Source organism: Lactuca virosa, chromosome 2 (assembly GCF_052849685.1).
Source record: "Lactuca virosa cultivar CGN04683 chromosome 2, Lactuca_virosa_CGN04683_v6, whole genome shotgun sequence".
Classification (NCBI taxonomy): domain Eukaryota; kingdom Viridiplantae; phylum Streptophyta; class Magnoliopsida; order Asterales; family Asteraceae; genus Lactuca; species Lactuca virosa.
This window is the reverse complement of record NC_136427.1, coordinates 129,130,104-129,202,192: the sequence shown is the minus strand read 5'-3', so window position 1 is coordinate 129,202,192 and position 72,089 is coordinate 129,130,104. Positions and strand designations below refer to the sequence as shown.

The window sequence follows — 72,089 nt, the reverse complement described above, 5'->3', positions numbered from 1 at the left end:
TTTGTCACTCCTTCTTCTGACCCTAAAGAGGCTGAATGCTTCTATTGCCATGAAAAGTCACATTGGAAGCGGAACTGCCCAAAGTACCAACAAGATGTGAAGGAATGGGAAAGTTAAACCCAACCATGTAGGTATTTACAGTATCTTATCTAATAACTCACCCCATTCTAACTCTTGGGTCCTTGATACCGGTTGTGGCATTCATATCTGTTCTGATTTGCGGGGACTAAGAAGAAGTGAGAATGTGGAGCATGGAAGAATAAACTTAATCATGGGGAATAGGAAAGCTTTACCTGTCACCAAGATTGGAGTTTATACTTTATCGCTAAGTAGTGGGTTTAGTTTAGATTTGAATAAATGTTGTTATTCGCCAGAAATGGCAAGAAATATTATTTCCTTTCATGCATTGTATAAACAAGGTTTCACCTTTTCATTTGATAATGAAGTTGGTTCGATTAATGCTTTCTTTAATAATGTTCTTTATTTTAAAGCATTACCTTGTGATGGTGTGTATGAAACTGTATCTGTGGTTGATAACTTAGGAAATAATGTATTGTGTATTGATTCTGTTAATGATAATAACTTGGATAAAGCATCATTATGGCATTGTCGTCTTGGACATATAAGCAAGAAACGCATAGGCCAACTCTAAAAGGATGGAGTATTGGAGTCATTTGACCTAAAGTCAGATGATAGTTGCGAATCATGCTTACTTGGAAAAATGACAAAGTCACCCTTCACAGGTTCTTGTGAGAGGGGTGAAGGTTTGTTGGATCTTATACACACGGATGTGTGTGGGCCCTTCAAACATGCCACAAGGGATGCTAATCGTTATTATTTGACTTTTACTGATGATTACAGTAGATATGGATATGTCTACTTAATCAAGCATAAGTCAGAGACTTTTGAGAGGTTTAAAGAGTTTAAACAGGAAGTCGAGAATCAATTGGGCAGGAACATTAAGATGCTTCGATCCGATCGAGGTGGTGAGTATCTTAGTTCAGAGTTCCTCGACTATCTTAGGGAATGTGGGATTGTCTCACAATTGACACCTCCCAAGACACCGCAGTTGAATGGTGTAGCTGAGAGGCGTAATCGAACCTTGTTGGATATGGTTCGTTCCATGATGAGTCGAGCTTCGCTACCAATCTCATTTTGGGGGTATGCCTTAGAGACTGCCGCCCATATCCTTAATCTAGTTCCCACAAAGAAAGTTGCCAAAACTCCTCATGAGATGTGGACTGGTAAAGTACCCAAACTAGACCACATTAAGATTTGGGGTTGCGAGGCTTTCGTGAGATGCGAGACTCATGATAAGCTCGAACCTCGAAGTGAGAGGTGTATTTTCATCGGCTACCCACAGAAATCCTTTGGTTACCTCTTCTACAGACCTAGTGAGAATGTCGTCTTTGTAGCTAGGAGGGCTTTCTTTCGAGAGAGAGAGAAAGTTCATAAGCCAATGAGACAGTGGGAGGCAAGTTGACCTTGAAGAAATTCAAGAGTCAAGTGGTGAAGGAACTTCAAACCCTAGCACTCAACTTGAGGAGGAAACTTCTGTTGAGCCAATTGACAAGTCTGTACCTCTGAGGCGTTCCACAAGGGTTAGGAATGCACCTGAGCATTACTATGAATTCCATATTACTGCGGAAGGTGATACACTTATCAGTGATGAGACACTGATAGGTCTGGATGAACCTAACAGTTACGCAGAAGCCATGGCAGACCCTGAGTCAGCCAAGTGGAAAGAGGCAATGGACAGCGAGATACAGTCCATGTATGACAATCAAGTTTGGAACTTGGTTGAGAATGTACCAGGTCGTAAGACTGTAGGGTGCAAATGGATCTTCAAGAAGAAGACCGACATGGATGGTAATGTACACACTTATAAGGCACGACTGGTTGCAAAGGGTTTCTCACAAACTCCGGGAGTTGATTATGATGAGACCTTTTCTCCAGTGGCCAAGATTAAGTCTATTAGGGTTCTGTTAGCCATAGCCGCATTTCATGACTATGAAATATGGCAAATGGATGTCAAAACCGCTTTCCTTAATGGAAAGTTGGCTGAGGATGTTTACATGAGTCAGCCAGAGGGTTTTGTCAACACAGAGTACCCTAATAGAGTGTGTAAGCTTGAGAAATCCATTTATGGGTTAAAGCAAGCACCTCGCAGATGGAATCTTTGCTTTGATGAGAAAGTCAAGGAATTTGGCTTTTCTAGGAGTGAAGATGAATCTTGTGTATATGTCAAGGCTAGTGGGAGTATAGTTAGCTTTTTGGTATTGTATGTGGATGACATACTACTCATAGGAAATGACATCCCAACTCTGCAGGAAGTTAAGTCCTGGCTTGGGAAGTGTTTCTCTATGAAGGACCTAGGAGAAGCTGCCTATATTCTAGGGATAAGGATCTTGAGAGACCGGAGTAAAAGACTAATTGGACTTAGTCAGAGTACTTACTTGGATAAGGTGTTGAAGAGATTCGGCATGCAGGACTCCAAGAAAGGAGAGTTACCCATCCAGAGTAATGCCAGATTGAGTAAGACACAAAGCCCTAGTACTGAGGCTGAGATAGCAGAAATGAGTCGAATACCTTATGCTTCGGCTGTAGGATCGATCATGTATGCTATAACGTGTACTCGACCTGATGTAGCCTTTGCTTTGAGCATGGTTAGCAGGTATCAGGGGAACCCTGGCAAGGCACACTGGACTGCGATAAAGAATATCCTCAAGTACCTACGGAGGACTAAGGACTGGGTCCTTACCCTCGGTGGGAGTGAAGACTTGAGAGTTGTAGGGTATAGTGATGTTAGCTTTCAGACTGATAGGGATAATTTCCGCTCTCAGTCAGGCTGGGTCTTTACCTTAAATGGAGGAGCAATTTCTTGGAAGAGTTCCAAGCAAGAGACAGTGGCTGATTCAACTTGCGAATCAGAGTATATAGCAGCTAGCGAGGCAGCAAAGGAGGCGATATGGCTGAAGAACTTCATTGGAGACCTTGGAGTTGTACCAGCTATTAAAGAGCCAATGGAAATTTTCTGTGATAGTGAAAGTGCAATTGCCTTAGCCAAGGAACCAAGGGATCACGGGAGATCCAGACACATCGACAAAAAATACCATTTCATCAGACATCGAATAGAAGAAGGACTCCTCATGGCAAAGAGGGTATCATCGGATGAGAATCCAGCAGATCCCCTCACGAAGGGACTGACTCGGGTTAAGCATCTCCAGCATGCTCGGAGCATAGGGCTGAAGGATGATATTAGATTTAGTAGTTAGATAACCTTGAAATTTGTAAAGTGTAATTGACATTAGATGATGAATAAAAGGTGTTTTATTTATGAGTAAAGTGTTGCTATCTCTTGTCGATCGTTTACTATATTTCTTTTGCATGTTTTGACTTCCAGAATAATTATGTTTGGTATATCATATTATTCGAACCTCCACAATCGGTCATATGTCGGAAGTAGGTATGAATCAAGACTGTCATGATTGGTTGCAGAGGTGTAACTTGTTGGACATGGCTACAACACTCATGAGTGCTCATAAGTTCTGAGCATTGGACTCAACCCACGCTCACTGGAATCACTTCATGGAATTTATCTCGAGTGATCGTGAGACGGTAATATCATATAAGTCTTCAAACCTAGAGATATGATTTGTTACTTATGAGTTGGTTATGCATTGATTGTACGTTAACGCATTGGTAACTCGATGTTATAAAACGTGCTTTTGTGTATAATTCAATGAGTGGTAGAACAAACATATGAGTCGAAGTTTATATGTTCCTTCTTGGATTAGAAGCTGATATATGGGCCCCTTGATGATTTTGTTTTGACCTATGTACCGGGCCCGGTCAGAACTAAGTTGATGTGTTCAATTAAGTTCTTTGTCAAACAAATCGGAAATCGGGAAACAAACTGCTGGACAATAAGTAAGACATTGTTCCATGTATTTGTCCGGCTGATATCTAGAACAGAGGATTATATGATCACTTATCTTAAATGGCGTATCATCATCTTCTCAGTTTCGAGAGACCTTGAAAGAGCTACGATTGCCGATCGGTTCCTGAAGTATTGCAGTTATAGTTATTAGACTTATCCAAGTGGGAAACTGTTGGATAAGGTATCTAAGTCCATAACTATTTCTGGTATGTACTTGACCCGACCCGGCATGGTCCATTTGGGTTGCATGGCACCATGCAATTGGATAAACTAAAATGAGAGAAATAACACTTATGGTTTATTAATATATTATAAGTTCTAATATATTAATAATATTATTTAATTAGTTTGATCAAGAATTAATTTAGAATTAATTAAGTGATCAAAAGATAACTAATTAAATATATGGGTAGATTATGTAAATCTTCCATATCTTATATAGTGGGCTAAGAGGCTCCATGGATTATCAAGTTGGGTTCCACCCATAGGATGCTCCATGGGAGTTACAAACCCATGGGTCATGGAAATGAAGAGTCATGACACATTAGGGTTTACATGGTGTAACCCTATATGTGTCAACACTATATAAGAAACCCATTCTCCACCAAAATTGGCTACACATAAGAAACAAGAGGGCTAGAGCTGATTTTGCAAGTGTAAGATTCTCTTAAAGTTTACTCCTTTGCATTTGGTGTTGTGTGAAGCATTTGAGGCATCACACTTGGGGTGCTAGGCTCACAAGGTTTCAAGGATCATAATCAACAACAAGGTAAGTTATTCTATCTTTCATTCAAGTTAAAAATGTTCCCCATGTATGCTAGATAGGAATATAACCTTGGAATTCAACTTTGCATGATTATTAGACAAACATAGATCCAAGGTTATTAGGGTTGTATGTACACTTAGGAAGTGTTAGAATGCTCAAAACCCATCAGATATGACGGAGAAGTGACTTTGCTACAAGTGTGGGAGAATCGGTCACTATTCGAAGGATTGTACGTTTAATCATAAGGTATGCTACGGATGTGGAGACAAGGGGCACATGTCAAAAGATTGCCCGAAGAAAAATGAAGTAGCAAGGCCAAATGTACCACCAAAGCCAAAGGCAAGAGCATTACATATGATCCTTAACGAGGCAGGTGACAATACAAGCGATCAGGAGTGAAGATCTATATATCTGGAGATCGGGTATGAAGTAGCCATATAGATAGTAACATGTGGTGTAGCTTAACATAAGAGGCATAATGTAGGGTGAACTTGAATACCTATGTAATCGTTTCAAGAAATAATATAAACCTTGGTTATTTTATCCGATGTGTTAAATGACTATGTGAAATTATTTTATGGTGACTTGGAGAACTGCGAGACAATACTTGGGAAGAGTATGAGTAGGTGTGAATGGTAGTGGATGCCTATGCTACCGGAAGCACATGACTCACACTTGGATCAGGGAAAGTCACAAGGTTACCATGATGCTAGTAATTGATTCTGTTTTATTCATGTATGTCGTTACCATCGTTTCGGTAATGACTAAAAAGATGATTGTTATTCCGACCCTAGTGGTCATATCAAATCGAGTCTGACTAAGACGAGTATGTTACGTGGTTCAGAGAACCAAGATTGATGTAGCATCTGACTTAAGCCAGAAGATTGAGGGGAAAAGATAATTGAAGCGATCAGTAGAAGTATCGTGATCATTGGCAAAGTAAGAAGCTTGTAGATAGAAGTGATACATGCTAGAATGTGATTACATCACATTAGAACCTAAAGGAAGGTATATTCCATTATGGAATTTGACTCTAAAAGACATGAGTCTAAGCATTGCATCATACGATGAAAGGTCATTAGAACATGACCCATCGGTCTGTTACAATAATCGAAGTAAAGAACTTCTCTTAAGTTAATTCTGTTTAAGAAGAATTAGGAGTCTCCAATAAGGATCGATTTTTTAACTCGAAGGTTATGATTGAAAGTCCAACATAGGATAAAGAGCGGGTGCAAGATTGAGCAACGCTTGTAGTTAAGAAGTCCAAGAGTTAGATACTCATTCGAAGGAACATAGAAGCTATGTTTATTACCTAGGATGGAGGGATAACGTATGGAGTCATTATACAACCCTGTTTCTTTGATGATTCCAGGACGTAATTATCCTAAGGGGGAGATAATTGTAACGCCCGCAGATTTGGGCTAGTCAATTTAGAGATAATAAGCGTTAAAAATCACTTTTTGATAGAATATTATTTAGAATAAATAATCTTAACTAAGTTATAGTATATGTCACAAGGGTTCCGTACATATAAAGAACGCTAAAATTCGAGTTATAACGAAGAAGTTATGACTTGTCGAAGTTTTACGGCAAAACTGGCACGACACCGGGAATCGTAAAAAGTGAGTTTACGATAAAATACTTTTTAGCCTTAGCGATCTAAACGAAAGTCGTAGTATACGTTAAACTGAGAGCGTGCATAAAAAGGACGTCCAAATCAGACTTTGTATGAGGAAGTTATGATTTTTCTAAGATTTAGCGTAGCAGTGCCCAACCCGGAAATCGAATTTTAGATCGACCGATTTTTAGCTGACACAATCTAAACGAGAATTGAAGATCAATAAGAATTCAACGATATAAAGATATACGAAAACGGATGTCGGATGACAAAGTTATGAATTTTTAACTGACTTTACCTGTCGAGGCCTGTTAAAATATAACTTTAAAAATTAAGTCAAAATTAGCCGACGGAGTCTAAATAAAAGTTGTAGAGTACGTCGTCACGTACGCGTGGATATAAGGAACGTCAAAACGGAGCTCGTGTGCAAAATTTATGAAATTTAGAAATCGAAAATTATTCAGTTGCGAGGAGGGTGACGTGGCCAAATCTCGGCCTTTGCTTGATCCCCACATACTTTGCTTCGAATCGCAACACGTGCCCCCTCGTATGCGCAATGTAACCCTCGTACGCGCAGCGTACCGGGAACGCACAGCATACCTCTAAGGAACGCCCAGCGTACCGAAGATCAGGCTGCCTATAAATAGCATGCGAAGTTCGCCACTTTTCCTCACACCTTAACCCTTCTCTCTCTCTCTCTCTAACTTCTCACTAAACCTCTCTCAACCCTTCGCACTTCGCAAGTGCTAATAGGCGAGTCCCGGAGTGCCAAAAGGCTTCGAAAAGAAGAGCTTTCGGCTCGGAAGTTCTGCATCCACAGAGCCCGGTTCCTAGCCAAACCTCCTAGTAAGTGAGTTATGCTTACCCTAATTTAAGTATAGCTTATGTTTAAGTTCAATATCGTTATTATGAACTTATAAACAATAAATATATTATAAAATATAATATACAAAGTGTTATTATAATATATTTTAACTACTCTCGGTACGGGGAATCTGGTTTGAAAGGCCGCATAGGGTTGTTGGATTTCAGAAGTGCTATAATGCCAAAATGGTCCTGCCCTCCGGTGTTTCATGTATGGCCCATGTTTGTACATAGTGGTTGAAAAGTATTGTTTACCACTTATAAAACAATATTGCTCGTAAATAGTCGTTATAAATATTAAACTAAAATCTAGCGATAATGATACTAGGTTTTGCCGAAGGAATAGAATTGTTAGAAGCGAAGCGTTGCCCGAGTTTGGAATCATCACTTTAACAAGTGAGTGCATAGTCACTTTCATATTACACATAGATATGAAGTATTTAATATAAATTACGTGCTATATGTGCATATTATCTGTGTTCTTGATACTTATGTTGGATGAACAAAATATACATGTTTTATTCGATTTAAACTGTATACGTATTTTATATCTATAATTATGATGGTTAAAGATAGGTAGATGAAAGATGATACATATGATGACTTGATGAGAGGTGAAAGATGATGATAAGCTTGACCCAAGCGATGACCCATTCATCTAGCAGAGTATACATGACAACCACAGACTATTCCAGACAGCCCAGTGGAACGCTAGAAAGCTCGCAACCTGTAGGTGTTGTGAACGATATGTTCATCAGATGTACTCTAAAAACCCTGGAAGCTATGGACTTAGTGCCCTATAGATAAACGTTGGCAGCTATAGATTTAGTGCCATATAGATGAACATTGGCAGCTATGGACTTAGTGCCTTACAAATAAATGCTGGTAGCTACAGATTTAGTGCCTTATAAATGAACGCTGGCAGCTATGGAGTTAGTGCCTAATGGATAACACTGACAGCTATAGACTTAGGGGGTGTTTGGCTAAGCTTTTTAAAACAACTTATTATGGTTCCACACCACTATAAGTTAAAAAAGTGTTTGGATGAAAGTAACTTATCCGGTGGGGAACCTCTAATAAGTCATTTTTTATAAGTAACCCTCCACTTACTTATTAACTTATAAGCTAATAAGTTATAAGTTATAAGCTAATAAGTAATCCCAAACACCCCCTTAGTGCCTATCAGATAAACCTTGGCAGCAATGGACTTCATGCCTATTCCTTAGGACAATCCTCAAGAATAAATATTAAGGATTAGATGATTCTTAAGGAAGATACTTGAGAATAAAGAAGATAACGAGGATGGGTAATTAGGTTAATTGTTTGATGATGAAACATAATAACTTTATCATTGTGGGTTGAAAACCCTATGTACTCACCAGGTTTCCCAACCCGACCCACTCAGTTTATTTGTATCATAGGTATCGATACGAAGACACATTACACTGAGAGATTAAAGGAGATGTAAATCATTAGTATAAATGAATGTAAGGTCTGTGTATGCTTATGTTTCTGTATTGACGATGACATCTCAAAGTTTTAATATAAACAAAATACATTTCTTCGGAAATGCTTTGATAATATTATTATCATGTTAATTCTAGGAACAAATTCCGAAATATTATTCTTCAAAAATAATACTTTGATTTTTAAATAAGCATAAATAAAATTTTTAAAATGACCGTGAATTTGGGATGTCACAAACCAAATTGAATCCACCCCACACGTTGTCTGTATTAGCTTTGTGATGAAATTCATCATGATCTCTTCCCATTTCCAAACGGGAACACCCAACGGATCCATCTTGCCTTGAGGTCGTTGATGCTCGGCTTGATTTTCCTGCAAGTCAAGCACCTCTCCACATACTAGGCTACATCCCGCTTCATGCAAGGCCATCAATAATCAATTTGGAGGTGTCTATACATCTTAGCCGCACCCGGATGAAGAGAAAACTTTGATTTATGTAGCTCCTCCATCAGAATCTGATGAGTGCCTCCTAAATACGAAATCCAAACTCTTAAATTCTCCGATGTAGGGTCAACAATCCCCACCTATCAAAATCAAAATAGGACACCTAACCCACTATGCACTCGCTCTTTCGATGCTCCTCTTTCATAGCCTCAATCTGAGCCTCGTGAATCTACTCCAAGAGTGGGGTAATCATTGTCATCTTCAAACATAAATCCTTGATAGGAGTACCAGCCGTCTTGCGGCTAAGAGCATCAGCTATCATGTTGGCCTTCCAAGGGTGATAAAGGATCTCACAATCATAATCCTTCACCACGTCGAGCCATCTGCGCTGCCTTCCAAGGGTGATACAACGAACCCCATACAAGTAGTGATTCCAAATCTTGAGGGCAAACACCACAACCCCTAGCTCTAAATCATGAGTGGGATAATTCGCCTCGTGAGGCTTCAGCTGCCTCGAAGAATAAGCAATCATATGACCCCTCTGCATCAACACTGCACCCAATCCTGAAATCGACGCATCACAATATACCACGAAATCATCCACACCCTTTGGTAGAGTCAAAATTGGAGCCTCACATAACTTCTGCCTCAAAGTCTCAAATGCTGCCTGCTGCTCAGGCCCCCAACAAAAAGAGACTGATTTCTTCATCAATCTGGTCAACAGAACTGCAATCCTGGAAAAGTTTTTAATGAATCTATGATAGTCCTCTGCTAAGCCAAGGAAACTCTGAACCTCAGATGGAGACCTCATAACCTCCCACTGCATCACGGCCTTGATCTTGGCCAAATCGACCAATATACCCTTCTGATTGACGAGGTGTCCCAAGAACTGCACCTCACACAACCAGAACCTGCACTTATAGAATTTTGCATAAAGCCTTTCCTTCCTCAACAAAACCACTCGCACGTGATCCTCATGATGCTCCTTGGTCTTAGAATAGACCAAAATATCATCAATGAAAATGATCACCGACGATCCAACATCGGCCTACAAACCCTGTTCATGAGGTCCATAAACGTTGTTGGTGCGTTGGTGAGCTCAAAAGGCATCACCATGAACTCATAATGCCCATAACGAATCATGAAAGATGTCTTCTGAACATCCTCATCCGATGATAGTCTAAACACAGATTAATCTTGGAGAACCAAGATGCGCCCTGTAACTGGTTGGACAAATCATCAATCCTCGGAAGCGGATAACAGTTCTTCACCGTTAACTTGTTAAGTTATCGGGCCTTCGTTATCATATCCTACAAGGTCCTGCAGCTGGACATGCTCACAAACTGCCAAATCTCATCCTTCAGCATGTCATGATACCTCGCCTTCTTCATCTCCTCGCCCGCCACATACTGCGGAACCAAGAAAGCCCTCTCACGGAACATGGCGTTGATCTCTGCCATAGTCTCAATAGTCTGACGAAGGTCCTAAAACTCCCTCGCCAGCTAATGAACCTCGATAAATGGTACAAACTCAGCCTTGAATCTCGTCATAAAATCCTCCTGTGACATCGTCTTAACAACCTTGCCTCCCAAAGCATGGTCTACCTCCTCCCACCAATCACGGGCTCTATCTTTCAACAGACAGGATGCAAATATGACCTTCGACCCTCGGGGCAGAAGCTAGTATGGAAAGCATTCGCGATGTCTGCCAATCATCACTTGATAAAAATGGGGTCTTTCTTCCTAAAGAACTCAGGAGCCCCACATGCACAGAACTCTCGAAAAGTCAGAGAGCGTGCACCCACCATAGCCATAATCTCAATACGAAATACGCCCAGACGCTCATCCAACATCTCCGTAATACCCTCTTTGATCGTACCAAAGATCAAATGAGTCTGATCATGAATACCGCGAGTGATGTCCGGAGAAATGAACTATCGCATCTGCTCATCCAAGGGTCTGGCTCCAAAACCTGAACCTGATCCCTCACCAGGACCTGAACCACCTCAAGTGACCACTATACTGAAAAATGAACAATGTAACTATCAGGAAAATACTCAAGGATTTTCCACACTTAGCAAGTTCCTTAGTATCCTCGTGACTCACCTTGTCTCGAATACGGATCCTATGCTTTCAGTAGTACATGCTCAATACTACCTTCCACACCGATCCGCACCTTCCTCAAGGATCATCTCGATTACCCTAAGTTACTTCCATACAACCACTCACTCGACAATCCTGCTAACAACGCATCCGACATGCTAACATACTTCCTAGGTCCTCCTAGGATCCTCTTCACACCTATCTCCGCAATTAGCTGCAGAAGAAATTCCCACTAATACCCACTAACTACCTTATAAATACAATTACATGCAATAGGAACTAGATAATTCTTCGACTGCAAGGTCTCACACTGTAACGACCTAAAATCAAGGGTAAAAATTTCATTTTTAATATAGCTAAAACATTGATACCATTTATTTCAAACATTTCTAACCATCATTGAGTAAAACATTTATCATAGTTCATCCCAAATCATTCGTTGCGGAAATCATAGGTGTGTGCACTGCGATCAATCCGAGCCCTTCTTTTCCAAATCGATGATACCTGAAACCAACACTGTAAACCGTAAGCACAAAACTTAGTGAGTCCCCCAGAAACCAATAGGGACCAAAACACCCAGTCCAAAACCATAAGATCCATAAAGGCCCATTAATGGCCCAATTTTCCAAATTGGGCCCATACTCCTTATTGGGCCTCATCCGAAGATTCAATCCTTCAATTTGCCCAAAACACAACCACCCTAATAGTACATTAGGGCCCAAGAATCTAGGCCCAAACCCTAAGCCCAAAGTCCGAAATCCAACCTAACTGAGTATGCAGGGCGTACTCAGCAGTACGCTGCGCGTACTTGCTTGTACGCCCAACGTACTACCCTCTAGATCCATTTATTCCATTAAGCACTCAATTCTTTAAGCCATAAGTCCAAACCACAGATCTGAGTCCCACATAATGTCTAAACCCATAAAGTCACTGACTTGGTGACTTTGCTTGCCCCACAAGGACCAGATAACATTCTTCTTTCATGGAAATGACTCAAACTCCCACATAGATGGTCTTAAACTCTAAAGGTACCAACTTTATGGACCTTGAACCTCAAAGACACTAAGAGGGGCAACTCAAAGCTTCTGGAATAAATTCAAGACCACTAAATCTCATACTTGGGACCAAAATGAACTAAACCCCATACATGGAAGATCTAAGAGATATATGATCAAGTTCAAAGCTTTATACCTTCATTAAGCTGAAAATGAGTCCGAAAAGCCAGATCCATAAGATCCTCTTTGATCCCCATCTTTGCATCAAACTCCATCTTCTTGAGAATGGGCCAAATACTCCAAAAATGGACTCCATAAGCTCAAAATGCCACCATGAATGATATATGATGATTTCTAGGGTTTTAGAGGGTGGAGGCTGAAGATATTAGGGTTAGGTTATGAGATAAGGAGCTTAAATGGGGTCCAAGACCCTAAAATAGGGTTCTGATCTGACTGGCGTACACCCAACATACATATGGTACGCCCCGCGTACTCCGGGGAACATTCGCGACAATCCTGGTCAGTACGCCCAGCGTACTCCAAGGTACACCCCGCGTACTACCTTCTTCACTAGTACGCCCCGCGTACACTTTGTGTACGCCCCGTGTACTCGGCTAAGCCTGAAAACCATGAAACTTCCAAAGGCCATAACTTCTTCGTTATAAGCCCGATTCTGATGATCCTTATATCAACAGAAAGGTAACGAGAAGCCCTACACTTCTATCAAATCATACCTTTCTTAAGACCTTCCAAACAAAAATCCATTATCCACAAAATCCCAACTGACACTTTACCGAAATACACCTAGGCTCCAAAACACGAACCGAACACTCGGATCACTTCTAATACATCACCCGCACCCAAATGGCCTAGAACCTACCTTTTCAAAAGCCCTAAAACCATTTCAACTCTTCCTGCTACCACCTGCTGCTTCTTAGACGTAGACGAGACCTCCCTGGTCCCAACTTGTCTGCCCACTACCCGAAACACCGGACACCTCACCGATTGATGAGCCAAAAGACACACACACACACAGCAGTCCCACACGTCTCCTGAAAAGAAAACCGACTGGCGAGACTTGTTTCCACGCCTTGCCATCAAACTTCTGCTAACATAATGAACGCTACATGACCCACTACAGACTCACCTCCTACCCGGTCTTCAACGACCCATCTTTTCCTCACTTCAGACATGCTATGGCTCTTTCACGGATAAAACCAACCCAAGACACATCACAATAACTCAAACTGCCATCAACTAAACCCATCCATTACCCTTGAACCCTACGATTGAAGCCCTCAATGTGTGAATATCTGAATTTGTATTCCGATGGAACGAAAAATCATGCACTAAACATGCGCGATACCCGACTCGAGATCTTACCTAAAACCGATTCGATACTCACTCATGTCCCACCATCAACGAATCTACACCTGCATCTCACACCACATCCTCCTGATTACCAACTCCCTTACGTAACCAATGGGTTGGTATACCCAATATGTCTTCGAGACTTCCAATCTCGCACCTGGTCCAACTACCAAGTTCCCAAGAGTCAACAACCAAGCTACTCAGGCTGAACCCCTCTGTATCACACACTAGTTACCCGCATATTCTGCAACTCAAGATCCAACCCTTGACTCAACAGTCTCTACCAGTTCCAACCTGAATTTCCATAATCACCCAAGCTCGCCCATGGACACCGAAGATACTCAATCCCAAAACAGAGAATAATTCCCTAACGACCCTAGCCAGCGTGCCCAAAGCACGAGCTAATCCCCCTTCCATGCTTCTGACCATCATATGAATAGTCTAATTCGGACCGACGGATGCTATGGTCCTATCGCAGCCTAACACTACTTCATCCAACCATGCTTACCACCCATGGCCTTTCCACACTCCACTATCACATCGTCGCACTTCTCGAGCCGAATCCTATATCCCATCAGGGGTTCGGGTCACACCTATGGATTCCCACTGCTCACTTTGCATAATCAAAGTGATGCCATCCGACGATTGGGAGTTTCCTGAACTCCCACCAACACAACCTAGGCCTAAGTAGCCACTTGTTTCTCCCCCACTTAGACTCGACGATGCTCTTTCACCTTTTATGCATTATGGATCTCCGATCCATTTCCATCAATATGCATGACCCACCCAAATCCTGCGCCGAAAACACAAGCACCCCATAGCTAGCCAACACAATGATCACTCAGCTCTGGATATCTTGAAGAATACTCTTGTAATCTTAACCAATCGGATGATCCAATCACTTCCCAAGGCGCCCTTTTACCAAAGAAATCCGAAGGCGAATACAAATTTACCAACATCTTACCGCTGCCTATGGACCGGTAAATGCTACGGGCTACCCCGCAGTCCTACAACACTCTCGCCTCATCACAACTGTCCAAAATCTTACTACCGATCCATCAGATCAGACACCCTATGTCGAGCATCCACTCACAATGTCACCTGCTAACACGATAAATCATGTTGCGCTTGTAGCGACCCATAGCCTTGGAGTGATAACTCCATCGTACGGTTTCCCGCTCGTGCTGCACTGAATCCGGCCCTGCTGGCCTCTCGTAAGTTGATCCGAAATCTTGGGTCTCTTCCCAGGACCCTCCAATATATGAACCTGATCTGGTCCCCTCTTCCCAATGTGCTCCAACTCGGTCTCCCGCTCTCGAGCTCTAGAATCATATCATTCAGGGTCTCGTACCCTGATCCATTCACCAGCTTAATCGTTCACAACCGAACTGCAATAGCTGAAGCAACCTCTGCCCCAAACCGGGCTACAAGTACTCCCAAGACATAGTCTCCAATCCCAAAAGTGCAATAGATCACACAATCAATCCTTGCCGCCTGATACAAGAGATCCAAGGCGAACTCGAAATCCTGGCAGTTCTTCCACTAACTGGCTCACCACCCTTGCGTGCTCATCCTCATCTTGCAAAACAGCTGTCCCCACTATCAGAGCTTAACCAAGAATTCTCCTTTCCAGGCTTCTCAGATTCTCCAAGACTCTCACCGATTCGAGTATGGATCCTGTGCTTTCAGTAGTACGGGCCCAATACTACCTTCCACACCTATTCATACTTTCCTCAGCAATCCTCCCGAATCCTCTAAGTCACCTACTCCAATGATGTACTAAATATCTGCTAAACAGCACACAATATCGATTGAAGCACCTCCTAGGTTCCCAACTTCACCGAACCGCCCCACTAAACTCACTGGAGCATATCCTAGGCTTTCCTAGGTTCCCATCCTCATCCAGCCCTCAACTGCTGAAAGATTCCCACCAATTTCGACCAACTACCTCATGAATATAGTCACATACAACAGAGGTCAGATAATCCTTCGAGTAAAAGATTCAACCCTAGAACGGTTGGACTCAGACAAGAGTTGCACAATAGGGTCAAATCCATCCCTCTTAGATTATTTAACCTGTACTATATGTGACTTAACATATTCACTTAGTAGTTGATCCACATCACTAGGAATCCCACAAAGCACAAAGCAAGCAGCATTCAGGTAACGGTAAATCTAACCAGCATACACTAGACAAGTCAGTCTATCCACACATACAATCCGCAAGCAGGTAACACCTGTCACTAACCTCATCCTAGGCTTACCCTAGGGTAGTCTCTGACCCATAAACTATCATAAAACATTCGGCCCTCATACTACAACTCATGTTGTCCACATCCATCCTCACTGCCGGCTGCCTTATGCATGAAAATTATACACAGAACATTATCTAATAGACTGTCGAATAACAGACTCTACCCTAGGACCACAACCAGGCGAGGAACAGGAAATAAGGCGAAATCAATTATTCTAAGGCTATAAGATCCTAACCGTATATAATTTTAAAAGCATACACTTAGCAGTTACTAATACCAATAATCATTTTCATTCTAGCATGGCATCCCATATTCCCAAGGCTACAAGCACCACATATCAGGCCAATCTATCACTGAATACTCAGCACTAGCATGCAAGTCTACCAGCTCATACAACATATAAAGGCATCTCCCTAGCCCTAACTAGCATGCGATACTCAGATTCATGTCATAACATATAACATATGTGGGTATTCTGGGGAAACTTACTTGAGCTCGGCTGATTGATGCACCATACCCTTTCTTGTCTTAGAAAACTTTTCTTAAAAACATTTTTCTTTTGAAAACTTTACAGATCCTCAGTTTGAGTTCTGATACACCCGAAAGTATGTCCGAATCCCTCAAACCAAGGCTCTGATACCAACTTGTAACGACCCAAAAATCAAGGGTAAAAATTTCATTTTTAATTTAGCTAAAACATTGATACCATTTATTTCAAACATTTCAAATAATCATTGAGTAAAACATTTATCAGATTTCATCCCAAAATCATTCGTTACGGAAATCATAGGTGTGTGCACTGTGATCAATCCGGTCCCTTATTTTCCAAATCGATGATACCTGAAACCAAAACTGTAAACCGTAAGCACAAAGCTTAGTGAGTCCCCCAGAGCATACCCCACGCACAATCCACATAATACATATCATATTAGCTATAAAATCTACATATATCACATAAGTCCTGCATAAAATCATATAAGGAAGCCATGGAAACCCTCCAGGGCCTTACACCGTGCCACGGGAACCCCCACGTGGTCTTATCTGCCATGGGAACCCCCACATGGTCTTCCTGCCATGGGAACCCCCACATGGTCTTCTCTAAATACCAATCAAACCATACATACAAACATATGAGCTAAACATACAAACATATAAGGATGCCCTGGAAACCCTCCAAGGTCTTACACCGGGTGCCACTGGAACCTCCACGTGGTCTTAGCCCACTGCCATGGGAACCCCCACATGGTCTTAGCCTGGAAAGCCATGGGAACCCCCACATGGTCTTATATCCAACTGCCTCGGGAACCCCCTCGGGGTCTTCCATGCAAGTATCACAAAGACGACTAGCATACCAGATACTACACAATCAACTAGCATACCGCATATATAACTATTTGCAATGGGAACCCCCCCGCATGGTCTTCACATAAATACATAATGTATCAATAGCACATCCGTAACAATCATCACAACTAGATAAATGGGCCGGCCTTGGTGCCTTAGACCCATTGGTATGGTGAGAAGACTCACCTCGAATGCAGAAGCTTCCCGAATGACATCCTTAGCTGTTGCCCCGCTAGCTTCCCGAGCTATCACTACCAATTAATATACCCAATTAGCAATTGGGTTCTAATACATAACTATAACTTCATACCCGGGGTAAAAAGACCATTATACCCCTATTCTATCCATTGACCAAAACTTTGGCCCAAGCTATAATCTGAAAGGCCCCAAAGGCCAATTAATCCACTAATGGCCCAATTTTCCAAATTGGGCCCAAACCTAATAGTCCACAAGGCCCAATACCAAAAACTTCCTAACACCCAATCCATGGCCCAATTTTCTAAATTGCGCTCAAAACCATAATGGCCTCCACAAATAAATATCAACCCCAAAACCTGATGGCCCAATAGGGCCCAATTCACGCAATCCAAAACCATAAGATCCATAAAGGCCCATTAATGGCCCAATTTTCCAAATTGGGACCATACTCCTTATTGGGCCTCATCCTAAGATCCAATCCTTCAATTTGTCTAGAAAACAACCACCCTAATAGTCCATTAGGGCCCAAGAATCTAGGCCCAAACAGATGGACCAAACCCTAAGCCCAAAGTCTGAAATCCAACCTGACTGAGTACGCAGGGCGTACTCAGCAGTACGCTGAGCGTACTCGCTTACTGGCTTGTACGCTGCGCGTACTTGCTTGTACGCCCAACGTACTACCCTCTAGATCCATTTCTGCCATTAAGCACTCAATTCTTTAAGCCATAAGTCCAAACCACATATCTGAGTCCCACATAATGTCTAAACCCATAAAGTCACTGACTTGGTGACTTTGCTTGCCCCACAAGGACCAAATAACATTCTTCTTTCATGGAAATGACTCAAAATCCCACATAGATGGTCTTAAACTCTAAAGGTACCAACTTTATGGACCTTGAACCTCAAAGACACTAAGAGGGGCAACTCAAAGCTTCTGGAATAAATTCAAGACCACTAAATCTCATACTTGGGACCAAAATGAACTAAAACCCATACATGGAAGATCTAAGAGATAGATGATCAAGTTCAAAGCTTTATACCTTCATTAAGCTGAAAATGAGTCCCAAAAGCCAGATCCATAAGCTCCTCTTTGATCCCCATCTTTGCATCAAACTCCATCTTCTTGAGAATGGGCCAAATACTCCAAAAATGGACTCCATAAGCTCAAAATGCCACCATGAATGATATATAACGATTTCTAGGGTTTTAGAGGGTGGAGGCTGAAGATATTAGGGTTAGATTATGAGATAAGGAGCTTAAATGGGGTCCAAGACCCTAAAATAGGGTTCTGATCTGACTGGCGTACGCCCAACATACATATGGTACGCCCCGCGTACTCCGGGGAACATTCGCGACCATCCTGGTCAGTACGCCCAGCGTACTCCAAGGTACACCCCGCGTACTACCTTCTTCACTAGTACGCCCCGCGTACACTTTGTGTACGCCCCGTGTACTCGGCTAAGCCTGAAAACCATGAAACTTCCGAAGGCCATAACTTCTTCGTTATAAGCCCGATTCCGACGATCCTTATATCAACGGAAAGGTAACGAGAAGCCCTACACTTCTATCAAATCATACCTTTCTTAAGACCTTCCAAACAAAAATCCATTTTCCACAAAAGCCCAACTGACACTTTACCGAAATACACCTTGGCTCCAAAACACGAAACGAACACCCGGATCACTTATAATACATCACCCGCACCCAAATAGCCTAGAACCTACCTTTTCAAAAGCCCTAATCCTTATGATGAACGATCTTCGGGCCACAGCCTCGTACTAGTAATCAATTCATAACAAGATGTTACACACACTACAACGGTTGGACTCACACAAAAGCTACACAATAGAGTTAAACCCAGCCTTCTAAAATTATCTAATGTCTGTAACATGTAACCTAGCATATTTGTTTGATAGTTAATTGATACTAGTGTAGGTTCCTAAGAGCACAAAGCATGCAACATTCAAGCATCACGTGCTAACTAGTGCACTGCCTAATCATGCCACTCTATCATACCATCAGTAATCCATTCTAGCATGCAGATCTAGAGGCTCATACAGTAGGCATACAAAGGCATCTCTCCTAACATTCCATTACACAATTCTGAGCAAATCCTTAGCCTTATTCTAGCATGCTATACACATACACACATACTGAAAACAGATAAACATGTATGGGTATTTTGGAAAATACTTACTTGATCTCGGCCGATTGCATGCATCACACCTATTCTTTTATAAAAACCCTTTGGAAAATCTTTTCTTCTTACCAATTCCTCAGTTTGAGTTCAGACACACCCGGGAGTGTGCCCGAATCCCTCAAACCAAGGCTCTGATACCAACTTGTAACATCCTAAAAAATACTAAGTAATTTTTTTTTACTTTTAAGTCAACCAAAACCATCAATCATTCATTTTAAAACCATTAAAGTGTGACAATGTAGAAAATAGTTATCAGAGTACAATCCAAAACTATAAAATGTGGAACACTGGTGGATGCTATGTGATCATGCCGGGCCCTTCCATTTCGAACCAAAAGTACTTGAAAAACATTTTAAATATAAACCGTAAGCACAAAGCTTAGTGAGTTCCCCAAAATACCTCATACCATACATACATATTAGCGTAAAGCTGTAACGAGTATATTTCACCCTTAAGTACCTTCCGACTCTCTGAGTACCTTCCGACTCAATCAGTGTTTTGCAACCAAACGGGTCTATTTCACCCTTGAGTCCCTTAAAACTCTCTGAGTCCCTTTCGACTCAATTGGTGTTTTTCAACCGAACGGGTCTGTTTCACCCCAAATACATATAACATACAGGCATAGAAGTATACAACAAGAGTCACAAAGACAGCAAGCACATACGACACCTAGTGTCCTACAATATAGTTTAAAGACTCGCCTCAATCAATAACATATAACTCTCACACCTGAGCTGCTGGTCCAAGAATCTCCGCACACTATATATATTAAAACCAACCCTAATTAAGAAGTAGAGTGGTAATCATAATTAAGGTCCATTTCATATTCTCTCTCACTAAGGGTAAAAGATCATTTTACCCTTCCAAGGCTAAACCCACCCAACTTCGCCCAAAGCCTAAAATGACTTATTCCCACTTTTGGGAGTACACCCTGCGTACTGAGTTTCCACAGAAAAGAAAACGAGGCATACCCCGTTACGCACTACGTACTCTAGGGTTACGCCATGCGTAACCCCCTGATGCCAAAATCCACTATTAAGCTCTTAATACTTAAAGACTAAACGTCCGAATCACATATCTTGATCTTGGGAAGGTCTTAATTGATAATGTCGTCAACTTTAAGATTTTGTATGGCTTAATAGAGCCCAAAACCAAACCCTAAGTCCATAACACTATATAATAACCTCAAACTCTTGCATGAGTGAGAAATAACAACAAATACTTCATTTTACAAACTCAGGCACCTGTAGACTAAGCAAAACTACGAAAATATCCCTAAAATTGACTGTTAGCTTGACTTCATAATACAAAACAATTCCATAAAAGACTCTCTATGAATTTATTGGTTAATTTTGAAAAAACGATTTTTTAGTATTATTTGACACTAGAATGTGTCTTGATTACATTTGGAAAATTCTAGTGTCATGTTTAATGTAGATGCTGATATTCAAGAAAACGAGATCACCTACAAGTAACTCACATCAACATTCATCCAATCATAAATAACCCAATTGCCCAACAAGACCAACGACGTCGTTTCTAGAAACCTGCCAATTTGCCATCACTTTATCTTTTCTTTCTCTATCCACCCGACCATCCCGTACGGCAAATCTCCCACGACTCTAGCAACAAAGCATACTTTTGCCCCCCCCACCCCCCCCCCCCCCCCCCCCCCAACAAAAGATAGAATTGTTGGTATCCGATTCCTCAATCCTCATCATCAACAACACTGGTTATACCCTCTTCATTCTCTTCTTCACCCATTTAACATCAAAGTTCCAGTATCACACAGTTCGATTGGTTCAGATGCATTTACTGAAAGAAATGGATCTGAAATTATAAGTGAAACCCCACTTCGCCATAGAGATGACAGGCCTAATTCTCCATCAAACACCAGTATTGGTGTCATCAAATACAAGACCGAAGCTGCCTTTATTGGTATGTCCAGATTCTTCGCCTTTCTTTGCTGATTTATCTACAAGAACGACATGTTCGTCCTCTTCATCGTCATCATGTAAGTTTTCTCTTCCATTTCAGTTCTAAAATTTCATGTTTTCTGCTACATCCTGCATAATTTCTCTTAATTTTGTATAAAATCAACAGATATTTAGTTTCGTATCCGTAATTCACTCTCGAATGCGTGAGTGTACTTTACTATTCTGGGGTTTTATCTAGTTTGAGAATTTCGAGGGTTTATTTTGATTGGAACTCAACCAGAAAACGATTCCATTATGAAGATGAATGCTGTTAAAATAAAAGGAAATGCATAAAATTAATGGAATTTTCTTCTTTATACAGTTGAAAGAAGAGATATATTGAAACTGCGAGGCAACAGAGTTACAGCAAATGCATTTAATGTTGGTGCTAGTTCTGGGGGCTATGCAGAGAGAGATGGAAATGATAACCAAAATTTGTCTACTAATGATCAAAACAATGAAAGTTCACCAATGTGAGTTCTCTTCTGAATTTTGATTATATTGCTTTAGGGGTTTTCTAGGTGATTCAATTATGGGGAACAAATGAGCTTTGGGATTTGAATCTTTTCTTGTAAAGATTGAATTTTTTTTTTCTTGCTTATTAAGTTGGGAAATGGGAATGATTGTTATCTATACACCAATTTGAAGATGAGTGATATAATCCAAATGTTATGAGATAATCCCTGAGAGCATAATTTAAGATAGTGTTGGTAATGATGGAATCAGGGAAGGAATGGAATAGTTCATTCCATAGGAATGGGAACAACTTGTTTGTTTTACCTGATGTTAGAGGGTGTTTTTTTTTTCTCATTCCATAAAAAAGTGCAATAATCGAAATTTATTTATATATTGTTTAATGAAAAAGGTTTTTTTTTTTTTCTAACTTTTTTATTATTTTAATTTAATTAAAATTTCATTTTATTGAATTAACAAAAAAATATAAAATTTTGAACTTATTTGGGTTATGATGTTGATTTTTTATTGTTAAAAACTTCATTAATCATAACCGAAGTAATGAATAGAATAGAGTTGAATTTATGTACTGATTTTACATATAATCATAGTTGTCGACTCGTGACTTGAAATGGAAATTTTCAACTCGTGACTTGACTCGTAAGGGTCACGATATATATATATATATATATATATATATATATATATACATATATAATACGTGTTAAATATTGATGCACCTTTACTAAAACATTGCAAGTTCACAAGTTAGAACCTGTGACTTGTTACTTGTTCAAAAATCATACAAAATATCATATAACATCTAACAATGTCATAACTAGTGAAAATCATCATCTGTATCACTATTAAACTTCAAAGTGGTCACACATCATCTTTATCTTCTAGATTAATAGGTATTTCATGGACTCCAACTTCATCTCTCTCCAGATCATCCTAAACTTGAAAGTCATCATCTGTATCGTTTTGCGTATGTCATTCGCAATTAGGACCTTGTTTAGGTTCCTCGGCCTTAGAGACAATTAAAATTCATAAGTATATTTATGTTTTAACTATTTTATAAATCAAGGGAATGTAATATAATATATACTATTAATAGCGTAATATTTACCTCTTTTTCTTTTATTGCTACTAGTTGCTATATCCTCTTTACAACATTCATGGACATCCATCCATGAGATAACTATTGGGAGACATGTATCCTCCTTTTCGGTGATCTATTCATCATCTGAATCTGAATCCACATATCCGATAAAGAAATAGGATCATAGGTTTCTCCTTGTTCTCGTATCTTTTCAAGCCTCGTATTGAGGTTAATATTGTATTTGACAAACACTAAAGCATTTAACATTTGTTGCTCTAGACAATTTCTCTTTTTGGAGTGTACATGGTCAAATGTAGTCCAATTTTTTTCACATCCCTTGGCACTACATCTAAGGCTTAGCTAACGAACAACTAGTTGTTGAAGTTTTAGACACTCATTTCCATAGTTCAACCACCCCTTTGTTGGTTGGAACATCTTTCTCATTGCTTTGGTTGCAGATAAACCAAACATTCCAATATTTTCATTAAACTTATCAAGTTGTTAATGAGTTTTATGCTTGTTGGTTTATCATACATCTTCTCAATAATGTTGTACAATCCAAGTTTGACTTTATAATAGGTCCAAAAGTCTCATGAAAATGAAGGTTGTTTTTAAACTTAAAATAACATAAATTATTAGTTCATTATATATAAAGTAATAAGTATTTCTATTTTCATAAAAAGAAGTGAGACCTTTGATTAAAATAGTATCATGCAACATGAAGGGCCCGTGGAGTTGCATATCCCATCTCAGATTAATCTTTTTCCCAAATGGATTTATATCTTACTTCAACGCCATTAAAGTTTCCTTCATTTGCTTTTTTGCACAATCCATGGCTTTATATATATATACCCCATTATATGTTTTACATCTCCATCTATAAGCCTCAATACTTTGTAAATGGGAATTACACAATTTAGATATATTTTATTGTCTTTCAAAAGTTAACATCAACAAGAACAATATTTTCAACCAACTTCCCGTTATTTATAGAAGCAAAGTTACATTCGGCCCACTTTTTGAAGCAAACAACTCCCGAATAGGAGTCTTTAACTCATGAAATTTTTTTAAAGTAAGAAATAAGGTAGCAAATTTTGTAACTATCGATCGAGTTAGTTCTCGATCACCGGTAAACGTTAGAAACATTGATAGAAAAACACCATGTCGATAGATATACACGGTTATTTTCTTTGCCTTTTCTATTGTGTCCATGAAGGTTTTACCGTCTCCAATATCTTGTAACATCAACTCCATTAATTGTGCAGCAAACGATGACCAAAACAGGCGAGGTCTCTTACTTTTCAACAATGCTTCGACGTATGTGTTAGGCGGTACCATCTTGGAAAGTAAAAGACCTTGCTTATTTTGATCACCGTGTGCTGCACATTTAATCGACTTGATGTTACAAGATATCAAAGATGGTAAAACCTTCAAGCACACCATAGATAAAACAAAAGAAAGTACACTTTGTACATCTATCGACATGGTGTTTTGCTATTAATATTTCAAAGATTTATCGATGATCAAGAACTAACTCGAGCGGGAGTTACAAGATTTGCTATCTCATTTCTTACTTTAAAAAGGTTTCATGAGTTAACATCTCATGCTTAATCATATTGTCAAAACATGCTTTTGAAGAATGTCTTTCCTAATAAAATAATCAAGAAACCATATCTTGTCTCCTCTTTTATTAGCTCACGGCAAAAAGAAGAAAAGACAGATCGTTATAAAAATACAATCAAATAAGATATAAACTCATAATATTTTAATTAAAAGACAAAAGTTTTTCTAATCCAAAAAGATATACATTGATTTATATATCGTACATTATAATATATTATGATACTTAGCATTTGAAATTAATATTTCAAAAAATAAATGATTTCCAATTAACTATAAGAGTTATGAATATTTATCAAGAATAAAATTCTTATACAGAATCTATTTGTGTCAACTTGTTATTGGTGTGACCCTTTAGAAACATATGTTATTAGTAATATCATTCTAAAATGATTCTTGAGCATATAAATATTTCAAAATATTGTTTGAGATGTGTAATTTCTATTTATAAAGTAATAAGTCTTATGGATGGAGATGTAAAACTTGCAATGGGGTGTGTGTATATATATATATATATATATATATATATATATATATATATATATATGAGGACTTGTGAGGACACTTTAAAAAAATTAAAAAAAATACAAATCATAAAATCGAGCATAGTACAATATTGGAGAGAAAAAAAATTAGAAAAAAATTTTGGGTCATTAAAATTGAATCATGGATCATTTTTATGATCCATGATTCACTTTTTATGATCCATGATTCAATTTTAATGATCCAATTTTTTTTTTCCAATTTTTTTTTCTCTCCAATATAGTAATATGCTCGATTTTATGATTTGTATTTTTTTTTCAATTTTTTTAAGGTGTCTTCACTGAAAAAAGAGTCATCACCGGAACCAGAATATATATATATATATATATATATATATATATATATATATATATATATATATATATATATAGCCATGAATCGTGCAAAAGAGAAAATAAAGAGGCGTTGAAGCAAGATATAAATACATATGGGAAAAAGATTGATCTGAAATAGGATATGTAACTCTATAGAGCCCCTTGATGTTGCTAGATATTATCTTAATCCAAGGTCTCACTTCTTTTTATGAAAATAAAAATACTTTTTACTTTATATATAATGAACTAATAATTATGTTATTTTAAATTTAAAAATAGTCTTCACTTTGATAAGAACTTTTGTGCTAATTATGAAGTTAAACTTGGATTATACATCGTTATTGAGAAGATGTATGATAGACCAACAAACATAAAAATTCATGGGTAACTTGATAAGTTCAATGAAAGCATTGGAATGTTTGGTTTATCTAAAACAAAGTAATGAGAATGAAGATACAACCCGCAAAGCGATGGTTAGACTATGAAAATGAGTGCCCGAAACTTCAATATCTAGCCGTTCTTGTGCTGAGCCTCACATGTATTGTCACGGGATGTGAGAGAAATTGTAGTACATTTGACCATGTACACTCCAAAGAGAAACGGTTTAGAGCAAGAATGGTTAAATGCTTTAGTGTTTGTAAAATACAATATTAATCTTAAATACGAGGCTTGAAAAAAGATGATATAAAGGAGAAACCTATGATCCTATTTCTTTATCGGATATGGATTTGGATGATGAAAGATCACCGAGAGGGAGGATGCATGTCTACCGGAAGATATCTCGGTGATGGATGTCCATGAATGTCTTAAAGAGGATGTAGGAACTAGTAGCAATAAAAAAGACAAATATAAGGTTATTAATAGTAGATATTATATTATATTACCTTAATCTATAAAATAGTCAAAACATAAATACACTTATGATATTGTTAGATATTATATGATATTTTGTATGATTTTTGAGCAAGTAACGAGTCACAAGTTCTAACTAAATCATTATATATATATATATATATATATATATATATATATATATATATATATATATATATATACACACACACCATTACTAAATCATTATATATGTGTGTGTGTGTGTTGAATATTAATGCACCATTACTAAAACATTATATATATATATATATATATATATATATATATATATATATATATATATATATATATACGAGTCAAGTCACGAGTTGAAATTTTCAATTTTCGAGTCATGAGTCGACAACTATGCCAAATGGTGTTTCTTTTTCATGCCATCATGGAATGCAATATATATATATATATATATATATATATATATATATATATATATATATATATATATATATATATATATATATATGTATTATTACGAGTCGAGTCACGAGTTGAAATTTTCAATTTTCGAGTCATGAGTCGACAACTATGCCAAAGGGTGTTTCTTTTTCATGCCATCATGGAATGCAATATATATATATATATATATATATATTATTACGAGTCGAGTCACGAGTTGAAATTTTCAATTTTCGAGTCATGAGTCGACAACTATGCCAAAGGGTGTTTCTTTTTCATGCCATCATGGAATGCAATATATATATATATATATATATATATATATATATATATATATATATATATATATATATATATATATATATATATTATTACGAGTCGAGTCACGAGTTGAAATTTTCAATTTTCGAGTCATGAGTCGACAACTATGCCAAAGGGTGTTTCTTTTTCATGCCATCATGGAATGCAATGGCATGAAAAAGAAACACCATTTGGCATAGTTGTCGACTCGTGTCTCGAAAATGGAATTTTTCAACTCGTAATTTTTTCACCCGAATCCGTCGAGTATTAGGCGGGTAGTGGGTGGGGACGGGCGTGATGAGTGGTGTATGGGTATGGGGATGGAGATTGTAGTACCCGCTAATATCCTCCCCCGTTTGCATCCCTAAACGCAATGACTAATTCCATTACCCTTTCTATTCCATTCCTTTGTTATTCCATTCCATCAAACCATAAATCTCTTTTAAATTATTTTACGATGTGTTTGACAGTAAAAAGCTTCCAGATCAAATTCGTTATCCAGTCTCAATAGCCCTTGTGCTATCCGGATGTGCTTTAGTATTTTCAATAATCGCCTTTGGAAAGGGTGCACCTCCCTCTCTCTTAGCAGCAATCGCAAAGTCAGGGTTCACAGCTGCTTTTACATTAATTTTTGTTTCCGAAATTGGAGATAAGGTATCTAAATATCCACCACATACTAATTACTTCCTTACATAAACTTATATTTAAACTTAATTAGCAACTAATATCCACTTTCCTTTACTTGATCAGACGTTTTTCATTGCAGCTTTATTGGCCATGCAATATGATAAAGGACTGGTACGATCTCCTCATATCTCCAATAAATTTGTTTCACTGGACATTACAATACAACCTTTCAAGGAGATTGACAGCCAATCATTTTTCCACCTTTTTGAATGGGACAAAAAACGACAGATTTTGTCCCATTTACATCAGTTTCAGTCCCAGTCCACTGCATGTCAAACACAGTACAACCTGACAACCTGTCATGTTCATTGCATCCAATTCATTAACTTTTATGGATTCGAAAATTGTGATCAGGTTATTTTGGGATCAATGGGTGCTTTATCACTTATGACTGTTTTTTCGGTCATAATTGGAAGGATTTTTAATTCGGTTCCAGCTCAATTCCAGACAAGTAAATATTTCTATATTTCCATTACAGCATTGTACTTTCATCTTCTTTTGCTTTTTTTTTTGTAAAATATATCTAATTTTCCATGGTTTATGCAGCATTGCCAATTGGAGAGTATGCAGCAGTGACTCTTTTGATGTTCTTCGGTCTTAAAGCTATAAAGGATGCATGGGATCTTCCATCAAGTAATGCTAAAAATGGTGAGAAAAATAGTAATGAACTTGATGAATATGCAGAAGCTGAGGAATTGGTGAAAGAAAAGGTGATTAATGATCATTCATTTGACTTATATTAACAATTTGAGTTTTTTTTTTTTTTTTTTTAAATAAATATTTGGTATACATGCAGGCATCTAAACAGCTCAAGAATCCTTTTGAAATCATTTGGAAGTCATTCAGTCTTGTATTTTTTGCGGTAATCCTCTTCTTTTTTTTTTTTTTTTTTTACAATATTATACTTTTTGTTTTTTTATTTTGTATCATGGTGTTGTGGTTGGAAAAACATATCCAATTATAGCAGTGAAAATTGTTTTGTATTTAGATGACATTGATATAATTTGGTATGTTTTTCAAAGTACAATGTTGTAATAGAAAGAAATTAATGAAAATACATTTCTATTTCTTGCATTTAGCCCTTTGTTACACTGCTATGTTAAAAGTCTTGATCTTTGTATTCTTATTGTTATATAATTTGGTAGATTTTTTTAAAGCACAATGCTCTAATAAGAAGAAATGGAGGTAGAATGCTATAAAAAGAATTCAAGAAAGAATGTTACTATTTCTTGTATTTAAGCCTTTATCACACCACTTTCTAAAAATGTTGATCTTTATAATCTTTTTGTTGGTATGCTATTTTAAAACTATTTATCTTTCAATTCTTTTTTGGATATGAAGCTGTTTATTTTTCATTAAAAAAATAATAAATGTGATTGCAAATTTGTAGGAATGGGGTGACCGGTCAATGCTTGCAACCATAGCTCTTGGGGCTGCTCAGGTACATTAAAAATATGTAAATTAAAAAAAAAAAATTAAAAGTAGGATGCTATTATAAATAAATTAAGACAAATCTTGATAAATGGTCCCTGTGGTTTCCATGAATATCAACTTCAGTCCCTAACTTTTTCCGATCTCATGGAAGATCCCTATGGTTTCAATTCCGGTCTCATGAAACCACAAGGACCTTCCATGAGATCGGAAAAAGTTAGGGACTGAAGTTGATATTCCTGGAAACCACAGGGACCATTTATCAAGATTTGTCAAAAATTAATGAAACCAAAAGTCATATATTTTTTTTGTATGACAGTCTCCATGGGGTGTGGCAAGTGGAGCCATAGCTGGACATCTACTAGCAACCTCCATAGCAGCAGTTGGAGGGGCCTTTCTTGCCAATTATATTTCTGAAAAACTGGTAATTCTTTTTTTTTTTTGACTTGATTAGGTTATCTACCTTGAAAATTTTTAGGTAGTGTTTGGTATGATGGAATCAGCAAAGGAATGGAATGGAATGGTTTATTCCATAGGAATTTTAAGAAAAAGAGTAAATTACACGAATGGTCCCTATGGTTTGGGGTAATTTGTGCATTTGGTCCCTAACTTATTTTTTTAACTCGGAAAGTCCCTACGGTTTTTGTTCCGCGCGTGGTCCCTATTGTTTGTTTTTGTTATGCGTTTGGTCCCCGTCTTACCTAAAAACACTAGTATTTAAATAGGAAAAAATGGTGGGGTAGGTAAGGTAAAGTGTGGGGATGGGGTTGGGGGTGTGTTTATTTAAATAAATTAAAAAATCAACGGCAAAATAGTTTTTTTAGGTAAGACAGGACCAAGCGTGTAACAAAAACAAACAGTAGGGACCTTCCGAGTTAAAAAAATAAGTTAGGGACCAAACGTGCAAATTACCCTAAACCATAGGGACTATTCGTGTAATTTACTCTAAGAAGAAAAAAAATTGTTTTGTTTGCCTTTGGTTTTGTTGAAAGTTCATTCCTTAGTCCAGGTTGAGTGTTTTTTTTTTCATCATGGAATGAATAAAAAAATTGCAATATAGCTTAATATTTATGTGATTCTTGGTGACACATTTTTTTAAAACTTTTAATGACACAAATTTCTTTGATCATTTAAATTATAATTTTATTTGGTTAAATAACAAAACATGTTATTTTTATTATAAGTTCTGTGGGGTTTAATTACCTTTTCATTAATAATAATCATTAAACTAATGTATAGAATAGAGTTAAATCCCACAGAACTTATATAACAAAATAATATTTTTTCTCATCATGTCATGTTTGGTTGGCTTGAAGAAAACAAAATAAGTCATTCAAACATGTTTTTTGTTGTGTATAATTACAAATCTAAATGAAATTAAACTCATAAATGACAAAAATATGTTATTTTATAGAAATAAGTTTTTTCAAATAAAGATATATTGTTAAATGAATTGCATATTAACAAATTGAACGTCATGTAAAATATATATTGTATGTATTAATATAATTGTTATAAGAATAAAAGATTTAATACCCTAAAACCTTAAAATAGAATTATATAAAACAAAAAAAAAATTATTGTCATTTTTGAATTATAAAAAACAAATAATCTAATTGAAGCAATGATTTGTCAGGTTGGGTATCTGGGAGGAGTATTATTTCTACTTTTTGCTGTTGCGACATTTTTGGGTGTCTTTTAAGGAACTGGAAACAACCCAATGAGTTATGCTGAGAAGAACATGGTTATATGGACATAAATGTGTTCTTGGTGTATTTCTATATTGTGAATTAGATGATTAATCATTTAATCTTTTACATGTTGGATATGATTAATCATAATTTCGTTTTCAAGAGATTGAAAATCGTAGAGATAATAATATCAAATTGTTGGAAACAAAATCAAGGATGCAATATTTAACAAAGTTTACCAATTTGATTTTTACATCTACAATCTTCGGGTTTGTTCAAGATCTTAGACCAACTCCAACCTTATCACTAAAAATTACACCATTTTTGTGTAAAACTAACACCAAAACTCATTTTAACTCCAACCACACTAAAAAATTATACTAAAACATATTTTAATATTATAAAATATAAACAATAATTATAAAAACTAAAAAGCAAGTAAAATAATACCATTTAAAAGGTTTTGGTATTATGAATAGTGTCAAATTTCTTCCCACAAAAATAGAGGCCACTTTTAGTGGTTGATTGGAGTATTTTTGGCTTCTATAACACAAAAATGGAGGTCCATTGGAGATGGTCTTAGAAAGTCAAAATTTGGCTTCACATTCATCCTAACAAGTTTTGATCCATAAACATTAAGGGTTTGTTTGATAAAAAAAACTGTAACTTTTATTTATGTTTAGTGTGTAAGTTGTTGAAATATATAAAATTAAAAGTTTTCAAAAGCTACTTAAAAGTAGGTTTTGGTTAGGAGTTTTTTACTCTAAAATAAAATTTTAAACAAACCATTTTTTTTTAAAGTTAAGAGCTCCTCAATTTTTTCAAAAGGTCGTTACTAAAGTCTAAACACGGCTAAAATATTTATCCAAACTGCAGGAAACTCAAAGGGAAGATAAAAACACATAAAAGTGGTAGTATGCCAAATTTAGCTATATTTAGATAAAGATAAGGGGTTAATCACATAGTGAAAATAATGATTCTAGTATGCTTATTCTAGAAGTTGGTTCCCATTTTTATTAGGTAATTTTTATACTTACTCTAGAATTAGTATCACATGGCAATTAGGTTAATTTCTATTCTAAATAGGGTCTTAGTGTATTGTTTTTAACATATCAATTTGAGAATTAAATTTCGGTTTTTGTAGGATTGGAGTTGTTACTTCATCTCGTGTTTGTCTTTATGCCTTAGTGTCTAGTAATATATTCGAGAACTTTATCAATAACAATTATGGTGTTTATTCATCAATTGTTGTGGTATTCTTTCCGTTTTGTTTTTGATATTTTCCTTCAAATTTTCGAATTTTTTCATACTTCAATAGTCTTTTAATCAAGTGAATGTATCAATTTATTTTACAATGTCCATAACATTTACGTAACATATATCAACATTGTCTTATAATGGGATGAACAAATAATCCATGGGAACACGAGAAAGTAACAAATAAATTTCGCTAGTCAGAAAGTAATTCATCGTAACTTTGATGCCACACGAGCAAATAATCCATGGGAATACGAAAAGTTAAAATAGTTATCGGTTAAATAATAAATAAATTTATTTTATAAAAAAATTATAATTAATAACAATTAGTCAAGCAACAAATAAATTTTAAAAAATATATAAAACGTGAGATAAAGATAAAATAACATATGTGAGATAAAGTTTCAAATTTTAAATAATTAACATGAGTCAATCTTTGTTTTTGTATATTTGACTTGAGTTTTTTTAGATTTATCAAATTATATCTTTAATCATTTTTTATTATTATGTTTTTTTTTTGTTTTAGGTTATGTTTGGCGTAATAGCTGAAAAGCTAGCTGCCAACTTATAAGTTAGCTGATAAAAAACAAACGTTTGATAAAACTAGTTGATAAGCTGACTAGAAGATATAAAATGACATTTAGAAAAAAAATATGATTTTTATAATAAATTAAAGGTATATTTGGAAAAACAATTAAAAAAAACTCTTGAAAAGTTAGTTTAAGTAATTTTCAAAAAAGTTAGTCTAAGTAGTGTTAAAAAAAACTAGATTTTAAGCTACTTTTTGGTTTGTCAAACTGTTGATACACGAAAGTGACCCTCAATAGCTATGAAGTGTATCTAGAAGTGAAGACTTGTTTTGAACCGAATAGCGAAGAGTTTGGAAGCGAAGTGATAGCGAGGAGTTAATTGCATTGTCTTGACTGGAGACTTCAAGATTGAAGATAAGGAGACACGAAGAGTTGAAAGCTTTTATCTATTGTGGATACCGCAGTGTCAGAAAAGTAATGATCACATTTTCTGACGTTGTGTGTTAGGTTGGTTTTGTCAGTCCCAAGCGTGAGAAGCATGGTCGTCTACATCAGAATTGTTTTTGATTATCTTATTTGTAGACTTGTATTATTTCTTCGTATAAATAGATAATCTTGTAATCGTTTGAGTGTATGCCCGATTCCATCCTTCTGTAACATTATCATATCAATAAACAAGTCTCCTTATCATTCATATCTCTCTGTTCATACTTAGTTGTTCATCACTTAATAACTTGTGTTTGGATGCAAACCAAGTTATGATTCAACAAGTATCTGTTTAACTTGCCTACATTTAATGATGCATATTGTTGTTATGTTTCCTTTATAATTTCACTATCTTTTATTGTTGCGCTTTAAAAAGACCCACGAGATTAACTTAAATTCCGCGTCATAATCTCTTTATAACTAAGTTCTTCTCTCAACAATTGGTATCAGAGCCATAATAGTTGTTTTTTAATTTTTTTTGAAAATCCATAATATTTTCTAAAGAAAAACTCTGATTTAAAAGGCCTTCTATACCACTTAGCTCATCTTTTTCAAAAACAAGGAAAATTGCACAACTTTACTCATTAAATGTATCTAACAGTGTTGATGGTTCTAATCGAGCTCCAATACTTGTTGCAAGTGAATATCATCATTGGTCTCAAAGAATGGAAATATATTTAAGAAGACTTGGTAAGGAAGTTTGAAGATCTGTAGAAAAAGGACCACATGTAGCTATCCTTACACCCATTGCACAGATGGAACTCAAACCAGAATTGGAGGTGGTCAAGCTGCCATGACCAGACCTACCAACGATGACATTGAAAAGATAGAGAAAGATGAAATTGCTTTCTATGAAATCTCTTGTGGAGTTCCTCCTGACAGTTTTGATCTTATTATTAACTATAAATCTCCAAAAGAAGTCTGGTATGTTCTTAAAAATATGTATGAAGGAACTGAACAAGCTCAAGACAAGAAGTTGACCACAACCTTTAACTATTTTAACATATTCAAAGCTCTTCCTGGAGAAAGTCTTGATGATTCCTTCAAAATATTCAACCTCATCATCACCAAACTCTCAAATGCAGGTATTACTCGAAGTGATCATGAAACAAATCTGCAGTTCCTGAATGGTTTACGAAAACAATGGACCATGGCAAAGATGATAGTTTAAGGAGACATCAAAATCAAAACCCTATCGATGTACAAACTCTATGGTGAACTTCAAGCTCAAGAATTTACGATGATGAAAGATTGTATGGATCTTGGCGGACCACTCGCCCTGGTCGCTCACTCACCGCCGTATTCTAACAGACCACCTCAGTATCCTCATACCGGAGAATCCTCATACCAAACCTCATATGATGACACAATGCAGTCATATGAACCGGAGATGCAACCTGGTGACGAAGAAGCTTTTCAAAATGCCTTATCCTTAGTTAGCCAACAATTCAACAGGCTTCCACCACCAAAACTATCGCAAAAATCAGCAATTTACCAGACCTCCCTTTAACCGCAATTACAATGCACAAAAAAACTCTCCTCACCACTATCCTCAACCCCCCAGATATCCTAGAAACCCACCATATCAACCACAGTCTCAGAACACACCTTTGATGCTTACCAACTCCACTGAAGCACCAAAAGAAGACAAACCTTCTGACACCGTAGTTGCACCGAAGAGAAGAAAGATGGATTTCTCATATGCCACAAATATCGCAAGGAAAATCACTTTGCTAGAGACTGTAAGGCTAATGTGGTGAAGGATAAATCATTCTATCACAGAATGACTCAAGAGGTTGAAGACAAGGAGAAAGCAATTGAAAAAGCTTTTGTGGCACAAGTGAGAAGAAACCATCAAATGTGGTATTCGGGAGATGAAGATGATGAAACTGATCACATGAGGAAGCGAGGCAAGTTTTGTCTCGTTGCAAGAAAAGGTGATGATACTAAAGACATATCCACAAGGTTGAAGAAGAACTACTGCTTCATGGAAAAAGAAGGGAACATCAGTATCGTTGAACATGTAAGATTTATGATTCATTCAAACAATTATAACATGCATGACTGTGAACCACACCTAGAAAAACTTACTCAAAGTGTACTGACGTCCTTATAGATTATAACAAAGCCTTAGATAAAAAGAACATAGCGACCCAAGAGCTGTACCACTTAAGAGGAAGACTAGAAGACAATAGGCTTAAGATCACTATGTTAGAAACAAATTTGAAACTAGAGAAAGATGTTAGGTTGCTTAGTGAAAATCAGTTAGATGTTGCTTTTAATCAATGGGATCTAGCCCGAGCAGAAATTGTACGTTTAAATCAATTAATAGAAAAGCTCTTTAATGAAAGCGAAGAAATAAAAAATCTAGTTAATAACGGATATGTAGATAATAGTTACAATTGGGGTTGGTCAAATGGATATAACACTGGAGAGAAATCTCCACCACGGTTTGATGTCGAACACCCATATGTCCCACCTGATAGGACCTTTCACATCCCAATCAATAACAAGACCTACCCTGAAGACATCCAATGTCACTTTGGTAAACTTCATGACTTGAGCAATAATTGTGTGATCGAAGAGATTCTCCCAGAAACATTGGGACGCTCAAATGATTATCACTCAATTCCAGTCATTGGAACAATCTGTCATGGATCAGGATCTGATGTGGACGAGGAAATCATTTTAGAAGGACCAAACATGTCCCCAAAATCTTATGTTGACGAGGAGATAATCCTTGAAGGGCCTGACGTGTCCCTAAAAGCAATTGTCCTTGAAGTTATGACTACTGCAACCTTTGCGGTAGCTCACTCAAAGTCTCACCGGAGAATTTTGTTAATTCAACCACAAAGATTCAAGCTCTTCCACAAGGAGTAAGAATGGACAAATTTGAAATTGGACAATGTTCTAGATGTCATGAACTCTACAGTTCTGATGACTCTTCACCTAGACCCATACCGAAGTCCAAACTTTTCAAAAGCAAAAGACCTAAACTGAATAGATATGATATTTTGTCAACAAAAGGTGAAGCAAAGCAAGCCTTAAAAGTTGAAATTAAATCTAGCATTGAGAAAAAGGAAAGCTGAGTCGAATCTCAAAGTTACTAAAAATAAAAAGTCACAATTTTCAAAGAAAAATTTTTCAATAAACTCTGCGGTAGAAAAACCGTTTCAAAACAAGTCTGCGCAAAATAACTTTATGAAAACTAACTCTTCGCAGAAGTTAAAAAGGGATCAAAACTTCAAAATTCCCAACAAGTCACCTAGTCCTAAAAGACCTCATAGTCCCAAACCTGTGAAAATTAACAATACCATAGTTATTACTCCTCTGAACAAAAAGCTTGATCAAAAACTCAAGTCAGTCATGATTGATGACACCGTAGATGTTAATCAAAAGAACAAAGAAAAGACTAAAATGAAAAGAAATCTAGAAAAACACATTGATTATGTTCCTAAAACCAACCCTAGGCAAACCATCTGGATAAATGAAAAGAAACTCACCTTTAGCTCTTATCCACCTGTTAAGAAAACTGCCTCTAGGTCTAAGCAAATAAATTTTATCTTAAGGAGGAGATGGAAAAGAAAAGAGGTCAAGAACACCACATCGTCAAAAGTTAGAAAACCACACACCAAAACAACATCCAAAATTCTATTTTCTTTTCATAAATTTGTTAAGAAATCACATTATGTTGTTGTGGGCCCTAAACAAGTTTGGGTGACCAAATTAACTAACTAATCATGCAAGCAATGTGCGAGGAGGATCACGAAATAAAATGGTTAATTGATAGCGCCTACTCCTTGCACATGACAGAAATGTTGGAATACCTTCATGACTTTAAGGCAGTCACACATGGTGGTCACGTAACTTTTGCAAACGATGAAAATGGAACTATCCAAGGTTATGGTTTTGAAAAATGGAAATTTCTCGATTCAAAGGGTTGCCTATGTTTAAGGTTTAAATCACAATCTCATAAGTGTTGGGCAACTCTGCAGAGCTGGTCATCTTGTTGAATTCGATGATGAATATAGCTACATCATGACGAAAGATAGATCAAGATGTCTAATTAAATCAAAGGCTGCTGGAACAATGTTCCCATTAGACATATCTCTAGTCATTGGTAAACATCAACTGTGTTTTCTGTCAAAAGCAGTCTCTGAGGTCAGTTGGCTACGGCATCGCAAACTTGTTCACCTTAATTTTCGGTATATCAACAACTTGGTTACTGGTGAGATGGTGTGAAGATTGCCTCTCCTCAAATTTGACAATGACACTTTATGCCCTGCTTATGAGTATGGAAAGAAAACGAAGGGAAGTCATCCATTGATCCTAGATTCATCCATTGTTGAACCGTTGGAGTTACTTCACATCGATCTCTACGGTCCATCAACTGTTGCAAGTTTACATCATAAGAATTATATCCTATTGTTCGTCGATGATTACACTCGCTTCATATGGGTGTTATTATTAAGACTAATATCAGAGACACCGCCGACCTTGATCAATCTAATCAAGGAAATTGAATTACAGATAAGGCTTCCCATCCGAAAGATTCGAAGTGACAACAGAACAAAATTTACAAATCGTCTGCTGAATGACTTCTTGGTGTCAAAGGGAATCAATCATAATTTTTCGGTACCATACGCACCACAGCAGAATGGCATGATAGAAACAAGGAACATAACTCTTATAGAAGCTGCCATATCCATACTCAACTTCACAAAATTGCCTCTTTACTTCTGGGCAAAAGCAGTTCCAATAGCGTGCTTTGTGCAAAACCGAAGTATCATCACCAAACTCCTCAACAAGACTCCATACGAAGGTTTGAACAATCGTAAACACAATGTTCGTTTCTTTCATATTTTAGGTTGTAGGAGTTTTGTGGTCAACAACAAGGAGCATTTGAGAAAATTTGTAACATCCCCCTGTGGCACGTATCACAATATTCTCTGCTTTGGGCTCCCTGTAAGAAAACTTCCCAGGGGGTCACCAATCCTTGAATTGTTGTCGCCGGGCACGCTTAACTATAAAGTTCTTATGGGATTTGTTGCTCTCACGACTTTAAAACACATTGTAACAGGGAAGGTATCCACACCCTTTGTAAGGAAATGTTTTTTCTCCTTCCCAATTGATGTGGGATCAGGTACAACCCACCTTCACCCCCCCATTATAGGGTTCGACGTCCCCGTCGAACACATCAACCCGTGCCCCAGCTCTAATACCATTCGTAACATCTCCCTCAGGCACGTATCACAATATTATCCGCTATAGGTTCCCGGCACAAAACTTCCCAGGGGATCACCCATCCCTGAATTGATCTCGCCCGGGCACACTTAACTGCAGAGTTCTTATGGGATCTGCTAACCTCACAACTTTAAAACACATTGTGATAGGGAAGGTATCCACACCTCTTTAAGGAATGTTTCGTTCTCCTTCCCAGCCGATGTGGGATCAGGTGCAACCCACTTTTATCCCCCATTATAGGGTTTGACGTCATTGTCGAACACATCGATCTGTACCCTGGATCTGATACCATTTGTAACACCCCCCTCTGGCACGTATCACAATATTGTCCTCTTTAGGCTCCCAACACGAAAACTTCCCAGGGGGTTACCCATCCTTGAATTGATCTTGCCCGGGCACGCCTAACTGCAAAGTTCTTATGGGATCTGTTTCCCTTACGCTTTAAAACGCATTGTGACAGGGAAGGTATCCACACCCTTTATAGGAAATTTTTTGTTCTCCTTTCTAGGCGATGTGGGATCAAGTACAACCTACCTTCACCCCCCCCCCCTTTATAGGGTTCGACGTCCCTGACGAACGCATTGACCTGTTCCCCAACTCTGATACCATTTGTAACATCCCCCTCAGGAACGTATCATAATATTGTCTTCTTTGGGCTCCCGACACAACAACTTCCCAGCGGTCACCCATCCCTGAATTGCTCTTGCCCGAGCACACTTAACTACAGAGTTCTTATGGGATTTTCTGCCCTCATGGCTTTATAACGCGTTGTGATACGAAAGGTATCCACACCCCTTTAAGGAATGTTTTGTTCTCCTTCACAGCTGTCACACCCCCAAACCAGAACGGCGGAAACGTTCGGGGGCGGAGGACATCATATTCAGTATCATAACAATTGAATAGTAAAGAAAGTATTCACCACCATAACATATATTTGAAAAGTTTACATGATTGTATCTATTACATGTTTAAAAGTCAAATACAGAATGATGAATTCCAAAAGATGATGTTAACGCAAGAGCGTTAATCTCCAAAAGTAGTTGTTAACCCTGCTTAGCGGTTTCCTGAGAATACAAGTTATTTCAAGAAAAAGTGTCAACAATTAAGTTGGTGAGTTCATAAGTATATGTATTTGTATAAATGTATGCCATTCGTAAGTTCATGTTTGTTTTCCAGAAAATCCGATAGTTTCTCATAAAAGGAGTTATGAATCTTTGTTTATATAGAATGAATGTATCGAACCAGGAAAAAAACCTATATTTTCCTAACAGTGAGGAGTAGTCTCAAATGTCTAAGACTATGATTATGTAAGTAAATATGTCATACTTAAAATAATGATGCATAGTTTTATTAGTAAACAAAACTATAAGAAGTTTGTAATTTCGCGTAAAGATAATTGTAATATTACTTTTCCCGCAAAACATAAATACCATAATAATTGTCTATCCTGTGAGTTTTCATAACCGTACTATGATGGATTTGCCTGCGGCGACGTTCTTCAGGCGTCGAAGCGATATGATATTTGTCACCCCGCGGACTGTAGCTAACAGTCAGGGCGCGGGATCATCAGTCCCGTATAGATCTATACACACGTATCACATTCTCACAACAGAGACTCTGGTTATAAAACAGGGCTTTCTAGTGGTACCTTGACAGGTGTGGTGAAGACGATTGACTCACATATTCTCAATTAAGTCACGTATTTGGAAAAATATATGAATGATTTCTGAAATGATTACCCTTTCTACAGTGTTAACAAAGGCATAATAATGAGTTGCATTTTCTTATATAAACATGATGTTATAGTTGAAAAGGTTACCCTTGGTATGATGTAGTATGCAGATATATAAATAAAACATATTTCTATTTATAAAACATATTGTACCCCATGGGGGTAAAGTTGCGATGTATGATGTTTTGCATGATAACAATTTCATAAGATAGTTAAAACAACAGTATGAAAAGTATAGCAATAGGTTGATATTTTTCACACGAGTTTAACCGTGTTTTTACTTGTATTCCCCCCTTTAAAAGTGTTTAAAAGCATTTAAAAAGCATTTGAAAACTTAGTGATAGGGGTATGAACTCACTTGGTAGATTGAAGAAGGTGAGACAAAGATTGACAGAACTTCGACTGGAGAAAGCTGATTTCTCGGGATTCTCGGGAATCTCGGGAGCGTAACACTTACTTCGAGACTTGGATGTGCAAACCGAGATGGCTTCGAGGGGTTAAACGCAGAGCATAAGCACGAGAAAGAGAGGAATTGAGCATTAAACCCGGAACCCCTTGGGTTCTATTTATAGGCTGATTTTGGAGCCCCACGTCGTGGACCTGACGAAGTCCACGTCGTGAAAGTATCTCCCACGTCGTGGAGCTTGATCTTATCCCTTCCATGGACGCAACGTCTGCTGGCCAGGTCTGGAACCCATCAATCAAAATCCCACGTCGTGGGCTTCTGGCTCACGTCGTGGGCTGCGTAACAGCCTCAAATTTTGTGTCCCGAACTTGTAAAATCCGTAACGTTCACGTACGAGCTCCGATTTCGACGTTCTTTATATGCACGCGTAGGTGAGATTATGCTCTACAACTTTTGTTTAGGCTCTGTCGGCTAATTTTGACTTTATTTTTAATATTATATTTTTAACAGGCCGGGACTGGAAAAGTCCGTTAAAAATCCATAACTTCTTCATCCGACGTCCGATTTTGTCTGTCTTTTTACCGTTGTACTACTATTGTTGAGATCTTCGATTCTCGTTAAGGTTGCGTTGGCTAAAAGTCGCTCGATCTCTATTTCGAGTTTTTAGCTGTCTACTGCTATGTCTGAAACTTCGAAAAATCATAACTTCCTCATACGAAGTCAGATTTGGGCGTTCTTTTTATGTACATTTACGGTTTAATGATATCTACGACTTTTATTTAGATACCTAAGGATGAAAAGTATTTTATTGAAATTTCGTATTTTACGCTTAACAGTGTTTTGCCGGTTTTGTTACGTATTTTCGATTGGTCATAACTTCTTCGTTATAACTCGAATTTTTGTGTGCTTTATATTTTTGAAAACCTTGATATGATATCTACCACTTAGTACATTCACATTGAGATTTTCGAACATTTCATTTTTGACGTCATTCCTATTATATTAAGATAGGTTACCAAACTCGACTTTGGATCGTTACGTTAATTCAAAATATCGGGTTGTTACATCATCCCCCCGTTAGAGGGAATTTCGTCCCGAAATTAATTACAAAGTAAAAGTTTATGGACTAGGGAAAAGATGCGGGTACTTTTGTTGCATCTGATCTTCTCGCTCCCAAGTGAATTCGGGTCCCCGCTTAGCATTCCAGCGAACCTTCACGATTGGTATGCGACTCTACTTAGTTCGTTTGATTTCCCTATCCATGATCTCGATGGGTTCTTCCACAAAGTTAATATTTTCATTCAGTTCGATTTCCTCGAGTGGAATCACGAGAGTTTCGTCGGACAGACACTTCTTCAGGTTAGATACATGAAACACCGGATGTACTTTGCTAAGTTCGATTGGAAGCTGAAGTCTATAAGCTACTAGACCAATCCTTGCAGTAATTTCGAAGGGTCCAATGTACCTTGGGTTTAGTTTTCCATGCTTCCCGAAGCGTATCATGCCCTTCCAGGGTGCGACCTTCAGTAGAATGCGGTCACCCACCTGAAATTCCAAGGGTTTTCGTCTTTTGTCGGCATAGCTCTTTTGTCTATCTCTTGAGGCTTTCAGTCGCTCTCGAATTTGAACGATATTTTCAGTCGTTTCCCTTATGATTTCCGGACCAGTGAGAGTGCTATTAGGGATTAGACCTTTCGCCAACTGCGAGTCGCCCACTTCCGCCCAGCACAGAGGTGATCTGCACTTGTGGCCGTAAAGGGCTTCGAATGGAGCAGTCTTGATGCTAGTGTGATAACTGTTGTTATAAGAGAACTTAACCAATGGTAAGTGGATGTCCCATGCTTTACCGAAGTCGATTACACAGGCTCGCAACATGTCTTCAAGGGTTTGGATCGTTCTCTCACTCTGCCCGTCAGTTTGTGGGTGATAGCCTGTACTCATATCTAGCTTAGTACCTAAGGCCTTCTGTAGCGTTTGCCAGAACCTTGAAGTGAATCTACTGTCTCTATCCGAGATGATAGATATCGGTAAACCATGAAGTCGCACGATCTCTCGGATGTAGGTTCTTGTTAGCTTCTCCATCTTATCGGTCTCTTTGATTGGCAAGAAGTGGGAATATTTGGTTAATCTGTCGACGATCACCCAAATGGTATCGTGACTACCCTGCGTCTTGGGTAGTTTGGTTATGAAATCCATGGAAATCTACTCCCACTTCCACTCAGGTATTTCGGGCTAATGGAGAAGACCTGAGGGCTTCTGATGTTCTACCTTGACCTTGGCACAAGTCAAGCACTTGCCCACATAGGTAGCAATTTATGCTTTCATGTTTGGCCACCAATAGAGTTGTTTGAAATCCAGATACATCTTATCTGAACCTGGGTGCACGGAGTATCGGGTCATGTGTGCTTCGTTCATAACTATCTCTCTGAATCCACCGAACTTCGGTGTCCAGATTCGGTTCATAAGGTAACGAACTCCGTCACTCTTGATCTCAAAATTCTTGTCCATCCCTCTAAGTGCTTCACCTGTCAGGTTTTCGGGTTTCAAGGCTTCCAGTTGAGCTTCCTTGATTTGCGTTGACAGGTGTGAATGGATCGTCATGGTTAGTGACTTCACTCTTCGACCAGAGCACTCCTTACGACTAAGGGCATCTGCCACCACATTGGCTTTTCCCGGGTGATAACGAATCTCACATTCGTAGTCATTGAGTAGCTCAACCCAACGTCTTTGCCTCATATTGAGCTCTTTCTGATCGAATATATGTTGAAGGCTCTTGTGGTCTGTGAAGATGGTGCATTTTGTACCGTATAGGTAGTGCCTCCATATTTTTAGGGCGAACACCACTACTCCAAGTTCTAAGTCGTGAGTGGCGTAGTTGACCTTGTGCGTTTTTAGTTGTCGTGAGGGGTACGCAATAACCTTTCCCCGCTGCATTAGTACACAACCCAACCCTTGATTGGATGCATCGCAGTATACTACAAAGTCTTCTGTCCCCTTTGGAAGAGACAAAATGGGTGCACTGCACAGGGCTTGCTTCAAGGTTTGGAATGCAGTATCTTGCCTTTCCCCCCAGTTGTAGGTTACACCCTTCTGAGTCAGGGAGGTAAGAGGTTTTGCAATTCTGGAGAAGTTCTGAATGAACCTGCGATAATAGCCAACAAAGCCTAGAAATTGGCAAATTTCGGTTGGCGTTGTTGGCGCAGACCAATTCTGGATAGCTTTGATCTTGGAGGGGTCCACGTGGATTCCCTCTTTGCTGACCACGTGACCTAGGAAGTCCACCTTCCTAATCCAAAACTCGCATTTTGAGAATTTCGCGTAAAGCTTCTCAGTTCTTAGTGTCTCTAAGACTTGTCTCAGGTGCTGAACATGTTCCTCTTTACTTTTAGAATAGATGAGTATGTCATCTATGAATACAATCACAAATTTGTCCAAGAATGAACGACGTACCCGATTCATTGAGTCCAAGAATACGACGGGTGCATTGGTTAGTCCGAACGACATCACTACGAATTTGTAGTGACCGTATCTAGTTCGGAAGGCCGTCTTAGGAATATCGTTCTCTAGGACTCTCAGCTGGTGATATCCCGATCTCAGATCGATCTTGGAAAATTAGTTTGCTCCTTGGAGTTGATCGAACAAATCATCTATTCGTGGTAGGGGGTACCGATTCTTAATGGTAAGTTTGTTGAGTTCTCGGTAGTCGATGCACATTCTGAACGATCCATCTTTCTTTTTCACGAAAAGCATTGGTGCTCCCCAAGGTGAGAAGCTCGGTCGGATGAATCCTTTGCTGAGTAGTTCATTCAGTTGACTGGATAGTTCTTGCATCTATGTTGGGGCTAAGCGATACGGCGCTTTGGCCATAGGGGTGGCTTCAGGAATTAAGTCGATTCTGAATTCGACTTTTCTTGCAGGCGGTACTCCTGGAAGATCCTCCGGAAAGACATCAGGAAAGTCACAGATGTCAGGCATGCCCTTGATGTCTTCTACTCCTCGATTCACATCCACAACATGTGCCAAGAACGCGTGGCATTCCTTGCGTAGATATTTTTGAGCCTTGATGCAAGAGATGATACGAAGAGGGGTGCTAGGTTTGTCGCCATAAATAACGAGGGCTTCGCCATTTGGCAGATTAAGGCGAACGGCCTTATCGTAACATAAAATGTCCGCACGATGAGAACTTAGCCAATCCATGCCTATGATAACGTCGAAACTTTTTATCGAGACTGGCATGAGGTCGATTGGAAAGGATTTATTGTTTAGTGAGAGGGTACAATGTAGGTATATTTACTTAGCACCTTCAGTTTTCCCGTTAGCCATTTCTACTATAAAAGTTTCACTTAATGATTGAGGGGTTGGTTTGAGTAGATTTTTAAAATTATGGCTCACGAAACTCCTCTCCGCTCCACTATCAAATAACATGTATGCATATGAGTTATCGAGGAGAAACGTACCCGTAACAACAGTGGGGTTTGCAACGGCTTCCTCCTGGCCCATTGCGAAGACTCGGCCACTTCCCCCAGTATTCCTGTTGTTTGCCTTCGGGCAGTCCCTCCGGAAGTGCCCTGTTGCTCCTCACTCGTAGCAGGTACGACCTATTCCGACATTCACAGCTGGAGCGGCTGGTTGGGCTGGTTCTTTGCAGAAGTGGATGGTGTGTCCCTTCCTGTTGCACCTAGTGCAATGCATTTCATGGCAGGGTCCATGGTGATGGAAGTTGCATTTACTGCACTTCGGTAGGTTGCCGATGTATGGCTTTGTTGGTGCTGGGCGGTCGAGACAGTAACAGCGTGAGCAGCCACCATTTGTTGTTTCTTAGGGTTTTCCTGCGTGGTTTGCCTCTTTCTCTTGTTCCAGGGTTTCCTTCGGTTCTCTACCTCCTTCGATGGGTCAGCAGCAACTGTAATGGTACCCTGTTTAACTCCGTGATCGATTAATCGTTGTGCCAGGCGCTTCGCGTTGTTGAATGTGACTGGGTTGGAAGCCAAAACATGCCCTTGAATCTGGGGCGACATCCCCCAAATGTATCTTTCCACTTTCTTTGGTTATGGGTTGACCATGCCTGGGCACAGGGCTGACAAATCGCTAAACCTAGCCGTGTAGGCGGCTAGGTCAGAACCAACCATTTTCAGGTTCCATAATTCCTGCTCCAGTTTTTGAATTTCACCCCTCGGGCAGTATTCTTCTAACAGTAGAACTTTCAAGTCCTCCCAGCTCATGGCGTTGGCGACTGGAAGAGATACGGATTTCACATGGCCCTTCCACCATGTGAGGGCTCGGTCAGTGAAGGTGCAAGCAGCAAACTTGACCTTGCTTGCTTCTTGGCATGCACATATCTCAAAGACCGTTTCGGTCTTTTCGAACCATTGCATAAGTGCAATTACCCCTCCAGTGCCGTTGAACATTTTCGGCTTTGCGTTCGAGAATTCTTTGTAGGTGCATTCCCTAACATGACCATGACTAGTGGCATGGTTGTGATGATTTGTACTGCTTCCGGTCCCTCCAGCTCCGTTAGAGTTTATTTGGGATAGTGCAGTTGCTACTGCTGCGGTGATAGCAGCCTGTACCATAGCGGGATCGAAAGTTGGAGGTGGTGGCGGCGGTGTTGGTGTTGCATTTTGGCGAGCTGACCTTCGAGGAGGCATCTAGCTACCAAAGAAATAATAATGAAAACAATAAGTCTTTGATGATTGATAGTCGTGTGATAATGAGTCAGTTATTTTTAACATATCCTGAATTAGATTCGACCTAAACAAGGTTTTTGAGTTTGATTCATAAGCAGAGCTTATATATTTAGCAGATAAACTTATGAATTTTGAGTGATATGCAAAGAATTAACACACAAAAGAAGTACTTCCTTATATATTAAACATATACTTGGTTACATTCTGAAGTCAGGAAAATTTGACCTTTTTAAAGGTCTCTGATTACAAAAAGTTAAAGACAAGTAAGACTTTTAGCCGAGGTCCTAATCTACAACAAAATTTTGGGAGTTGGGCAAGTACTACTTGTGACGCGGGTTGCGCTTGGAGCTTGACTCCGCGTCTGATTGCTTTACTCCCATGAGACGCCTATCAAAGATGGCTTGCTGCTCCCTCATTTCTCTTATCTCGGAAAGGGCTGCATTCATTTGGTCCTGGAGTGTGTCGGTGTGAAGTTGGGCATCCTCCTGCAACCTGTCCAGGCGACGGATATCGGCTGCGTTACCTTGTACCTCTACGTTGGCTTCACGAATCCGGTTCGCTTGGACTCCTGATTGGTAGGACCGGTTGGCTATTTTGCCCACCATGACTGGGAGAGCCCGGTCAGCTGAACCTCCACCACTGACGTCGTAGAAGTCCCGACACATGTCGTAGGGAGGGCGCAATCCTTGTTGTTGACTCCAATGGTGAATGTGACTTCCCCAGACGGGAGTTGGTCCCTGAAAACCTCTTCGAATCGCAGGAGGTTGGATGGCTGGTGGATTGTTTACTTCTGGTTCTGAGTCTGTCCCATCAGAGCCTTCCTCTTCCTCCTCTTCTATGGGTTCCTCATCCTCTTATGGGTCATCTTCCACCCATCCTCCGTTGCCTTGATTGGGGTAATAGGGGTCTCCGGGTAGATGGAATCCAGCCATTGAGTCTATACGAGAATAGGGTTAAGAATTTACTATAAACTAAAGCACATACTAAAGTATCAAAGTTTAAGCTTATTGCATTCACCAAATACTCCTATAGTATTCTAAATGTTATGTTTGATTCAAAAAGGTTATGCTTTTGGTAAGTTTTTGGACTTGTTGTCTACTGCAGCTACTCCCTGGCATACGTTAGTCGGCTCTCGGACAAATATAGTTGATCAGGCTATATTCATCCCAGTTCCGATTACATGTTCCAAGGCATACCTGCACTGCACAACTCATCTATAATACTTCTATATTGTTTTCAATATGATACTGACCCTGTTATGCAATGTATGCATGTATACTTTATAAAAATTTCATTTTAAAAGTATAACTCTCAATCAGAGTGTTTTTGCCCGGTTGTGTTTATAGTTGTATATCAAAAATGGTTTTGATATACTTAGTTCACTATAAACAAAGCTCTGATACCAATCTGCCACACCCCCAAACCAGAACGGCGGAAACGTTTGGGGGTGGAGGACATCATATTCAGTATCATAACAATTGAATAGTAAAGAAAGTATTCACCACCATAACATATATTTGAAAAGTTTACATGATTGTATCTATTACATGTTTAGAAGTCAAATACAGAATGATGAATTCCAAAAGATGATGTTAACGCAAGAGCGTTAATCTCCAAAAGTAGTTGTTAACCCTGCTTAGCGGTTTCCTGAGAATAAAAGTTATTTCAGGAAAAAGTGTCAACAATTAAGTTGGTGAGTTCATAAGTATATGTATTTGTATAAATGTATGCCATTCGAAAGTTCATGTTTGTTTTCCAGAAAATCCGATATTTTCTCATAAAAGGAGTTATGAATCTTTCTTTATATAGAATGAATGTATCGAACCAGGAAAAAAACCTATATTTTCCTAACAGTGAGGAGTTGTCTCAAATGTCCAAGACTATGATTATGTAAGTAAATATGTCATACTTAAAATAATGATGCATAGTTTTATTAGTAAACAAAACTATAGGAAGTTTGTAATTTCGCGTAAAGATAATTGTAATATTACTTTTCCCGCAAAACATAAATACCATAATAATTGTCTATCCTGTGAGTTTTAATAACTATACTATGATGGATTTGCCTGCGGCGACGTTCTTCAGGCGTCGAAGCGATATGATATTTGTCACCCTGCGGAGTGTAGCTAACAGTCATGGCACGGGATCATCAGTCCTTTATAGATCTATACACACGTATCACATTCTCACAACAGAGACTCTGGTTATAAAACAGGGCTTTCTAGTGGTACCTTGACAGGTGTGGTGAAGACGATTGACTCACATATTCTCAATTAAGTCACGTATTTGGAAAAATATATGAATGATTTCTGAAATGATTACCCTTTCTACAGTGTTAACAAAGGCATAATAATGAGTTGCATTTTCTTATATAAACATGATGTTATAGTTGAAAAGGATACCCTTGGTATGATGTGGTATGCATATATATAAATAAAACATATTTCTATTTATAAAACAACTTGTACCCCATGGGGGTAAAGTTGCGATGTATGATGTTTTGCATGATAACAATTTCATAAGATAGTTAAACAACAATATGAAAAGTATAGCAAAAGGTTGATATTTTTCACACGAGTTTAACCGTGTTTTTACTTGTATTCCCCCCTTTAAAAGTGTTTAAAAGCATTTAAAAAGCATTTGAAAACTTAGTGATAGGGGTATGAACTCACTTGGTAGATTGAAGAAGGTGAGACAAAGATTGACAGAACTTCGACTGGAGAAAGCTGATTTCTCGGGATTCTCGGGAATCTCGGGAATCTCGGGAGCGTAACACTTACTTCGAGACTTGGATGTGCAAACCGAGATGGCTTCGAGGGGTTAAACGCAGAGCATAAGCACGAGAAAGAGAGGAATTGAGCATTAAACCCGGAACCCCTTGGGTTCTATTTATAGGCTGATTTTGGAGCCCCACGTCGTGGACCTGACAAAGTCCACGTCGTGAAAGTATCTCCCACGTCGTGGAGCTTGATCTTATCCCTTCCATGGACGCGAAGTCTTCTGGCCAGGTCTGGAACCCATCAATCAAAATCCCACGTCGTGGGCTGCCTGACAGCCTCAGATTTTGTGTCCCGAACTTGTAAAATCTGTAACGTTCGCGTACGAGCTCTGATTTCGACGTTCTTTATGTGCACGCGTAGGTGAGATTATGCTCTACAACTTTCGTTTAGACTCCGTCGGCTAATTTTGACTTCATTTTTAATATTATATTTTTAACAGGCCGGGACTGGAAAAGTCCGTTAAAAATCCATAACTTCTTCATCCGACGTCCGATTTTGTCTGTCTTTTTACCGTTGTACTACTATTGTTGAGATCTTTGATTCTCTTTAAGGTTGCATTGGCTAAAAGTCGCTCGATATCTATTTCGAGTTTTTAGCTGTCTACTGCTATGTCTGAAACTTCGAAAAATCATAACTTCCTCATACGAAGTCAGATTTGGGCGTTTTTTTTATGTACGTTTACGGTTTAATGATATCTACGACTTTCATTTAGATACCTAAGGCTGAAGAGTATTTTATTGAAATTTCGTATTTTACGCTTAACCGTGTTTTGCCGGTTTTGTTGCGTATTTTCGATTGGTCATAACTTCTTCGTTATAACTCGGATTTTTGTGTTCTTTATATTTTTGAAAACCTTGATACGATATCTACCACTTAGTACATTCACATTGAGATTTTCGAACATTTCATTTTTGACGTCATTCCTATTATATTAAGGTAGTTTACCAAACTCGACTTTGGATCGTTACATTGATTCGAAATATCGGGTTGTTACAACAGCCGATGTGGGATCGGGTGCAACCCACGGAGAACGAAACATTCCTTAAAGGAGAACGAAACATTCCTTAAAGGGGTATGGATACCTTCCCACATCGGCTGATCCCAGATCGACTGGGAAGGAGAACGAAACATTCCTTAAAAGGGTGTGGATACCTTCCCTATCACAACTCATTTTAAAGTCGTGAGGACAACAGATCCCACAAGAAATATGCAGTTAAGTGTCCCAGACAAGAGCAATTCAGGTATGGGTGACCCCCTGGGAAGTTTTTGTGCCTGAAGCCCAAAGCGGACAATATTGTGATACGTGCCTAAGGGAGATGTTATGGATGGTATCAAAGTTGGGGCACGGGTCGATGTTTTCTAAGGGGACGTCGAACCCTATAATGGGGGGGGGGGGTGAAGGTGGGTTGTACCTGATCCCACATCGGCTGGGAAGGAGAACAAACATTTCCTTATAAAGGATGTGGATACCTTCCCTGTTACAATGTGTTTTAAAGTCTTGAGATCAATAGATCCCATAAGAACTCTACAGTTAAGCGTGCCCGGGCGACAATAATTCAGGGATGGGTGACCCCCTAGGAAATTTTTGTGTCGGGGGCCCAAAGCGGACAATATTGTGATACATGCCTAAGGGGAATGTTACAAAATTTGCACCCAAATCAGACGAAGGAATATTTTCGGGGTACTCTACAAACAAATTTAGATATAGAGTTCTTATCTGAAGAACAAGGATAATCGAAGAAAGCCTTGACGTGAAATTTGATGATTTCTATGTCCGTAAGATTGCTCCTCTCAATTACACAAAATTTATCATGGAGAATGACATTCCTATTCAGTCCAGACCACTCAACATAGTCGAAATTAACTATGAGACTCTTTTTAATCCTCCAGAGACAGCGAGACTATCAGAAGTCTTAGTCTCACCCTCTGCACAATTACAACACACCGAAGACTTAATACCTGTTGGATTAATGTCTAAGTCCATAACCATATTTGGTATGTACTTGACCCGACCCGGCATGGTCCATTTGGGTTGCAATTCACCGACACAATTTATATGGATAGTCTTTTGAGAATAGTATATTTATGATTTATATTAATATATTATAAGTTCTAATATATTAATATATAATCATATTATTTAATTAGTATTGATCAAGAATTAATTTATAATTAATTAAGTGATCAAAAGGAACTAATTAAATATGGACTCTTAGATATATATGTGTAGTGGGCCAAGTTCATTTAGGTTGGGCTAAGTCTTCATGGATAGTCCATGGAGCTTTAACCCATGGATCCTAGGAAATGAAAGGTCATGGGTATTAGGGTTTAACCCTAATCCTCCACAGTATATAAAGGGTCTTATGGTTCATGAAATTAGGCTAGTGGCTAGTGTGGATACACTAAAGAGGGCAATAACCGATTTCATAGTGTGAGCCAAGTATCCATATTCTCTAAAGGTTTTCCAAGGTGTTTTGGTGATTTGTGATTCCACTTGAGGCTTCCACACTATTGGGGCTAAGCTCTTAAAGCTTGAAGACATCAAGCTACATCAAAAGGTATGTCATCTAACTAGAACTTTGTAGTATAAGTGTTTCATAATATGCTAGTTAGGATGAAACCTTGGAATATTTAATATTTGCATGTATAATAGAGAAAACATAGATCCAAGGTTTATAGGGTTGCATGTACACCATAGGAGTGTTAGAATGCTCAAAACCCTACAGTGGTATCAGAGACTAGGCTTGTTTTCTTGTTATAGTTCCTTAAATTGCTGAAAAATCGAAGATTGTGCTGTCTGGGCAGGGGACTCGACGAGTCCATGAAGGGACTCCACGAGTCCAAGTGCAAACTCATCCAACTCGCCGAGTTGGTTCATGCACTCGACGAGTTGGACCCCCTGACAGCATATCTTCGAGTTTTAAAGCTGGAATTGGTCTAGAATCATTACCTTAAGCTGTTTTGGACTTATAAAACCTATTTTTAAAGTGGTAATGATTATAGTAAACGAATTTCAAGGTTAAAATCAAAAATTTCAAGTTTTATTTATGTTGATGTAATTCTTGAAATTGTTGATATGGATTGTTCATGCTTATGAGTTTTGGTAGATCATAGGAATTATTTACAAAAGTGTGTGTTAGTTAATTCTTGATCTAAATGTTTTTTTAATGGAGTCCATAACTTGTCCTCAAGTTATGGATTACCAAAAGTTTTTTGTGTTACCTTGTCTTATGAGTTATTTTAGATTAATGAAAAATTTGTGTTAGTTGTTTTCAATCCAAATTAATCTAAAAGTTGTTCATAAAATGGGTTTTTGTAACTTGTCCTCAAGTTATATGAACAGTCACATTTATGAATCTTAAAACTCATAAAAATGCCATAGGTTACAAAAAAAATGAAGAGTCTTTTCTTATAAATAGTTTTTATGGCTCCATAACTTGTTCTCAAGTTATGGATGTCCAAAAGTCTCTTCATTAAAAGTTTTAAAGCTTTAATTAAAACTCATAAGTTATGAAAATCCAAGAGTTTTGAATAGTTTCAAAACTTGCCCTCAAGTTTTGGAATTTGAAAAGTTTTCTCTAATGAATACTTTAACTCCAAGTTAAGCCCTTAGAATTTTAAAAGATAAAATTCAACCCTTATACTTTATAATATTATAAGTTAATAATATTTATATATATGTATAAGAGCAAGTCGTCTTACCATTAGTAGGCCTCATTCACGAAGTCGGTCTATAAGGGGGGTATAAGGTTACTGCCTATAAAATGGCAGTTTAATGGGTGTCCACTCTCACCCACCGCTTCCTTGACCGGTGGAAGGTCGTTATCCGAACGGGTAGGACAAGGACTATAGTTCTCCCTTCATTAAAAGTATTAATGATAAATACTAAGTAACTAAACTCTTATTAATACCCAATCTTAGTTACTTAGGAAAATGTGAATTTGGTGCTAACCCATGAAATTACACTTTTCACTTTGCTTAAGTCAGTTAGTGGAGCGTGTGTGGTTAACCGGCACACTAGCTTGATTTAACAAGGTAGTCAAAGGGTAACTTAATGTTTATCATAGTATCGGTGGAGCGTGTGTGGTTAACCGGCACATCGATTGAGGGGTAAATATTAAGGGTACCAAGTATATTTGCATGGTTATTCACACCTTGTTTTGTGATCCTCGGCATCCCAGTCACAAAACCTGAAGGGCACACTCGAGATTGAAACATGCCTTTGAAAAGTTCAATGAATCTCAAAAGAATCTAGGAGTTTCAAAACCACTTAAAACCTAATAATACATTTCGTTTATCTTGGTGGAAATTGGTGAATCGTCATTCACCTACCTTCAAATATTTTACAGCTTGGATTACGGCATCCCTCTTCCAAGTTATAAAATAGTTTGTTGGGTCCTAGCCTTAATATTTCATATTGGGTGTTATATTAAGGACTTTAAATCAACTATCTTGAATATCTCCCAAAAAGATGTCTAGCTCAGACATCTATGATCTTTCCAAATCTCTTGGAACTTTACTTCCTCCACCTCCTCCAATTATTATCCCTAACCCACAAGTTCAAGGTCACTCAAGCCCTAATGGCAAGCAAGGTCTATGTGTGATCACATCTTGGAGATGAAGTCACATATTGACAAGTCGGGAGAGTTGGGTGTCAAAGTCTTGAGAAAGTTGGTGGTTCAATCACTTTCTAAGTCACATAGTGAGTTCCTTTGGGACTCCTATGAAACAGACTATGACAAGACCCTTAATGATCTTATCTATTTGATTGGTACTGCTGAATCAGCAATGATTTGGAAGGCTAGTAAAGCAAATTTGATTAGAAGATCGACTTCCCAAAACTTTATGGACATTGACAATGATAACACTGGAAATCCAGAAAAAGCATTCTCTTCCCAATGGAAAGGGATCGGCCATAGTCAACTCGGTTGACCAAATGGTAAAGAGAAAAGCGAAGTCTGTGATAGTCCCATGTACCATTACCAAGGGTCCATTTGTTAAAATTGCCAAAGGAAGGGGCACTATTTGCGAAGCTGCCAAAATTACCTAAGGATGTTAAAGTCAATAAGTTTGACTCTACTTCAGGTAAAGTCCATTGTCTAACTTTGTTAAGCTCCTATTTGGAGATTCTTATTACATAATGTGACTGAGTTACATGGTGATGTTATAAGAATCAAAGAAAAGAGAGAAAGCTTAAAGGAAGTATATGTTGCTTCTGATCGCGAAGATGGATTTCGATCGCATCAGAATTTTGAAGCTGTTACTTAGGAGTTATGACACCTTGCTTAGGAATATATAACAACAAGGTTTTCATATGGATTGTAAGGATAAGTTTTTCCGCAAAGTTTTTAAAATAAAAGGAAATTTTTGATTTTATTTATTTTAAGTATCCTTACAATGGCATTTGTGAAAAAAATTGTTGTTTATATGATTCCATTGCTAGTAATATAGGAAATTGGTTTTGATTCTTTCATTTGTGGTAGTGTCTAAATTTACCAAATAAGGAAAGTTTCTCATCACCCAAGTTTCAATTGGACCGAAACTTGGAATCATGCAAGTTGTATTGTATGATGAATGAAAATTTTCAAGCATTGGAAAATTAAGACTAATTACTTGTTCACATGGATGTGTGAGTCAAGTAAAGGACTAAGGGATCGAGTACACATTCTTGTGCACTGATCAAACCCATCACAAACAATCGTTAAGACTATTCGTCATGATTTACTAAAATTTAGTAAATATGGTTATACTTACAGGATTAAGTGTAATTCTGATACATTGGAAAATTTTCGATGTATGGCAGAACGAATGAGAAGAATCAAATTAGGCAGAAGGATAAAAGTTTCTCAAATTTGAAAAGATGGGAGAGTACTTTAGTATCATGTTATATGATCATCTTAATGATTAAGAGACCTTATCACAATTCATCCTCTAAGTGCATTCTGATAGCTAAGAAGAGGAGCTATGAATTGTTGAAGTGGTCAAATGAAGAAAATGAGTCATACTTCGTTCCAAAACAAGTCTTAGAGTCATACTCCAAGACTATAAGTCGAGTGACATATCTTAAAGAAAGGTTTAAAACACTTGTCAAATGTAAGAGTAAAAGTGTCCTACTCTTGTACATTTGAAATTGGTAAGTTGTGATGTTTTGGATAAAACAAAGACCAACTTAGGCCAATTGTGTGAAGTGTTTGTCTTGATAAAGAATCCGCACTATCTCTTGAATATTTGGCAAGATAGTCTTATATGTCAAGAGGACAGTGGGAGTTTTAAAGATCCTAAAAAGAATTTCAAGATCTAATCAAGAATAAAAAACCTGTAGTTTAACACTAGCACACGACGTGAGGTTTATAACCTATCGTGTTGACATATTTATATTTCTGTGCTCATTCCAGTTAAAGTTGGCTTTGCATATGAGTTCTTAGAGTTCTCAATTGGTTGCATATCAACTTGGAAGCAATGGCAGGCCCTTGAGCTGCCAGGTGGAAAGAATTTAAGATTACACAAGTTCAGTCCATATGAATTTGGAATTGTCACTAATCTTGTCTTGTAATTATGGTTTTGTCAAAAATTCACATGGAAAGGAACACATATACCATAAAATCTAAGGGTCATAAGTTTTCTCTCCGATTCATGAAAAATGATGGTGAGGAAACACTTCCACCAAGTAGATTTGAAGCAGATAGCAAAGGTTTAAACAATTGAGACTGATTACGGCATCCCTTTTCATAGTTCTGAAATTGTTTAGACACACCTGTGAGCTATCTAAGATAAGGTGTATGATTTTGATAAAGTCTTATCAAAGCAATCTGGTATCAGAAATCTGAACTTTGGTAAGTAAGTCAATAGCTGATTTCTGAGTACATGTCAAAGCTAGTGGGAGCATAAGTGTTATGCTAATAATCATCATGTCAGTGGGAGCATGATAATTATGATAAGTATTGCAAGTTAGCAATGTTAATTATAGAAAACAAAAGTTTCAATTCGTGAGGTTGCAGGGGTTGAAAAAGTTGTTTTGCTATAATTAAGGGAGAGGAAATTATACATCATTTCAATTCTAAAAGGCTTAGATTGAGATTTTAATCATCTTAGTCAAGAATATATATATGAATTTTATGTTGGTTTGGTTTAACTTAAGAAAATTCTATATATTGCGTTCTCAAAATTCGATTATGATTACGGCATCCCTCTTCATAGTCAAATTTTGAGAACATGGCAAATAAAAATATTGTAGCAAAAGAGTGGTCTAGAATCATGTCTTTATGTGAAACATCATGAATCGTGTCCCATTTGCTTTGGGTACAGGATCGATTGCATGTGCTATAATATTTATCCTTTGTAAAATTTTCCAAATGCCTGGGGCATTAAGGAGGGAAAAGGTCTAGAATTGGTTATGACTAAAGTGATTAAGCAATTGTCGAGGACAATCTAAGGTTTACCAAAGATTGGTTGCTCAGGGACAGTTGGAAGTATAGTGTTAATTTTTGGAAGGACCATATTGACATATTCTGAAAAGAGGCAACTCTTGTTCAGGAGTGATAGTCAAAATGGGAATATGGAGTTGTCTCTATAGATGGAAGCAATCCGTGTAAGATTAGAAAAACTTAATGCAAGAAGCATGTTCAAAGCAATGTACCTTGAATATGAGACTTTGTTTCCATGGAGTAGATCTTCATTGGAATACCCTGTAATGATTGTTGACAAGTCTTTGTGATTTTGTACATAGTCATTACAAGAGGGTCTGTGCATATAAGTTTAAAGTCTAACAGATTTCGATAAATGATAGGAATTTGGAATTCTTACATTTTCAATAAGGATTTGGGAGTGTGAAATTAGAATCATTAAAATGATGTTCAGTTGGTTTATTTCACAAAGAAAAGGATCATAGACAAACATAGATTTCATACTTGGTGTATGACAAAGCTATTGTTTAGAAAACATAGTGTACATGCTTGGAGCATGGGACACCTAGTGTTTTAATTCAAGTATAAAGTTGATAAAACCGAAACAATGAATAATGAGTAATCAGTATGGTGATAAATAAAAGTGGTCTATTTATATTTATAGGGTTTGATACCATATTTGATTCATTTATTCTTGTGTTTCACTTTGCATGTTTTGACTTCCAGAATAACTAAGTCGCTCTTCCTGAATGATTAAGTTATTCAAACCATCCACAGTCGGTCATATGTTGGAAGTAGATATGAATCAAGACTGTCATGAGTTGGCTTGTAGAGGTCCAAGTTGGTGGACAAAGTGGTGCTACAACACTCATGAATGCTCATAAGTTCTGAGTATTGGATTCAACCCGCACTCATTTGAATCACTTCATGGATTTTATCACGAGTGATCATGAGACGATAATATCTTATATTCTTCAAACCTAGAGATATGAGTTGTTACTATGAGTTGATAGTACATTGATTGCACGAAAACGCATTGGTAACTCGATGTTGTAAAACGTGCCTTTGTGTATGATTCAACAAGTAGCAGAACAAGCCGTATGAGTCGAAGTTTATCCATTCCTTTTACCTTCGGGATAAAAGTGATATCTATGGGCCCCTCGATGATTTAGTGATGACACATGTGAGTGCTTGGCCAAGCCAGGACTGATTTGATTTGTTCAATCAGTCAGTCATCATAAATCGGAAATCGGGAAACAACAAATGGACAGAGAGAATGATTATAATCCATGTCTCAGTCCATATGATATCTAGAATGGAGGAATATATGATCCCTTATCTAATGGACAAGTCGTTGACAAGGTCAGAGTTCGACAGCGGCTTTAAGAGCTACGATTTCCAGTTAGGTTTTGAAGTCATACTCAATAATAGTTTTAGACTTATCCAAGTGGGAGACTGTTGGATTAATGTCTAAGTCCATAACTATATTTGGTATATACTTGACCCGACCCGGCATGGTCCATTTGGGTTGCACTTCACCGGCACAATTTATATGGATAGTCTTTTGAGAATAGTATATTTATGATTTATATTAATATATTATAAGTTCTAATATATTAATATATAATCATATTATTTAATTAGTATTGATCAAGAATTAATTTATAATTAATTAAGTGATCAAAAGGAACTAATTAAATATGGACTCTTAGATATATATATGTGTAGTGGGCCAAGTTCATTTAGGTTGGGCTAAGTCTTCATGGATAGTCCATGGAGCTTTAACCCATGGATCCTAGGAAATGAAAGGTCATGGGTATTAGGGTTTAACCCTAATCCTCCACACTATATAAAGGGTCTTATGGTTCATGAAATTAGGCTAGTGGCTAGTGTGGATACACTAAAGAGGGCAATAACCGATTTCATAGTGTGAGCCAAGTATCCATATTCTCTAAAGGTTTTCCAAGGTGTTTTGGTGATTTGTGATTCCACTTGAGGCTTCCACACTATTGGGGCTAAGCTCTTAAAGCTTGAAGACATCAAGCTACATGAAAAGGTATGTCATCTAACTAGAACTTTGTAGTATAAGTGTTTCATAACATGCTAGTTAGGATGAAACCTTGGAATATTTAATATTTGCATGTATAATAGAGAAAACATAGATCCAAGGTTTATAGGGTTGCATGTACACCATAGGAGTGTTAGAATGCTCAAAACCCTACAATACCTTCCTAGTCTCAAGAATCTTCGCATATGACTTTCACCTTGCCGGTTGAAGGAGAAAGAATTCCCTATGATCCAGCAATAGTCACAACCATCAAGGTTCCAGTCATAGAGGAAGCTGCTTCAGTTGACAACATTCGATCGCATGTCTCTGAAGAATCAGAAGAATCAGAAGAAGATGTTGAAAATGTAGAAACTGGTGAAGTTCCCATAATCCCCAATGCTTCAGTCCAGGGGGAACCATCAACTTCGCAGGGGGAACCTTCATCTACAACAGAGCAACCAATTCATGAGGTTCAAGATTTATCAACATGATGTTCTCAAATCGAGGGGGAACAAGTTCAAGACGTTCAAAGAGAAATGCCTCTCGAGCTGAAGACATTCCATCCAATGCAGTTGTTTAACATCATCAATCATGTCTACACATTTGAACAAGAGATCATCCACCTGGCCAAATCATAGGAAGTCCTTCTTCTGGTATTAGAACTCGATCTTGAAGACCTAACCAAACATTGTCACTATGCATCATTCATGTCCTCTATTGATCCTAGAACCATCAAAGACGCACTTCTGGATCATGATTGGATTGTTGCAATGTAGGAGGAGGTTGTGGAGTTCGAAAGAAAGAAAGTTTGGAAACTAGTTCCCAAGCGAAATGGACATAACATAGTTAGAACTCGTTGGGTATTTTACAACAAATTGGATGATACAGGTGTGGTAATAAGGAACAAAGCCCAACTCGTAGAAAAAGGTTATAGTCAAGTGGAAGGAATTGACTACAACGAAACTTATGCTCCAGTTGTGAGGCTAGAGGCCATACACATCTTAGCATATATGGTGCACAAAAATGAAAAAGTACATCAAATGGATATAAAAAGCGCATTCCTCAATGGCGAACTGAAAGAAGAGGTATACTTACATCAACCTCCAGGTTTTGAGAATCTTGATCTTCCTCATTATTTTTATAAGTTGGAGAAGGATGTGAATGACTTGAAGCAGACACTTAGGGCTTGGTATGAAACTCTTTCTACATTTCTTATTGAGTCTGGATATAAACATGGGGTCATGATCCTACTCTCTTTCGACGTTCGAGTGAAAATCATTTGCTACTTGTACAAATCTATGTAGATGACATCATTTTCGGTTCAACTGATCAAGTTATGGTAGACGACTTCGCCAAGCTCGTGAAAAGTAGGTTTCAAATGAGCATGAATAGAGAGATTAATTTCTTTCTTGGTCTTCAAATCAAGCAAGTCCCACAAGGAATCTTCATTCATTAAGAAAAGTATACTACTGAACTCTTAAAGAAATATTATATGGATAACTTTTTTTCGACAAAGGTCCCTATGGCATTTGGTTACAAAATCACCTCAGATCCCACTAGAGAGTCGGTTGACCAAAAGGTATACTTAGGAATGATTGGTTCTCTACTATACCTGACCGTAAGTAGGCTGAATATTGTCTTCGTAACGGGTTTGTGTGCCAGATACCAAGTTGATCCCAAGGTCTCTCATTTGAATGCAGTCAAACATATTTTCAGATACCTCAAAGGGAGCAAAGCTTTGGGTCTTTGGTACTCGTTAAGAAATGACTTCAGTCTACAAGCCTTTACAAACTCAGATTATGCAGGATGCAGATTAGAACGCAAGAGCACTTCTGGAGGATGCCAATTCCTCGGTGGAAGACCGGTGAGCTGGTCCTCTAGAAAACAAAATTGCGTCTCACTCTGCACCGTAGAGGCAGAATACATTGCCGCATCCAACTGTTGTTCACAAGTGTTACAGATGAAACGCAACTTATGGATTACAACTATCAAATGCTTCGCATACCAATTTACTATGATTCTAAGAGTGCTATTGCCATTTCACACAATCCTATTCAACACTCCAAGACGAAACACATTGAACTATGGTATCACTTCATTAAGGATCATATCCTAAAAGGTAACATTGAACTTATCTTTGTTCCCACACATGAAGAATAGATTATGTTTTCACCAAAGCACTTGATTCCACCAAACTTAATAGATTTTTAGAACTGTTAGGAATGATGAACCCTGACCCTCAGTTTTTCTTGAAAGGATGAATGGAGAGGACTTTAAATTTTTTGCATCTAACAAATAGATATGCTTCACTCATTTTGTTACTGCAATATCTTTGAAGCACATTTATTTGTTTATGTTTTAAAGTTTATCGTTTTAGTCTAACTATTAAGCACAAATTTCATAAATGACTCCTTGGTAACTACTGTTCATTGAAGACTATTTATGATCTACGTACTCTCCGAGTCATTTTATTGTTTTTATGTCTAACTTTGTGATCAAGACACCCTCAGTGCCAAGATATACCGTAGTCTTAATCTTCAGTCATACGACAGTTCTTCCTTCAAGAACACGAAGTTGTTTTCACTATTAGCAATAAATAAAGTTTCAAGGGCGTGCTATTTAACGAATCGGTTCAATCAAAATATTTTCAAAGGAATGTTTTTATTCCTTTTCATTAAGTACGTTTTTTGGCCCTAAGTATCTTTTCAAAAACTGTCCTTTTTCATTTAAAATAAATAAAGGAGATTTGTTTTATATTAAAAGTACTTTTAAAACCCAAATTGATATGAGAATGCACATATCAAACCGTCAACCGATTTTCATTCCCATTACCTATAAAGTCTGACATATTTTTCTTACCCATTATCCCACGTTTTCCCACTAAATCATCATATTCATTAAATGCGTACATTATCGCATTTATGACTGTCTTTTCCCCCAAAATATTTTCAATTAAAATATATTCAAACAGTAAAACCTAAAGGTTTTCACAACTATCAAAATTATTTCCCCATTTGAATTTGGATTTCAAATCCGAAGGTATAAAAACCCCCATTTCCTTCCAAGAAAGCTTTACGCTTTCTGAACCCTAAATCGATGAACCTCTTCTTCTTTCTTCTTTCTTAAACACTTTTTTCAAGTTCTTCAAATCATTTTCGAAACATAACAATGGCGAAATCTGGTGCTTCCAAGAAACAATCTAAGCCTACTGGCTCATCTACCACAATTAAAAACACTGAGCCATCGATCGCTGCAAGCAACTATCGAGCCATCTTTCAAGATCACGATTACTATGAGTCATCCATCAAGCTCATCATCAGATTCATGCGAAAACATCCATTGTTCAACGCCTTCAACTCAGTTGTAAATATTGTTTCACTCTTACTGCTCTACAAATGTGTGTTTTCTGCATATCGTCCAACCGAATATCCAGAGTTGATTCATCTCAAGCTTGTTGATGATTTAACTGCAGTTCTCACCAAAAAGTAATTTCTCAATGCAATCAATCTCAAAATTCCTGAAAATATTGTGTTTAAGAGCCCCTCAAATGAAGATGTGCTTAAGGCTCTGTACAAGATGGGATACCAAGTAAAGCTAAAGGGCGTGGATGATTTTAAGAAAAGCAAACTACCGGATGTATGGCAATCCTTTGTCACTGCATTCATCGAAGTTTGTCTGGTAGAACTGTTAGTATAGACGCTATAGGCAAGCAACTCTTAGACATTTTGTGGAGTATCTTCACCGGCGAACCAGTTGATTATGGCACCATTCTCTAGGATGACTTTATCACGTACGTTAGAAGAGATGCTCCTAGACAAGGGCTCAATAAAGTAACATCTGCAAGGTTTTGGTCCCTCTGCATCATGGATCTTCACTCTCAAGCCAAATTCAGTCTTGGCGCAGACATCAACTACTTCGTCTGCAGAGAACTCAAAAGGTACACTCTTCCCAAGGATCAATCTATGTTCGATCCTATTAGACAGCTTCCATTCCATATTTTGACTGAACTAGGACTTACTGACCATGCAATATCCGATCACATGGAGGCTACGAATGATACAATACTGCATCGTTCTACCCTTCCTATCCCCACACCACAACCCATTGGTCTTGTTGCAAAACCCCAAACATCTAGAGGAAAAGTTAATTCGAAAAGGAAGACACCCGTCAAAGTTATCACAAAGGGTGTCGAAGCCTCAAAGAAGTCCAAAAATAGTACCGTAGAACCCATGCATACCGAAGAGCCCATTAACACTGAAGAACCCAAACCCAACTGTCACACCCCCAAACCTGAATGGCGGAAACTTCCGGGGGTGGATGACTTCATGTTAAGTATCACAACACATGTATCATAGTAATCAAAGTACAACAACCATCGCATTGATAAAGTATAAGTTTTACATAAGTATCCAAGTCATTGTATATATGACATCAAAAGTTATATAGCAAAAGCTAGAAGACGTGACTCTATACTGCTCCGTCTTCCCAAAATCCTGGGAATATACCTGTCTACTGGTTTCCTGAGAATACAAGTGTTTTGAAAAAGAGAGTATTAACATTTAAGTTGGTGAGTTCATAAGTATTTTGTTTTAGAAAGTGATTCTTTGTTCCTTGAAATATGTTCGTGTGTTTTTCCAGAAAATCCTATATTTTATTATTAAGTAATAACCATACAAGTTCCTTCTACGATTACTTAGGGTATACAAGTTATATATAATTCAGATCGGATGGACAGTCGAATGGGTGGATCTGCCCTAAGTCCACAACCAAACAAGGAACAGGAAGTGAGGCGGAAGTCACATATTCCACTGCTATCGGATCTTCATTGTATATAACCCAATGTATCCACTAAGTAATCACATCAACGTGTAAACAATCGTATTTGTTTCCAAAAAATCTAGTATTTTCTAAAATAACTGAAAAGTAGTTTTAATACCATAAAACCGTTCTGTGCAAGTGTTATTGTACTATAAAAATAGTGTAACATAGTTTTAGTTCACAATGAAACTTGTTTTTCTTTGTTTTAAACCAGTATGTTGTATTTTTACCCTGTGAGTGCTAACCCGATACGTTGTATTCGTACCTTGTTAGTGCAAACCCGGTATGATGTATTATTACCTCTGTGAATGCATAATCCGGTACGTTGTATTTGTACCCCATTAAATGTAAACCCGATATGATGTATTATTGCCCCTGTGAATACATAATCAGGTACGTTGTATTTTTACCCCATTAAATACAAACCCGGTATGATGTATTATTACCCCTGTGAATGCATAATCCGGTACTTTGTATTTGTACCCCATTAAATGCAAACCCGGTATGATGTATTATTACCCCTGTGAACGCATAATCTGATATGTTGTATTTGTACCCCATTAAATCCAAACCCGATATGATGTATTATTACCCCTGTGAATGCATAATCCGGTACATTGTATTTGTACCCTATTAAATGCAAACCCGGTATGATGTATTTCTTAATATACTTAAAATGTAAAGTATATGCAAAGAATTTTGTATGAGAGTATATATATATATATATATATATATATATATATATATATATATATATATATATATATATATATATATATATATATATATATATATATATATATAGTTAAACCCTGTATACTTGACTTGTGAAAATTGTGTGAGAGTTTCATAAATTATACCTATTATAATTTATATTTGTTTTCTACTTGATATGTAATATTCATGAAAGTATCCCCTTTGCTCGACATGTTACAAAGGGAATATGAATCTAATTGAAATAACTTATATATATATATATATATATATATATATATATATATATATATATATATATATATATATATATATATAAGTTAAACGACATTCGGACAAATAATTCTACCCTAAGCCCACATCCAAACAAGAAAAAGGGAAATAAAGCTAATTATTAGTCCTAAGCCCTTTAAATCTTATTTATATAAATATATATATATATATATATATATATATATATATATATATGATTTTGTCAAAATATAAGTTAAAAAGAGTTTGTAAAACATTTTAAAAGAGTTTGACAATATCTGAAAGAGTTTCAGTAATTTAAAGTCGTTTTAGAAATATTTAGAAATCATTTGATTGTTGTAACGCCCGTAGATCCGGGCTAGTCAAATTAGAGATAATAGGGGTCGAGAACGACTTTTAGACAAAAGATTATTTAGAATAAATAATCTTAAACAAGTTGTAGAATATGTCTCAAGGGTTCCGTACATATAAAGAACGCATAAATCCGAGTTATAACGAAAAAGTTATGACTCGTCGAAGTTTCGCGACGGAACCGGCACGACACCGGGAAGCGTAAATAGCGAGTTTACGATAGAAGACTTTTTGACCTTAGTAATCTAAACTAAAGTCGTAGAATATGTTAAACCGATAACATCCATAAAAAGAACGCCCAAATCTGACTTCGTATGAGGAAGTTATGATTTTTCTAAGATTCGGCTTAGCAGTGCACGACCCGAAACTTGAAATTTAGTTCGAGCAGTTTTTGGCCTACGCGACCTAAATGAGATTTGAAGATCTCATTAATAGAAACTCAACGGTAAAAAGACAGACGGAAACGGAGTCTGTATGAAGGAGTTACGAATTCTTCGCGGTTATTTAACAGTCTAATCTCCTTGTACTGTTAAATTTACGATTGGTCGAGAATTAGCCAACGGAGTCTAAATGAAAGTTGTAGATCTTGTTTTTACCTACGCGTGGATATAAAGAACGTCGAAAACAGAGCTCGTATGCGAAAGTTATGAATTTTTGAAAATCGGCTGATTTCCACCCTGTGTGCGATGTCACGTGTCAGCGCCAGGCTGTGGCTGGCTGTAGCCAGCCTGGCTCACGACGTGAATATCAAAAATTTACGACGTGAGTGACCCTCCAGCCTCCTATAAATAAGAAGTGAATCCCTCTTCATTCCTCACACCTCCCATCACTTCCCTCTCTCTCTCTCTGTAGAACTTCTCTCTAGCCCCGAAACCCCCCGAAAAGCCTAGGGAACGTCCCTAGCACGCGGCGGAAGCCCCGGAGCGCCCGACGACTCCGAGAAAAAGAGCCTTTCGGCTCGGGAACGCTGCTCCAGCGAAGCCCGGTTTTGGGAAAAACCCGTTGTAAGTGAGCTATGCCTACCCTATCTTTAGTATAGCTTATGTTTCAATATAGTAACATTATTAGGACCTTAAAATAATTATTTGGGCTATTATTATGAGTTATATAAGAGTGTTGCTTAACGCTTATATAATAGTAATAATGGCTAGACTATTAATTAGTCTTGGTAAATATTAGACTAAACCCTAGTGGTAATGATACTAGGTTTTGTCGAAGGAAATTGTTTTAAGAGTAACGAAGTGTTGTCCGAGTGCCGAGTCACCACCTAATCAGGTGAGTGCATAGTTACTTTCATCTTACACATAAATATGAAGTATTTAATATAAATTACGTGTTATGTGTGAATATTATCTGTATACTTGCTATCTATGCTGGATGAACAATTTTATACATGTTTTAAATGATTTAAACTGTATATGTATTTTATATCTACATAATATGTTGGGTAAAAATGGGTAGATGAAATATGAGTTGGATGATGAGTTGAGAGGTGATATAGACCATGAGGTGAGGGTGAGAGGTGGACGATGTGAGAAGCCTTGTACCTAAATGTTGGCCCCGTCATCTAGCAGAGTATAGATGACAACCACGGACCATTCTAGACAGTCCAGTGGAACACTAGCAGGCTCGCAACCTGTAGGTGTTGTGAACGATGTGTTCACCAGTGTACTCTAAAAACCCATTGATATGTATTGCGAGTGGATTTCTCGGAAATGATAATGTTGATAAACGAAATAGCCATGGCAGCTATGGATTTAGTGCCTGCTGAGTAAACCCTGGCAACTATGGATTTAGTGCCTGTTGAGCAAACCCTGGAAACTATGGATTTAGTGTCTGTTGAGTAAACCCTGGCAACGATGGATTTCGTGCCTATTCCTTAGGATGATCCTTAGGAATAAATGAACGAGGAATAGTTGATTCTTAGGGTAGAATAAAGAAGATAATGGGGATGGGTAATTGGGTTGATTGTTTAATTGTTTAAACATAATAATTATATTATTGTGGGTTGAAAACCCTATGTACTCACCAGGTTTCCCAACCTGACCCACTCAAGCTTATTTGTATCACAGGTGTCGATATGAAGTTACATTGCACTGAGAGATTTAAAAGGGATGTAGATCACTAGTGTAAATAAATGTAAGTTCTGTTTATGCTTATGTTCTTGTATTGACGATGACATCCCAAGGTTTTAAAATGAATAAAAATACATTTCTTCGGAAATGCTTTGATAATGTATTTATCATGTTTTTCTGGGAACGAATTCCGCAATATTTTTATTAAAAGAGGTACTTTGATTTTTATAAAGTATAAACAAAATCGGTCTTTTCTGGCCGTGAAAATGGGGATGTCACAGTTGGTATCAGAGCATTAGTTTAAGCGAACTAGGAATAATGATTTATTTCTATACTTAAACTTAGAATGCTAAGCGGTGATCGTGAGGAGTGTGTCTAGTATATTTAGATAATACACCTTAATAGACACAAGCACTAGCTTATTTAGGGAAGATGCCTAAAATGCTTTTATGTGCTAACTGATTTATGATGCTTTATGATGTTATTATTTGATCAAATCTATGGTCTATTGCCGACCAGATCTAGAAACTGTATGTGTTTAGATTTCTAAACGTTTAAATACGGTATTAGAATTGGCATGTAACTTTTCAGAGTAATAAGGCGGATTACGCGTCTAAATCTTCTCTATCTATATTCTCGTCTCGATGCAATGAATGCATGCTTCCATGAAAATAACGTCATGGTGAAAGACTCATAGAGAATTGAGTAAATAGAGGAAATGAAAAGGCTTATGATAGTGAATGACACCTATCGGAAGATATCGTAAGAGTGGTATCTTGCCTTTAGAATATGTCAAGCAGTACGTTTAGAGGAGTACGGTACGTCCGAAGTACACCTTTGATCGGCGGGATGATGGAACGATTGGTGTAATTCCTGAAGTTGTCCCATCGTATGGAGTTTCCACCACCAACCGAGTTGAAGCAGAATTGATGATTGAAGATACGCGTGGAAGAAGTCCTAGTAGAGTCTAGGGGAAAATTTTGTGATTGCTTGGACACATTTGTATGTGTTAAAATTGTTTTTGTGATAATAACTTGGAGAACTGCGAGACAATACTTGGGACGAGAATGAGTTGGTGTGAAAGGTAGTAGATGCATATACTACCGGAAGCACAGGACTCACGCTTGGATCAGGGAAAGTCACAAGGTTACCAAGAAGCTAGTAACTGATACCATTTTATTCAAGTATGTCGTTACCGTTGTTTCGGTAATGAATAAGAAGATTGTTGTTATTCCGACCCTAGTGGTCATATCGAATTGAGTCCGACTAAGACGAGTATGTTACATGGTTCAGAGAACCAAGTCCGATGTAGCACCTGACTTAAGCCGGAAGAATTAATCAAAGCGATCAGTAGAGGTATTGCGACAGTTTCTTGTAGCTAGAAATGCTACCTTTTAAGATGTGATTAGAACATGACGGAAGGTATAGTATGTTCTAGAATTTGAATCCAAAAGACCTGAGTCCAAGAAATGCATCATACGATGAGAGGTCATTAGAACATGACCCATCGGTCTATTATGATAATCGAAGGAAGAAACTTATCTCAAGTTTGATAATCGATGAGACTTTTGAAGATATTTGAAGAGGGTTTACAGAATTAAACCAAATCCGTAAACACCTTTGTTCTATAAGCTATTTGGATGATGAACATCTTAAAGAAATGATTTCCAATCCGTGAACACCCTATTGTTTTAATTCCAATCCGTAAACACATGTTTGGAAGCTTCCATGATCGTGAACACAATTTGGAATTGTTCCTTAGGCCGTGAACTCCTCTTTAATCTTATTTCCAAACCGTGAACCAAGGCTTCTAGTTACGTTATGGTCATAAACACACTTATGGTGTGTGATTTTTGGTTTAAACCCTCATATTTTTCCTAGTGTTGGATTATACCTTCATGATTTAGTCTAGGTTTCTTTCTATACTTCTTTATCAACTCTATAAACAAGCCCTAAGGCTATAGAGGACACCATGCATTCAAGATTGCAATGTGGTTTACACTAGTACTTGGTTAGGGTTTAGACCATGCTATGTCTAAAATTTCCCAGTTGTGACAACACAACAAATCCACGCTGCAGACCCTACAGACCCAAAACACACTGTAGACCCTACACAAGCTCGAATTCCCATCATCTATGAAGAACCGGTCAATATTAATACCGAATAGCCTGATCAATCTAACTTTGAAGACTAGTTCAGAAAAAGAAAGTTGAAACTTCCTACCCATCTTGGCTAAAAGCGATCCAAGGCAGATATCAGATTCTCTCAAAAGTCTCTGATAGCCATTCTGATGAACCTATGAATCGAGTAATGAATTAATCAGAGTATGAATTCAAGTAAGAATATGAGATTTGAACACACGATGTAAATATGATCTTGTTATGCTCTATTATGCTTTCGAATTCTTTACAGAGAATAGTAGACAAGTCTGTAAAAGTTCTTTTCTAAATCTAGTAAATAACCCTATTTATAGGGAACTGAAAGCATACAAAAAATATACTAAGGCATTGACTCTAAAGCTTCGAATAAAAGCGCCCTAGTAAAATACATTACAAAATATTCGAAGAGTCCAAAACATACTTCGACTAATTACAACAATTCGACCCTTGCAATCTCCCCCTTTGTAATCATAGTCGAAGTCTTCAATTTGTAAGAAGTGTGATGGAATACAATAATACTCTTCGAATCTCCGTGTACCAGGAGATAATCTTCTTCAGCTCTTTCTTGTCGCCTTCATTGTTCTTCTTGCAATGATTCATACGAACAATCAAGTTCGTATATTGAGATGTTGAATATCTCTCGACTTCACTTGCTTGGAATAAGAACCGTTTAGACTTTCCAGCTTTGTCTTTTCCTGCGAAGACAATTCCAAAAGGCTTCAGGCAAATTTCACCATCAGCATACTTCTTCAATTCAGCCTGAGTCTTCGTAGGAGCCATCAAAGCTTTAATTTCCATTCCTTTGGCAGTAGCTAATTCAACATCTGTTAGTGCCAAGCACTCATAATAGTTTTCGATAAAAATCTTGATGTGAGCTACTCCAAGCTTGAATTCATCTGGTTCTGTGTTTTGAAGGTATGAGAATGATTTGTCTTTCAAAAGTAATGCAACTTGTATAAGATCATACAAGTTCATTAATGGAAAATCTGCAACAGTGAATTCGCAAATATTTCCATTTGCCCTGGCAACCACATACTTAACATTTTGGACTGTGTTTTCGAAAACCACATCCTTTTTCATACTTATGACCTTCTTGATTTTTATTGAAGACCAAACTTCCTCAGGGGATTTTCGAAGAACAGCATGAAAACGAATTTTCATGTGTGTACCTTCATCTTTATTTTTAAAATTCCCTTCTGCTTTGAACTGAGGCATGATAAACATCATTTCGTTTATGGGAAAATCCAGTTGGCCTGCATCAGTATTTGTGACCAAATAACTCTGCTTTGGTTTCTTCTCAAATGAATACATGTGATTGAATGCAACCTTGGCCTCGATTATTTCGTAGTTATAGTGTTTAGTTGGATCCCCTTTATCCATTCCCTTCGGATCATTTGCTCGCTGAGCCATAATGCTTTGAACTATTCTGAGCTTTTCGATTTCAGCATCAACTTCAGCCTTCTTTTCTTCTTTTGATTTTTCCACAACAATCGATTTCCCTTTATCTTTCAATGCTTGATTGTCAGTTGTCTCTTTTGGTTTTGAACCACTCCCACCAGTCTTCGAAGATTTACCAATCACAATTCCTTTCGAAATTGGTCTTGCAATTGGCATTGTTGTTACGACTGTTGAAGTCACCTGTTCAGCAGAAACAATTATTGGTTTTGTTGTGGGGATTTTCGAAGAAAAGACTTCTCCCACAACTTTCGCATCTTCTCCACTAGTCTTCGACTCACTAGTTTTTCTTTCTCCCCCTTGCACCCCTGTGAAAACAGGTGGGCCTTTGTGGTTGGAAGAAGACTTGATATGCGAAAGAGAGGAGCAAGTTGTTTGTTGAGAATGGCTTCGAATTGGATAAACTTCTGAGATAAAAATTCAGGAGTAATCAATGGAGAAGAAACCGGCCTATCAGAAATCTCTTTTAACTCCTTAAGCAACTTAAGCACTTCTTCAAAGCTTGCACTTTCGGATGTTGAAAGTTGAGTAATTTGAGGACTCAAATTTTCATACAACTTAACAAATCGAGTGACTGCGTCACAAATGATATCAACCTTTTGATGCAATGATGCATAGTCATGTTGAACAGTTGCTATTTCTCTTTTCATATTTTCACAAAGTTCGTGAAGTTGCAAGTTGAAATCCTCTCGAACTTTCTTCACATCTTGAATAAAAAGAACATGTCGTTCCTTTGCAACATTCTTCAATTCTTTCAGATTACCAGCAAACTTCGAACTCTAAGAATTGATCCGAATTTCATTGTTTTGATCATTATGATCAATCTTCTCCAAGACTCGAGATTCGGAATCTTTAAGCATCCCCGATACTTTACTTATGATTCTGGATTCAAACACCTTCAGCAATGAATCAACTTCAACACTTGAAACAGACGAACCAACCCCTAGATCTGCTTGAGATTGAATGACAGAATTCAACTTTTGATTTAAAATCTTAAACTGCTTCATGGTCATCAGCATGTGATCTGGAAACTGCTCTTCTTCTTCATGAAACTCCAAGTCTTCAAACATACCGCCAAACCCCTCATTATCAGTCTCTGTCTCCATACAAACAGTTTCTTGATTAGGTGAAGTTGTTTTGGGTGGCTCAGTAGATTGAGAAGAAAAAATAGACGTAAAGGGTTGATCAAGAATGTGTTCGAATGTTGGGGAATTTGTTGTTGAAGTAAGAGGAGTAGAAGATAATGGTAAAGAAACAGTACTTGCAAAAGGAGCAGAAGTAGATGGATCTGTAGCTTCATTTTTCGAACCTCCTTCACCCATATTGACATTTGCATCCGTATCAGATACATGTGCAGGGATGCCTGAAGTTCGAACCTCCTCAGGAACTGATTTGGCAATCGAATCTTTGGGTGGTATGACAACTGTCTTCTCAGGAGTGAAACTTTCAGTGATAAGAGTAAACTCTGGAGTTTCAGGAATTCTTTCACTATCATCATCTGTTGACTCAGTAGAGATTACAAGTTTTCGAGTCTTCTTCTTCTTTTTCTTTGACAAATGCTTTGCCATGTCTTCAGCCCTTCGTTTCTTGGACACCGGTGAAACAGGTGCGGGCACTTCTCTAATTAGAATCCCTTGATGAGTTATTTGAGGTTTTCGAACCACTTTGTGCGTTGGAGACTTGCTTTTGTGAGTGGACTTCATTTTAATTCTTCGAAACATGCC

The 72,089-nt window shown here is 37.8% G+C and overlaps 1 protein-coding gene across 1 annotated transcript; it reads left to right on the top strand.

Annotated features, from left to right (window-relative positions):
• The first annotated feature begins 21,222 nt into the window (after nucleotides 1-21,222).
• LOC145159486 (protein PAM71-homolog, chloroplastic) lies at nucleotides 21,223-31,221 on the top strand. The gene is made up of 10 exons (XM_079078485.1): nucleotides 21,223-21,578; nucleotides 21,863-22,013; nucleotides 27,630-27,813; nucleotides 27,910-27,957; nucleotides 28,201-28,297; nucleotides 28,393-28,556; nucleotides 28,643-28,708; nucleotides 29,237-29,287; nucleotides 29,597-29,701; nucleotides 30,914-31,221. Exons 1-10 carry the CDS (start codon nucleotides 21,431-21,433, stop codon nucleotides 30,977-30,979), a joined length of 1,080 nt encoding a protein of 359 aa, XP_078934611.1. The 5' UTR covers nucleotides 21,223-21,430; the 3' UTR covers nucleotides 30,980-31,221.
• Nucleotides 31,222-72,089: the final 40,868 nt, after the last annotated feature.

Coding starts and splice junctions, on each gene's coding strand:
- LOC145159486 (XM_079078485.1), top strand. CDS start 21,431: ATGACAGGCCTAATTCTCCATCAAACACCAGTATTGGTGTCATCAAAT. Junction 28,298..28,392: donor TCCAGCTCAATTCCAGACAA/GTAAATATTTCT, acceptor TGGTTTATGCAG/CATTGCCAATTGGAGAGTAT. Junction 29,702..30,913: donor ATTATATTTCTGAAAAACTG/GTAATTCTTTTT, acceptor ATGATTTGTCAG/GTTGGGTATCTGGGAGGAGT.